This window comes from Salmo salar, chromosome 13 (genome assembly GCF_965601325.2).
Source record: "Salmo salar chromosome 13, fSalSal1, whole genome shotgun sequence".
NCBI lineage: Eukaryota > Metazoa > Chordata > Actinopteri > Salmoniformes > Salmonidae > Salmo > Salmo salar.
Genome location: NC_138303.1, coordinates 51,158,905 through 51,230,993, shown reverse-complemented (window position 1 = coordinate 51,230,993; position 72,089 = coordinate 51,158,905). Strand labels below are relative to the sequence as shown.

Genomic DNA, 72,089 nt, shown 5'->3' with positions numbered 1-72,089 from the left:
AAGGACATCCAGCCAACTTGACACAATTGTGGGAAGCATTGGAGTCAACATGGTCCAGCATCCCTGTGGAACGCATTCAACACCTTGTAGAGTCCTTCGTCCGAACAATTGAGGCTGTTCTGAGGGCAAAAGGGGGTGCAACTCAATTTTAGGAAGGTGTTCCTAATGTTTTGTACACTCAGTGTATATACTATATATTGCATACTTATTGCTGTGGTAGGTTTGATTTAAGTCTTTAACCTGATTATCTATCTATAACCTAGGGTTATTATCAAAGTAAATACCAGTGAGTATATTATGGTGTAGCAGGCTTGTCTTTCTCTTCATTTGCTCTCCTTGCCCCAGGTCCATGTGTGGCAGGCATTGTCGGCTACAAGATGCCCAGATACTGCCTGTTTGGAGATACTGTCAACACAGCCTCTAGAATGGAGTCCACCAGCCTGCGTAGGTGTACGGCATGCGTGCATACACACACACTCTCCTCTCTTTTCGTACAAACATTCCACTTTTCTGTGTGTGTGTGTGTGTGTGTGTGTGTGTGTGTGTGTGTGTGTGGGTGTCAGCTCAGAGGATCCACGCCAGCTCAGCCGTATACCTGGCTCTGATGAAGGACGGTGCCTACGAGCTCCAGCTGAGAGGAGAGATCGAGGTGAAGGTAAGGCTCTTCTATTGACACTGGGGAATAATAGCATACCCCTGAAGTTCTCTTTGAGGGAAATATAGTTATATTTTTAGTCCTGGAATAGGCTTCATCTTGCCTGGCTACCCAGATTCCTTGATCTGTCCAAACACTACGCCACGCCCACGGTTAATTCTCCGCAATGAGTCTGGATCTGAGCACTTCACAGAGTATGAATACATTTGGTCCAGAAACCAATGGCTTGGGCCAGAGCCAGAACACACATGGGTAAAGCAGCAGTTTGAAAATTCGTCATTGGCTTTGATTGTTTAGAGATGATCCAATTGCTGAAGACTTTTTGTGCAACACCCCTCGTGCCCCTGGTCACCACAAAAGACGATGATAGCAGTTTCAGACTAAGGTATGTAGCAAACGACAGAGCAGCGGAATAATTTAGTATGAGTCGTCAGTAGGGCTTTTACGGTGACCGTATTACCGCCACACCAGCGGTCACGAGTCATGAAGGCAGTCAAATTCCACGTGACCATTTAGTCACGGTAATTAGGCTTCTCCAAGCTCTGATGCTGCTGATGGTCATTAGTAGCCTACCAAACCTGTTAACTGCCTGACACTCAGCATTATATTGTCCCTCTAATCACTCTGACATCAATGCAAATGTAATCAAAAATCGAATCAAACACTTCATGTGAGCATGAGCTCATGTTGCGCAACATTTCTATATGCTATGCAATTGCGTGAGACAACTGAGTGATGGCCTCTATTAAAAAGAGGGGGGTCCCATCAGCTTTCTATAGACTAGGCCTACTATAGCCTATTTATTTCTCATCTTTCCTAATATTAAGCACATGGCTTCTCTTTACAACAGGAGTATAGCCTACCTGGCTAGCATGAAAATGAACCCACCGGAAAAGCGTTCTCCATTCGCTATTTAAGTGCATGTATTTTTTTCCGCTGCCCCTGTTTCGAGACAGGTGCATGATAATGGTCCATTCTAAATCAAAAACAAATTTCACACATATATTATTTAGTATATATTAAGACAAGATTAAATCAAGAATAGTGTAATGAGTGACAATATTAGCCTATCACTTGTGAATGATATACAGTACCAGTCAAAGGTTTGGACACACCTATTCAATGATTTTTCTTTATTTTTACTATTTTCTACATTGTAGAATAATAGTGAAGACATCAACTATGAAATAACACATATGGAATCATGTAGTAACCAAAGTAACCAAGTGTTAAACAGATTCTTCAAAGTAGCCACCCTTTTCCTTGATGACAGCTTTGCACAAGGTGTTCCTTGTTAAAAGTGAATTTGTGGAATACATTTTTATTTGTTTATCACTTTTTTGGTAACTACATGATTCTATATGTGTTATTTTATAGTTTTGATGTCTTCACTGTAGGTGTGTCCAGACTTTTGACTGGTACTGTATATATATTCTTTACACATATTTAACCTCTTTTTTGGGGGTAGGCACAAAACTACCTTCATACTTCCATTTGTTTTTTAAACCGGTACTGGTTACCTTCAGATGAGTCCCATGACATTTGTGGGAGTTTTGAAGTGTCTGTCCTATAAAGTGCATTCAGAAAGTATTCAGACCCCTTGACTTTTTCAAAAAAAATAATCATTTTTACATTACATCTTTATTCTAAATTTGATTAAATTGTTTTTTCCTCTCATCCAACTACACGCAATACCCCATAATGACGAAGCAAAAACTGTTTTTTAGGCATTTTTGCAAATGTATTCAAAAATAAAAAACTGAAATGAAATTTACATAAGTATTCAGATCCTTTATTCAGTACTTTGTTGAAGCACCTTTGGCAGCAATTATAGCCTCGAGTCTTCTTGGTTTTGACACTACAAGCTTGGCACACTTGTATTTGGGTAGTTTCTCCCATTCTCTGCAGAACCGCTCAAGCTCTGTCAGGTTATATGGGGAGTGTCGCTGCACAGCTATTTTAAGGTCTCTCAAGAGATGTTCAATCGGGTTCAAGTCCGGGCTCTGGCTAGGCCACTCAAGGACATTCAGAGACTTGTACCGAAGCCACTCTTGCGTTGTCTTGGCTGTGTACTTAGGGTCGTTGTCCTGTTGGAAGGTGAACTTTCGCCCCAGTCTGAGGTCCTGAATGCTCTGGAGCAGGTTTTCATCAAGGATCTCTATGTACTTTGCTCCTTTCATCTTTCCCTCGATCCTGACTAGTCTTGCAGTCCCTGCCGCTGAAAAACATCCCCACAGCATGATGCTGCTACCACCATGCTTCACCGTAGGGATGGTGCCAGGTTTCCTCCAGATGTGACGCTTGGCATTCAGGCCAAATGGTTCAATCTCGGTTTCATCAGACCAGAGAATCTCGTTTTTCATGGTCTGATAGTCCTTTAGGTGCCCTTTGGCAAACATCAAGCGGTGTGCCTTTTACTGAGGAGTGGATTCTGTCTGGCCACTCTACCATAAAAGGCCTGATTGGTGGAGTGCTGCAGAGGGTTGTTCTTCTATCTCCACAGAGGAACTCTGGAGCTCTGTCAGAGTGTCCATCGGGTTCTTGGTCACCTCCCTGACCAAGGCCCTTCTCCCCCGATTGCTCAGTTTGGCCGGGTGATCAATTCTAGGAAGAGTCTTGGTGGTTCCAAACTTCTTTAATTTAAGAATGCGGGAGGCCACTGTGTTCTTGGGGACCTTTGATGCTGCAGACATTTTTTAGTACCCTTCCCCAGATCTGTGCCTCGACACAATCCTGTCTCGGAGCTCTACGGACAGTTCCGTTCCAAATCATGTCCAATCAATTGAATTTACCACAGGTGGACTCCAATCAAGTCTTAGAAACATCTCAAGGATGATCAATGCAAACAGGATGCACCTGAGCTCAATTTTGAGTCTCATATCAAAGGGTCTGAATACTTATGTAAATAAGGTATCTTTTTTTATTTATAATAAATTTGCAACATTTTAAAAAACCTGCTTTTGCTTAGTTATTATGGGCTATTGTGCGTAGATTGATGAGGAAAAACATTTACGTAATCCATTTAGAATAAGGATGTAACAAAATGTTGAAAAAGTCAGGGGGTCTGAATACTTTCTGAATGCACTGTATCTTGGAGATATAAGAAAGCTCATAAAATATTTTGGACCCATATTTAACATCTTATTTTTGTTGGCACAATACTACCTCCATACTTTTATTAATTTGTATCGGTTCCATTCAGATGACTCCCATGACTTGACACCATCGAGTTCGTGACAGTGTCCCCTTTCCACAGTGTGGTCCTATTAGTTTGTAGCCCAAACGGTTCAGACGCTACAGACAAAAGTTGGCACATCAGCGTTACCGACTTCAGACGAGTCAGAAAGCAAAACAGGGAACATCATCGTCTTCGTGAGAGTCACATTTTTCCATAGAGTGTTCTTATTAGTTTGTAGGCCAAACCGTTCAGACGCTAGAGACGTTGTCGTCAGAGGAAAAAAACTGATTTCTCTAGCTTGAACTGAAGGATTTTGATGGGGATTTTTTTTATTACGTTACATAGATTGACACACGGGTGCGTCAAATAGACTCTTAAAGATTTTTTTATATGTGGCATACTGTTAAGCAGAACCAGTCATAACATTTTCATCTGACTGTCAAACAAATCACTTTGAAGGCTCCGTAGGCTACCTGCACACGTTCATCCACTAAAATAATTCCACCAGCCATTTGAGGAATGGAAAAAGACATATGCTAGAAAAACACCAGAAAGTGTAATGAGGTTTGGCGATTGAGACACTTGTAACCTGGCTTGAGTATAGGTTGTTTCCACTGCTGTCTGCGCGCAGAGACGAGCCCACACGTATACCACCTTTTTTCAAGTTCATTAGCTAACGTTTTATGCAGTCGACATGCGTAATGATAAATTCCAGTGTAGAAGCCTTCGGGTTCATTGAAATCTTTGGCCTTATTATTGCAATTGGCTAATCTTTAATCGGTACGGTGTACCGTTATTATTTATTTTGCCAGTACTCCATCCCGGACAGTACTGGCTTACTTTCACCACTGCACCTTAGCTAATCAAAAGGGACGTGGAATGACTCCAATGTAGCATTGGAGCCATGAAAGGGCTAACCTAACCTATGACCTGACCCATCACCTTATGTATTACTTCCCCCCCAGCTGCAAGAAGTGACATCCCATCAGGAAACTGCTGAGAATGCCTTATGGCAGTAGTTCTTTATCCTCTCCTGGGGACCCCAAAGGGTGCACATTTTGGCTTTTGCCCTAGCACTACACAGCTGATTCAACTAATCATCGAACGTGCACCCCTTCGGGTCCCCATGACCGAATTGGTGAAACGCTGCCCTAGCACTACCTGATTCTACTAATCAAATGTTTGATGAGTTGATTAGTGGAATCAGGTGTGTAGTGTTAGGGCAAAAACTAAAATGTGTGTCCCCAGGACAGGGATTAAGAAACATTGGCCTTATTGTATTGAGAGAAAGGTTGTGTATAGACAGTACACAAAACAATGGCAGAGGTGCATAAAGATGGCTTCCTCCATGCACTTTCCACAAATTCCTTGTTTAAAGTTTCCATATTGTACATTGCCTTACATAATACTTTTTTGTATCTGTATTCATACCCCTAGACTTATTCAACATTTTGTTGTGTTACTGCCTGAATTCAAAATTTATTAAATTGATATTTTTTCTCACCCATCTACACACAATACCCCATAATGACAAAGTGAAAACGTTTTTAGACATTTTAGCAAATTTATTGAAAATACAGAAATATCTAATATACATAAGTATTCACACCTCTGAGTCAATACATGTTAGAATCACCTTTGGCAGCGATTACAGCTGTGAGTCTTTCTGGCTAAGTCTCTAAGAGCTTAGCACACATAGATATTATTGTTCTGCTGAAAGGTGAATTTGTCTCCCAGTGTAAGTTGGAAGCAGACTGAACCAGGTTTTCCTCTAGGATTTTGCTTGTGCTTAGCTCAATTCTGTTTCTTTTTAGCCAACTTTTTTTTTTCTTCTAGTCCTTGCCGATGACAACCATACCCATAATATGATGCAGCCACCACCATTCTTGAAAATATTAAGAGTGGTGCTCAGTGATGTGTTGGAATTGCTGCAAACATAAAACTTTTTTATTCAGGACATAAAGTTAATTTCTTTGCCACATTTTTTGCAGTTTTACTTTAGTGCCTTATTGCAAACAATATGCATATTCTGTACAGGCTTCCTTATTTTCACTCTGTCATTTAGGTTAGTATTGTGGAGTAACTACAATGTTGTTGATCCATTCTCAGCTTTGTCCTGTCACAGCCAATAAACTCTAACTGTTTTAAAGTCACCATTGGCCTCATGTTGAAATCTTTGAGCGGTTTCCTTCCTCTCCGGCAACTTAGATAGGAAGGACACCTATATCTTTGTAGTGACTAGGTGAATTGATACACCATCAAAAGTGTAATTAATAACTTCACCATGCTCAAAGGGATATTTTTTTATTTTGACCCATCTACCAATAGGTGCCCTTCTTTGCGAGGCATTGGAAAACCTCCCTGGTCTTTGTGATTGAAATTCACTGCTCGACTTATGATGATGTGTGGGGTACAGAGATGAGGTAGTCATTCAAAAATCATGTTAAACACTTTTTGCAAACAGAGTGAGTCTATGTGACTTGTTCAGCACATTCTTACTCCTGAACAAATTAAAACTTCCCATAACAAAGGGGTTGAATACTTATTGACTCAAGACATTTCAGACATTATGGGGTATTGTGTGTAGGCCAGTGACACACAATTTCTATTTAATCAATTTTCAATTCAGGCCATAATACAACAAAATGTGGAAAAAGTCAAGGGGTGTGAATACTTTCTGAAGGCACTGCACATGATCCCAATTCTAGCTCTAAGACACCAGCAATTTGAAAAACCGAGAAAGTAGATTGTGCTGATTTATTGTTCCATAGTTTATTGTTCCTGTAGTTTAAAAATGATGTGGATACTGCTAAAACAATGACTTCATATCTAGACTGACATATTTATGCACGGTCACTAAGATGTCTCAATACAAATGGCTGCTCTTATCAGTGGGTGTGCTTGCCCCCCACCCGCGCCGAGTCGTCGACCGGGCGAAGCCCAAAGCGATTTTCCACCGACGGGATGGACCAGGCCCCACTGGACGCCCGGTCGGCATGGAAGCGAGTGCACCCATAATCACCAGGATCAGCATACATGCGTCTACAACATAATAAACAATTGATTCATTAGGTTATGAACTGATATATTTAGGTTATGTTCTATGGTTTACATGTGTTCTGATAGTGTCCCAGTGAACATCTAGTCCATTGTCATAGTCCTGGAGGGCCAATCAGCTTCTATAGGGCGGAAACGTTCCTTTACCAATAGCAACATCCCTCAGTTTGTTGTCTAAAGCATTTTTAGATCCCACATAAATAACCCTTGAGAAAATACACAGCATTGAGCTGTAAACAATGTAGAAATGCTATATTATTCAGGCCAAACTCTGATATCAGCTGTTGGAATGGTATAATATTTCCGTCCCTTACAAACTGCCCCACCTGACTGATATTTTGGTGTTGCCAGGTAATATTAGCCAGTGTCTTTCCACCTGTGGCAAACAAGGAGTTGTTCCATATTGAACATGAAGGGAAGGAAGCTCCATTGATAGATAACCTTTTACGATGTATCCTTGCCACTTCACAATAGCATTCCAGTAGTGGATGATCTATCTCAATCTGGTCTCAGATTATTTCGTATTGTTCTGTATGTAAATCACGGCACTCTGTTTAGTATGATATCCTGTTTAGGATAGGGGGCAGTATTTTCACGGCCGGATGAAAAAACGTACCCGATTTAATCTGGTTACTACTCTTGCCCAGAAACTAGAATATGCATATTATTAGTAGATTTGGATAGAAAACACTCTGATGTTTCTAAAACTGTTTGAATGGTGTCTGTGAGTATAACAGAACTCATATGGCAGGCAAAAACCTGAGAAAATTCCAAGCAGGAAGTGGCCTGTCTGAGAATTTGTAATTCTTCTTTTGATTCTATATCGAAACTACAGTATATGTGGGGTTACATTGCACTTTCTAAGGCTTCCATTGGCTGTCTAAAGCTTTCAGAAAGTGGATTGAGCCGTCTCCTGTCTCTGGGCAGAGTATAGTAGCTCAGTTTCTCAGTGGTCTGCTTGGGGACAAAGAGATTGGATATGCGCGTTCTCGCGTGCACGCTGTTTTTTCCTTTCCTCTTTGAATGAATACACTATTGTCCGGTTGGAATATTATCGCTATTTTACGAGAAAAATACCATACATTTATTTTAAACAGCGTTTAACATGCTTCTAAGTACGGTAATGGAACATTTTGACTTTTTTGTCTCGAAATCACACACAGAACGAGCAGTACAGCTGGTGGCATTGTCATACTGGAGGGTGATGTCAGGATGAGCCTGCAGGAAGGGTACCACATGAGTGAGGAGGATGTCTTCCCTGTATTGAGATTGCCTGCAATGACAACAAGCTCAGTTCGATGATGCTGTGACACACCGCCCCAGACCATGACGGACCCTGCACCTCCAAATCGATCCCGCTCCAGAGTACAGGCCTCGGTGTAACGCTCATTCCTTCGACGATAAACATGAATCCGACCATCACCCCCGATGAGACAAAACCGAGACTAATCAGTGAAGAGCACTTTTTGCCAGTCCTGTCTGGTCCAGCGACGGTGGGTTTGTGCCCATAGGCGACATTGTTGCCGGTGATGTCTGGTGAGGACCTGCCTTACAACAGGCCTAGAAGCCCTCAATCCAGCCTCTCTCAGCCTATTGCGGACAGTCTGAGCACTGATGGAGGGATTGTGTGTTCCTGGTGTAACTCGGGCAGTTATTGTTGCCATCCTGTTCCTGTCCCTGTGCAGGTGTTGTTACACGTGGTCTGCCACTGCGAGGACGATCAGCTGTTCGTCCTGTCTCCCTGTAGCGCTGTCTTAGGTGTCTCACAGTACGGACATTGCAATTTATTGCCCTGGCCACATCTGCAGTCCTCATGCCTCCTTGCAGCATGCCTAAGGCATGTTCACGCAGATGAGCAGGGACCCTGGGCATCTTTCTTTTGGTGTTTTTCAGAGTCAGTAGAAAGGCCTCTTTAGTGTCCTAAGTTTTCATAACTGTGACCTTAATTGCCTACCGTCTGTAAGCTGTTAGTGTCTTAACGACCGTTCCACAGGTGCATGTTCATTAATTGTTTATGGTTCATTGAACAAGCATGGGAAACAGTGTTTAAACCCTTTACAATGAAGATCTGTGAAGTTATTTGGATTTTTACGAATTATCTTTGAAAGACAGGGTCCTGAAAAAGGGACCTTTCTTTTTTTGCAGAGTTCATTATATGTTGTGTATTTGCAAAATGTACAATATGTTACAAATTCTAGCTAGATTCTAGCTAATCCATTTTAGAATAAGGCTGTAACGTAACAGAATGTGGAAAAGGGAAGGGGTCTGAATACCTTCCGAATGCACTGTACATACTATATACATTTTACGAACGCAGTATATTTTACATTAGTTATCTTTTTTTTATTTGTTTTTATTTGATTGTATTCCAACACCCTTCAGCTATCCTCAACCCCTCCCATCTATCTCTGAAAACCATCCAGTTTTGATTTCTAATTGCTGTATATTTTTCAACTGTGCTGTAATGGTTCAGAAAAGTTCAGAAAGTTTGAATTCTCATAGTTTCTACAGATTGTAAATTAAAGATAAACATGTTTATTAAGAGTATTATTGATCAATTGACAATGGCTTTTTAAGTCACCCAGCAATGCTATTTGCAGACTTAGCTCCAGGTAAATGTTGCAATTCTTCAGCCATTCCTGAACCTGTAACCAATAAAAAGCTACAGTACCAAAACAAGTGATCTAATGCTTCTAATAATGTCAGCCTTCCAAATTTATATTAATTATATAAATAGTCCCATCTAATTTAGTTTGGCTTGCTGTTCCAAATAAAGTGGAATATGTTTTGCCTATATCGTTTAAAAAAAATGTTGTAAGCAGGGCCATAAGTAAATATGATAAGTATGATAATTGTGATAAGTATTATAACTATGACAATAATATTATCATAGTTCGATGATAATCCAGAGAGTTTATAAAAATAATCTAGATCTTCTATGAGGCCAGGTAGGGATCCAAATTGCGGATTTAAAAGAAAACATGAGTAATCAGCATACAATGACAACTTTGTTTTTAATAAGCCCTGGATTTCTAGCCCCTTGGTATTGTTGTTGGATCAAATTTTAATAGCTAAACTTTGATGGCCATAAGCTCAGTTCGATGATGCTGTGACACACCGCCCCAGTGGACAACCTTGTTTCACTCCTCTTGACAGTTTAATAAGATATCATTTTGAACTTATGACCACTCAGATTGATACGTACCACTTACACTGAATGTACAAAACATTAGGAACACCTGCTCTTTCCATGACAGAGACTGACCAGGTGAATCCAGGTGAAAGCTATGATCCCTTATTGATGTCACCTGTTTAATCCACTTCAATCATTGTATGCCTTGAGAAAATTGAGACATGGATTGTGTATGTGCGCCATTCAGAGGGTGAATGGGCAAGACAAAATATTTAAGTGCCTTTGAACAGGGTATGGTAGTAGGTATGGTAGTAGGTGCCAAGTGCACCACAGGCTGTGTGTCCCAGCGTCGTCCGGGTTTGGCTGGGATAGGCTGTCATTGTAAATAAGAATTTGTTCTTAACTGACTTGCCTAGTTATATAAAGGTTAAATCTAAAAGTAAAAACGCTGCTGGGTTTCTCACGCTCAACAATTTTCAGTGTGTATCAAGAATAGTCCACCACCCAAAGGACATCCAGCCAACTTGACAACTGTGGGAAGCATTGGAGTCAACATGGGCCAGCATCCCTGTGGAATGCTTTCAACGCCTTGTAGAATCCATGCTCCGACAAATTGAGGCTGAGAGCAAAATGGGGTGCAACTCAATATTAGGAAGGTGTTCCTAATGTTTTGTACACTCGGTGTATATCCTCCTTTGCTCAAACTCATTCCACGGCAGGCTGAGGGTTTTTGCTCCTCCCTTGTCCTAGATTGATGAATTAAGGTCACTGATTAGTAAGGACCTCCCCTCACCTGGTTGTCTAGGTCTTAATTGAAAGGAAAAAACAAAAAACAAAAACCAGCAGACATTAGGCCCTCCCTGGAATAAGTTTGACACCCCTGCTCTAATGGGTCAATGAGTCACACTGAGGGCTTTGAGTCACTTTTAACTTGTTAATTAGAGTCTGGATCAACTCCACATAATTAAACACTTCACCAGCACTCAATGAAAATTATTATATTTACAGTTCATTACACACCACTTCTCTCTTCAATGTTGGTGTGATGACAGTTGACTTCTTCATTATCCTGATATCCTGTCGGATTGTAAATGAGTTGTTCAACAGTCATTATCTGAGCTACTCCACTTTTATGGAGTGATATTAAAGGCTATGAATAGCCAAAAGTTGTACTTAAAGCTGTTGTTGCATTCAGCTGATTTCAAGATTTAGTATACATTACTGCGCATCTTAAAATAAAGCGAGCATACTAAATCATCTAAAGTATTTTATCCGCCTCTCTCCCAGGGTAAGGGGAAAATGAACACATATTGGCTGATCGGACACAAGAACTACAGTGTTCAGAACGACAGTCTTGTGTGCCACTGGAACCCCAATCTAGCCAGAAAGAAGAAGACATTGGTGGGGAGCGACATTTCTATGGCGAACGTGAGTGCATTACACCCTAGGCAAACGGCGTTTGTACATTAATGTATTACACCTGTTGATTATCAGCCCAAAATTGGAACTAGCTCTCTCAACTTTTTCCTCCCCTATCTTTCTTTCTTTCTCCTACCCTCTCTCTCTCTGCCACTCTCCCTTCCTTCCTACCTTCCATCCTTCTACCCCTTCCCTCTCTTGTTCTCAGTCCTGTGTGACAGTGCAGAGCCTCAGTGAGAATGCTACCACTCCCGTGCCTCAGGGATCCAAGGCCCAGCAGGGGGCCCTGTGTGTGTCCGTGTCAGCCCAGGTGGAGCACTGTGCCAGCAGCTTCGGCACCCTGGGCTCCATGATCGGGGGCCTCCAGGGACTAGCGAGCCCCAGGGAGGGGAAAGCCTGCGGGGGGACGGGAGGAGACAAACCGGACCTTCTGCCTGGATCTGGAACCATCCCTCATATGTGATGGAGGGCTGGGATGGTAGGCTGGACTGGGACAAGAAACTTCTCTAAAACTAAATTGCTATGGTTTTTCCCTCTGGCTGTTTGAGTGGAGATTCAGGTGATTTTAATGATGATGTAAATACAGTATATTTAGGCATGTGTGAAAGAACCGCAATGAATAAAAGAAAAACAGTTACTCTGATATCTGGTGTGGGTGTGTGTGTGTGTGTGTGTTTTATATACAGAGTAAACGTTTTTGTATCAACCTTGGACAGATTGTGTTGTCATTGTCCATCTTTTTATTAAGATCAAAACGTCTGTGGATGAATAAAAGCTCCTTTAAAATTAGCAGCGAATCTTTTTAATGTTCAGTCTTCAAAGGCACAACCGCAATAGCCGAATTAGTTGAAGTGGGTGCAATTATATGCAGATTTGTGGGCGGGGTCATTCTGGTTAGGCAGGCCCTGATTGGTGCAGCGTTCCAAAGGGTAAAGTCCTCCGGATATCAAATGAAGATATAGGGACTGTTCCTTTGCTCAGGCGTTGCTGACGCCTGCCAAATCTTACAATGCCTGGATAGGTATTTTACATATCAGTTAACCACATATGTTATAGCAAGTCGATGACGTGGCATGCAACCATTGGTTAACGCATGCAACGTCTGAGCAGGGTAACGCAACCAATTATAGACTGCTCAAAGGAGAAGACAGACACGCTCTTCTTGCAGGGTACATCTCAATAGTCTAAATTGGCTTCTCTTTGATCCACACTATAGTTTGTTAACAAGAAACTTGTGGAGTGGTTGAAAAACTAGTTTTAATGACTCCAACCTAAGTGTATGTAAACTTCCGACGTCCACTGTATGTATAACCATGGTAGCAATTGAAAGGGAACAGTTTGGAGAAAATTATTGGACTAAACACAAGACCGAAACCAAACATTACACTGTTGATTTTAAGTGCATTTTACATTTAGTGTACTTTTCGCTGCATTTGTGAGAATGAAATCTGAAAATACTCTGGATACATTCAGTATATGATAACAATATTTGAGTGAGAGGACTAACTGGTGTGGCCACAGCTCTCCAAAGTGTGCATAGTTCCTAAGTCATTTAAAATCGATTTTTATGACTCAAAGAAGAGAGTCTTCATCTGTAAGGTGCTTTTTTGAGCTCTCCTACCTGCGCTGTTGAGGATAACACTTGTAGTTGTTTAGGATGGAACAAAACCCTGCATCCCCGCCATCACACAATTACTGTTGTTTAAGCCATCCAAAAACGGTCCATTATAAATCACAATCTGTGTCAGGTGGGAATCATTTGAAAGCTTGTTCTTTTGTCAACATTATAGCTACATTATAATATATATTACTATATTACAGTGTTAGGCTTTCACAATTCAATTCAAAGAAACTGAATTTTGGCACGCTAGAAAGGAGTCATGAATGGATTCAGGTGCGTGTGCTGCGGAGAATTTTCTTCACAACGGACAAACGTAGGCTCATTATTTTCAGAACAACCCAGCGTATGACTCCAAGTCATCTTGTAACAATACATTAAACACAGTGATCATAAACGTTGACACTGTATATGACATGAGTTTTATGCTATGGATATGCGAAGTGCACATTTGGACTCACGGGTGTTTGGCTTGCTTGTATTTATTATAATCCTCAACGTCTTATCTTTCAAAATACATAGAGCCCTCTTCATTTACAACATTTTCCTCACTCAGATAACAAATAATGTGCAAAAGTTGCCCGATTAGAGGGAGGGATGGGAGCAACTTCTTGTCACACAAGGTGCTCAAGTTCAGAACGCCTGTCAGTCAAAACCCATACAGTGCTGTGAAGGGCAGAGCTAGAGCTCTGACGTCATGTGTAGCATGTAATTGTACAGCCACTGCATTCCATTTTAGGCGTTTATCAGTGCCCAAATCCAGTGGTGGAAAAAGTACACAACTGTCATACTTGTCAAAGTAAAGATACCTTAAAAGAAAATGACTCAAGTGAAAGTCATCCATTAAAATACTACTTGAGTAAAAGTCTAAAAGTATTTGGTTTTAAATAAACTTAAGGCTCCGCCCCTTTTTTCCAATTTTTTTCGAAAATGACATACCCAAATCTAACTGCCTGTAGCTCAGGACCTGAAGCAAGGATAAGCATATTCTTGGTACCATTTGAAAGGAAACACTTTGAAGTTTGTGGAAATGTGAAATGAATGTAGGAGAATGTAACACATTAGATCTGGTAAAAGATAATAAATTAAAAAAAACATGCGCTTCTTTGTATTTTTTTTGTACCATCATCTTTGAAATGCAAGAGAAAGGCAATAATGTATTATTCCAGCCCATGCGCAACTTAGATTTTGGCCACTAGATGGCAGCAGTGTATGTGCAAAGTTTTAGACTGATACAATGAACCATTGCATTTCTGTTCAAACTGTTGTATCAAGACTGCCCAAATGTGCCTGATTGGTGTATTAATACATTTTCAAATTCATAACTGTGCACTCTCCTCAAACAATAGCATTGTATTCTTTCACTGTAATAGCTACTGTAAATTGGACAGTGCAGTTAGAATAACAACAATTTAAGCTTTCTGCCAATATCAGATATGTCTATGTCCTGGGACATTTTCTTGTTACTTACAACCTCATGCTAATCACATTAGCCTACGTTAGCTCAACCGTCCCGCAGGGGACCCACCGATCCTGTAGAGGTTTTTTAAGTATCAAAAGTAAAAGTATAAATAATTTCAAGCCCCTTATATTAAGCAAACCAGACAGCACAATTTTTTTATTTCATTTTTTATTGATGGATAGCCAGGGGCACACTCCATCACTTTACAAATGAAGCAGATCAGAGGCAGTAGAGATGACCAGGGATGTTCTCTTGATAAGTGAGTGAAATTGACCATTTTCCTGTCCTGCTAAGCATTCAAAATGTAATTTTGGGTGTCAGGGAAAATGTATTTAGTAAAAAGTACATTATTTTCTATAGGAATATAATGAAGTAGAAGTAAAAGTTGTCAAAAATAGAAACAGTAAAGTAAAGTACATATACCCCAAAAACTACTTAAGTAGTAATTTAAAGTATTTTTACTTAATTAAGTACTTTACAAAACTGCCCAAATCTGCCATTTTCAACCTGTATACGGGTGCGAGTGTAATGGGCTACCCCCACAACATGCTCTCCATCCAGGGGCACTGCACAGCAGCTTAACCCCATGCTTGTCTCAACTGTATGTGATGTGTGCTGTCCAGAGACCATGCTATCAGGGGTTGTTCGCTGTAACATGGAAAATAAAGTTGTATTGTATGTATTGTATTGTTAAATGGCCAAAATTACACTCTGCCTGTCAGAAATCACAGCAAAGCGAATACTCCAGCTTAAACCTAAGCTCTACAGCAGTGCCTCAGGTAGTGGCCAAGGGTGGATTTGGAGTTCAGAAATGGTGTTGGTGATACAATGGATGTATAATGGATGGTACTGTGTATGGATCATGTAGCTTTTCAAGTGTAAGGTGTTCTGTCAATATGCCACAAGGGGGCACAATTTGATCAAACGTCAGCCCCTTGCTAATGTACAAGTTTACTGTGCACTGCTTCACTAATCCAGGGCTGCAGGGGGCATAGCCGCGGGAAGTATTTTGGGGGGTTGGGGGTGCTGCGATTTGCAGAATAAAAAAAAAAGTAAAAAAACATCTATATTGGTCTGCTAATACAGGACTAGTAAAGGCCCAGTGCTTACCAGCATTTGTAACTTGAGTCTGATTGTTATCTGTACAAAACAGTTAATCTAATAATACTTGTGGAATATAAAAATACTTGCTTGATATATGTTTTCCAGTTTCTTGAAATACTTTGCAAATGCAACTTATTTCTATGTGAAAAGTGAAGTGGTCTATTCATTCCTTTTTAGTAGACACTCTGATCCAGAGCAACTTACAGTAGTGATGGCATACATTGTTTTTTGCGTGGAAATCAAACCCACGACCACATCAGCTATCTTAGAGATATATAGCTTTGCTCTGTGCTTCTCAGAGCATGCACTTGGTAGCCTACCAGAACCCCTTGTATATAGCCTCACTACTGTTATTTTATTGTTGCTCCTTAACTATTTCTTATATTTTTTTTTCTTCTTTAAACTGCATTGTTGGTTGAGGGCTTGTAAGGTCTACACCTGTTGTATTCAGCACATGTGACAAATACGATTTGATAATTTGCTTGAACCACGCTAAATAGCCTATAGGCACACTTGATATTGCGAGCACTGCGGGGAAGCAGAGATAAGGGGCGGCATCAGGCACACATCGATATAGCCTAATAAGCAACTAATTCTACAAATGTTATCAATTACAAATTAAATGACATGACCCTCCCCTGGACTATATTTAAAAAATACTAAACGCTCTCCTTGACCAGTGCCTAATTTCAAGGATGAAATTTGAGCCTGATCCTGACTGAACAATAGCCACGGGAAGTAGGGGTGCTGAGGGTTCTGTAGCAACCCCTTAAAAATCTGCAGAATAAAATTTAAAAACAACAACAACAAAAAAATATATATACACACACACACACACACACACACACACACACACACACACACACACACACACACACACACACACAGATACACACACACACAGTTTGGACACATTTATTTTCATTATTTTCTTTGCAGCAATTCGACCATGAAGGCCTGATTCACGCAGTCTCCTCTGAACAGTTGATGTTGAGATGTGTCTGTTACTTGAACTCTGTGAAGCATTTATTTGGGCTGCAATTTATGAAGTTGGTAACTCTAATGAAGTTATCCTCTGCAGCAGAGGTAACTCTGGGTCTTCCTTTCCTGTGGCGGTCCTCATGAGAGACAGTTTTATCATAGCACTTGATGGTTTTTGCGACTGTACTTGGAGAAACTTTCAAAGTTCTTGACATTTTCTGGTTTGACTGACCTTCATGTCTTGAAGTTTTGGTGGACTGTACATTTTATTTGCTTATTTGAGCTGTTATTGCCATAATATGGACTTGGTCTTTTACCAAATAGGGATATCTTCTGGATACCGACTATACCTTGTCACAACACAACTGATTGGGTCAAATGCATCAAGAAGGAAAATTGCAAAAAAGCACAGGCGTTGTTAAAATAAAATGGATCCGAATATATAACGTGATCTATGGCAGTGCCTTAGTCCGCGATGTTAGAAACAAAGTAAAATAACCGGGAAAGACGTAACTCAGATGCATATGTGGATATCATTGTTTTGTTTCTTTGACATTCAGAGGTTGAGTTACAACCTATAGCTGAGGAGACAAAACATTGACTTTGCTTGGGAAGTAATCTAATTCTGTCACTATCAATTGAATAAGCTATTCACTTTCTATACAATAGAAGATGTTTAAACCCAGACAGGTTTTAGGGAAACACTTGTGACCTTCTCCCGTTGAGTTAAGCACGGAAGAAGAGTAGCCAGCAGTTAAAGCTTAGGCCTAAATATTTCTGCGTCGGTTGGTCTCCTCTGCTTGGGGTGGAGAGCAAGGTAGGTCTAACTTTTGATTCCAAATGATGTCTCAGATTGAATTATTTGCAAGCAGGGACAGTTTTTTTGCAAACAAAACACACTGATTTGGCATTGGAGAAATATGACAACATGATAATGAACACATAGGCCTATTAGCCTGTAATTTCGGTAATTTGTGTGGTATTAAAAAATATTCTGCTAATATGTAAAATGATGTAGAATTGCATGAAATGTTTATAGAAGGCCATTTTTTCTCAGACATGTAAATATGATGATAGATCCATGCAATGCTTTTACTATAAAGATGATCTGTCCACCCCTACTCTTGTCCACAGTGGTCTGCGAACCCACGACCTTCTGGCCCGCAGCCCTGTGCGCTATCAAAATTCTGGCCTTAGCAGCCCTGAAGCGAAACCTTTCTGAGATAACAAAATAAAAGTAGGAATGGGAGAGTATTATTTTGGGTTCAACATGGAAATACACTTTTGTTTACATGTGCATATTAACACCTCCTCATGTTCAAACAATCCTGACTACAGTTCTGCATACAGAAGTCTAAAACTCGAAGCTACATCAAGTTGTCCGGAACTATAATGTACATTATAGACATCTTTATTAAAAAATGACTACAGTGAAAACGGACTGGTTATATCATTCATTGGATACTCCTTGCATGTTTGAGCTCGAAGTCCAAGATGCCATGTGTGGGTTGAGAATATGTTGTAGGGTGAGTCATTTATTGGAGCTAGCTGGCTTCAGGGAGAATTACCTGGGTGGTATTCATTTGAGCACACAGTAGCAAAACATTTAAAACTGGTGTACAACCGAAAACATAAACAAGTGTCAAGTATTGGACAAGTTCAGATAGTGCCTCACTGTTCAGGACCGTTTGCTTCCATTTCGTGCCTAGTGAATATGATCCTGCTATCTTTGTCAGGTCTACCAGAGACTTCTGGGACTGGGGCATCATATGACTGGTGCTGCAGTAAACACTTGAAAGTGTTCGCCACGTCCATGGAGTGACACCCAGAGAGAGAGAAAGAGAGATAGAGAGATGGGAGTCGTGTGACTTTGACTGTGCCCGGAATGGCAAGAGACCACCTATTGACAATTACAAACATACCACACACACTGAGGCACAGTAGCACCAATCCAGTCTAGGCCAGCCATAAGTGACACAGTTACTGTTGGGTTAACAAAGATGGGGACATAGGATACATAAGTCCCCATTTGTAATGAGAGGTAATATTTACAAGAAGCTCTTGTCCTATGGCTCAACAGTGAATTGCCAGCTATTGGGGCCATTTTGAATGCCAAGCTTGTCATTTACTTCAATTACTGCTAGCGGCTTGACCTCTGACCTCTGTAATTGAGTGGTGTGTATGAACAACACCACGCCTGACAATAGCCGACTGAACCTGCCAAATGCAATATAGGGATCCTGTCGGAGATTAGTGTTAGTATCATACAACATGTTAATCCAAAATTGTTGACTAAAAGAGATTTTGGGAATCCTTCTTTTGTGAATAATTTATAGTATAACATTTTGGGAAACTGTTTTTGTGAAACATTTTGGATTAATATGTTAAACATTTGGACACAGTCACAGATATTCAAATAAAATACATGTATCTTCTATCTGGGAAAGCTGTTTGACTGCAGTTAGTGACGAGTGAATGACACAGTTGTGAATCAGCAGTGACGTGATGTGATAGAGGAAGGGGACGATTGTTTGTGCTTCCACTGCTTAGCTGCTTCAGTGGACAAAAATGTTGATAAATAATATGTAAAACTTATCACCTGCTCTGAAGTAGTGGAGATGACTTAAATAACACATTTTTGGAACAGTTTGTTCTTTATCACAGACAGCAGCCAACATACCTGCTGCGTTCTTCATGCAAACAAATAAGTGATTAGGAGGGGTGTCAACCAGCCTGTTGATGAAGAGAAAAATGATCCAATCCATGCTCTTCTAATCGTTAACCTATTATTATTTATTATGCTACTACTTCATACCACAATAACATGTCCCAACGATCAACTTCAGTAATGAAGCCATTTGATAGAAAAGGTCAAGATAGGCCTTTACCTTCCCATCTCTAGTCACCCCCACCCCCCTCTTATACCCCCTCAATCCACCTCCACAAACACACACATTCTCTCTCTCACACATCACACACACACTCCCATGGAGAGCCTGGATGTCATGCCACACTCACTTGTCGTGAGGTGTGGAAGCAGGTGGGATCATTTGTGGAAATGACTCGTGTGCATTCCTCCCCTGATAATAACGCTGTCACAAGGGGACAATGGGATGACGGCACAGCAATGAATAGGTGTTGCCTTCTCTCTGCTCTCTCTATTACTACCTCTATACCACAGGCAGCCAGAGGCAACTTAAATGGGGAGGACGGGCTCATAGTAATGGCTGGCACTGAATAAATGGAATGGTATCGAACACATCAAACACATGGTTTCCGCCCTCGCCCCAGCATCCTCCAGTGCTCTCATTGTCGTTCTGTCTCTCTCTCTCTTTGCCTCTCGCCCTCTCTTTGCCTCTCGCCCTCTCTTTGCCTCTAGCCCTCTCTTTGCCTCTCGCCCTCTCGCCCTCTCTTTGCCTCTCGCCCTCTCTTTGCCTCTCGCTCTCTCTTTGCCTCTCGCTCTCTCTTTGCCTCTCGCTCTCTCTTTGCCTCTCGCTCTCTCTTTGCCTCTTTCTCAACCCCAGGCACTGGCTCGGAGAGAACTCGCTGCCATCTAGTCATTTGCACACCCCTGTGCAATATTAGTCTATGACTCTTATGTTACATTATATAATATTGTTTCATGTACGTTCTCGAAAACAGGTCCAATCAGAAAGGAGAGTCTTGTTTTCTTAAACCAGAATCAGATACTTTTGAAAAGGTATTACATGTTCAAGGGATGTCAGTGTAATTTCTCAGTGCTCCGTGCCCTGCATACATATCTCAGTGATTCTCTACTTTTGAAAATGTAGCTGTTCTTCTAAAAGTCAAAAACGTGTCAGAAGTGTTGTATTATTTTCACTTCCCAGACCTCTGTTTCAGTCACCAGTGCCATAGCAGGGTCTGAGTTTTAGTGAGGTCAGTTAAGAAAGTTGAAGATCATTTACTGCATTTCTATACAATTTAAAAACTCAAAAAGGCTATTTGGAGAACAGTAAAAATAAACAAAAATGACTCTTGCCATTATGACATTGGTTACTGTAGCTTCATTCACCTCAGATGATCTACAAACACAGCCTATTAGCTATATAATTAGCCGCTACACATTAACTCACATTAACTCAGCACCGGGTTTAAACACTATAATCAAATACGTACAGAGGGACCTGTTGGCAGAACAAGTATTTTATTAATAAAAGGTAAACAAATGTTTGCTTTACAGCTAATTTCCTGCAATGTGACACATTTTGCCATGGGGTGGGGAGACATGTTTGCAGTTTTAAAAGCACATTTCCTGCAATTCTACACATTTTGCCATGACTTGTGCTAACATCAAATCAAATCAAATTTTATTGGTCATATACACATGGTTAGCAGATGTTAATGTGAGCGTAGCGAAATGCTTGTGCTTCTAGTTCCGACAGTACAGTAATATCTAACAAGTAATCTAACAATTCCACAACAACTACCTTATACACACAAATGTAAAGGGATGGAATAGGAATTGGTACATATAAATATATGGATGAGCGATGGCCGAGCAGCATAGGCAAGATGCAATAGATGGTATAAAATACAGTATATACATTTGAGAAGAGTAATGTAAGATATGTAAACATTATTAAAGTGGCATTATTTAAAGTGACTAGTGATCCATTTATTAAAGTGGCCAATGATTTGAGGCTGTATGTAAGCAGCAGCCTCTCTGTGTTAGTGATGGCTGTTTAACAGTCTGATGGTCTTGAGATAGAAGCTCTTTTTCAGTCTCTCGGTCCCAGCTTTGATGCACCTGTACTGACCTCGCCTTCTGGATGGTAGCGAGGTGAACAGGCAGTGGCTCGGGTGGTTATTGTCGTTGATGGTCTTTTTGGCCTTCCTGTGATGTAGGTGTCCTGGAGGGAAGGTAGTTTGCCCCCAGTAATGCATTGTGCAGACCGCACCACCCTCTGGAGAGCCTTGCGGTTGCAGTTGCCGTACCAGGCGGTGATACAGCCTGACAGGTTGCTCTCAATTGTGAATCTGTAAAAGTTTGTGAGGGTTTTAGGTGACAAGCCAAATTTCTTCAGCCTCCTAAGGTTGAAGAGGCGCTGTTGTGCCTTCTTCACCACACTGTCTGTGTGGGTGGACCATTTCAGTTTGTCCGTGATGTGTACGCCGAGTAACTTAAAACTTTCCACCTTTTCCACTACTATCCCGTCGATGTGGATAGGGGGGTGCTCCCTCTGCTGCTTTCTGAAGTCCACGATCATCTCCTTTGTTTTGTTGACGTTGAGTGAGAGGTTATTTTCCTGAAACCATACTCCGAGTGCCCTCACCTGCTCCCTGTAGGCTGTCTCAGCGTTGTTGGTAATCAAGCACACTACTGTTGTCTCATCTGCAAACTTGATGATTGAGTGCGTGGCCATGCAGTCATGGGTGAACAGGGAGTATAGGAGGGGGCTGAGCATGCAGTGTTGAGGATCAGTGAAGTTGAGATGTTGTTTCCTATCTTCACCACCTGGGGGCGGCCCGTCAGAAAGTCCAGGACCCAATTGCACAGGGCGAGGTCGAGACCCAGGGCCTTAAGCTTAAATGATGAGCTTGGATGGTACTATGGTGTTGAATGCTGAGCTGTAGTCAATGAACAGCATTCTTACATAGGTATTCCTCTTGTCCAGATAGGATAGGGCAGTGTGCAGTGTGATGGCGATTGCATCGTTTGTGGACCTGTTGTGGCGGTATGCAAACTGAAGTGGGTCTAGGGTGGCAGGTATGGTGCAGGTGATATGATCCTTGACTAGTCTCTCAAAGCACTTCATGATGACAGAAGTGAGTACTACGGGGCGATAGTCATTTAGTTCAGTTATCTTTGCCTTATTTGGTACAGGAACAATGGTGGCCATCTTGAAGCACGTGGGGTCAGCAGACTGGGATCGGGAGCGATTGAATATGTCTGTTAACACACCAGCCAGCTGGTCTGCGCATGCTCTGAGGACGTGGCTAGGGATGCCGTCTGGGCCAGCAGCCTTGTGAGGGTTAACACGTTTAGATGTCTTACTCACGTTGGCCACGGAGAAGGAGAGGGGGGCCCGCAGTCCTTAGTAGCGGTCCGCGTTGGTGGAACTGTATTATCCTCAATGCGGGCAAAGAAGGTGTTTAGTTTGTCTGGAAGCAAGATGTCGGTGACCGTGGTGTGGCTGGTTTTCTTTTTGTATTCCATAATGGCCAATAGACCCTGCCGCATACGTCTCGTGTCTGAGCCGCTGAATTGCGGCATTTCACTTGTTTGATTGCCTTGCGGAGGAAATAACTACACTGTTTATATTCAGTCATATTCCCCGACATCTTTCCATGGTTGAATAGGGTGGTTCGCGCTTTCAGTTTTGCGCGAATGCCGCCATCTATCCACGGTTTCTGGTTAGGGTGGGTTTTAATAGTCACAGTGAGTACAACATCTCCAATGCACTCCCTTATAAACTCCCTCACCGAGTCAGCGTATAAATCAATGTTATTCTCTGAGGCTTCCTGGAACATTTCCCTGTCTGCGTGATTAAAACAATCTTGAAGCGGGGATTCCGATTGATCAGACCAGCGTTGAATGGTTCTAGTCACGGGTACATCCTGTTTGAGATTCTGCCTATAGGACGGTAGGAGCAAGATGGAGTCATGGTCGGATTTGCCGAAGGGAGGGCGGGAGAGGGCCTTGTATGCATTGCAAAAGTTAGAGTCGCAGTGGTCCAGTGTATTGCCCACACGGGTGCTACAGTCAATGTGCTGGTAGAATTTAGGTACCCTCAAATTAGCTTTGTTAAAATCCCCAGCTATAATAAATGCAGCCTTAGGATATATGGTTTCCAGTTTACATAGAGTCCAGTGAAGTTCCTTGAGGGCCGTTGAGGTATCTGCTTGGGGGGGGGATATACATGGCAGTCACTATAATCGAACATAATTCTCTTGGGAGATAATGTGGTCGGCATTTGATTGTTAAGAGTTCCTGTATGTTGTTATGGTTACACAATGAGTCATTAATCATGAAGCATACACCCCCGCCCTTCTTCTTACCAGAGAGATGTTTGTTTCATGCGCGACGCATGAAGAAACCCGGTGGCTGTACCGACTCCGACAACATATCCGGAGAGAACCATGTTTCAGTGAAACAGAGAATGTTACAATCTCTGATGTCTCTCTGGAAGGCAACACTTACCCTAATTTCGTCCACCTTGTTGATTAGAGACTGGACATTGGCGAGTAATATGCTCAGAAGCGGTGGGTGGTGTGCATGCCTTCGAAGTCTGACCAGGAGGCCACTCAGTCTACCTCTCCTGCAGCAACGTTGTTTTATGATGTTGATAATATGATAATGTGATATCTGAGTGAGGGGCCCACTGGAGATCAGGGCCCCTGGGCAAGTGCCTGGTCGGTATTTCGGCCATGATTACTACAAGTTTAGATAGCTAGCTAGACTAACTCATTTTCCAATCTAAAATGTTCTACTGACATGGGCCAATTGATTGACTGTCAGTGAGTGAAATATAGCAAGAGGAAAACTACTGATGCACAACCAAGTTTTTAAATGTCACATTGTGTATTCTCCTATTCTAACTCTCAACAGTAAGATCCCGACTGAGTTCCCAATTGTATTATTATAATATTTTTACATTTGAAAAGATTGCAGAGGTCCAGACCTCTGTGTCCTCATATGTAGCGACGGCCCTGCCCTGCCAGTCACTAGGCTCCATGTGTGACGTTCTGGCACAAAGGGGCTACAAGCATTCCACCCCAAAAATGGAAGTGGTGCGGTGCAGATAGGGCGAGCCGAAACACCACCCTGCCGCTGCCTCAGGATGCCAACACAGGAACTGGTCTCATAGACTTGATGTAACATAGTAAACGAAAATTCGGGACACTCAAATTACTATATGTTACGTTTGGTATGGTTACATAATACAAAAGTTTACTTAAGGCAAAAACAAAAGGAGGGAGGTTCGTCGGGGTAGATGGGTGGGCCTATAACGCAAACATCTAGCAACCCAAAGGTTGTGTGTTCGACCTTAACCCTAACCTCTAGCCTAGCTAACGTTAGCCACCTAGCTAATGTTAGCGTTAGCCATCTAGCCACCTAGCTAACGTTGTATTGTAAATGAGTACATATTGTTCAAATTGGAATTCATAACATATCAGATGAATTGTAATTCATGACATATCATTTAAATTGTAATTCGGAACATATTGTAATGAAACAGCAGGGAGCAGGTCTCGAACCCTCGACCTTCTAGCCCGAGGTCCGGTGCGCTATCGACTGTGCCGCAAAAGCATGCTCGAGAGGCAGGCGATTTCCGCGCTTATAAACCCAGGGTCGTCACAACATCAAACACAAATTAATACATACCATACCAAACATAACATATTATACTAATTTGAGTGTCACAAATTTTTGTTTACTATGTTAGTAATGAAACAGAAAACGATTTGAAAAACAAAAACAAAAATGAGCACTCTCAATGGACACTTTACAGGTCGTACCTTCTCCATTTCAAAGTGTATTCCAATTGAAACGCTCATTTTCCTTTTACGTTTCAACGTTTTCTGTTTTAATTCCTACAGAACACGATCCATGTTACTATACTATTTCCAGGGATCATACAGTTTGTTATTCAGCAACAATATTATGTTAATGACCATTCATAGCAATTCATGAATTCACTTGTTCATCTATTCATTGAATCCTGGATGACTAATCAACACATCACCCAAAGCCTTCCTGATATCATGCTTCAAACCTTCCGAATATTCATTTTTAAAAGATTTGGACTTTGAATGGCACAGTTGGGGTTGTCGCAGGTGGGTTTCATACAAAGCCACCAGCCAAGACATAATAGCTCATGCCAACAGCAAAAGCCAGGATTCAAAGCTAATTACTCATGGGTTTGAAACCCTGTGGACTGGGCTTTGATACCAGACCCCAATGCGTTACCACAGGAACACACAAACTGTCTGTCGCAACTGTCCCTGAATCCCTTCTCCAATGAGAAAGCCCTCCCCTGAAAAGTCTGAAAGTACCACTGGGGTGTGAGTAGACACGGCGGGGGCGCTTGTTGCCTGGGGTAACGTCATTGATATCATTCAGAGAGCTATGGGGGGGGGTCAAGTTTGGGAGGAAGGGACACTAAAGAGATTTTAATTATGTTGTAAAGCTAGCTCTTTTTGGATTTGTGTACCGGTCGTCACCGACTGTAAAAGTGAAATGTATATTTTATGTTGTTGTTTTTGTTGGGTGGTTGAGCCACACTCTGAAAGATGTGTTTACCATCAAAGAGTGGGCCTGCCAATATTTCAAGGTACATTCCAGGACAAGGTATTTTTGATATTGTTCAAATATCAACTGGTTATTATTTATTTATTTGTTGAAATTCTCAATGAATTGTTGGAAATCAGATTGGTAATGACATTTTCTCAGCAAAATAATCCTACTCAAAATCTTGTAACAGGAATTCTCGGAAGACTAGGAAATTCAAATCTACGCATCCAAATATACAGTTGCATATATTTCACATTACGAGAACTTCTTTGCAATTTTGAAATCTCCACTTGGCTTGTTTAAGCGACATACGATAAAAATAGCATGAACTAACACTGAAGGAGGTCTCTGACATGTTAAAATAGCCTTATCTCTGTAAAAGGTGGCTCTAGAGAGGTCACACTCAGCACACGGTTATGTAGGGCCTTCCGTAGCTCGAAGGGAGTGCAGCAGGCCTTAGATTCCTCATGGAACCATGGGCTGTGATGTAATCGTTTGGGACTGGGAGTGCAGGCTAGGGTGGCTATAGGGGCGGGGCTAATGAGTACATAGGCCTATTTGTTCAAACTCTAATGAACATCATCCATGTGACGTGTGACTGAAGCCAACCATGCATGGTCCATTGCAGACCTGGGTTGAAATCATACTTTAGTTGGGCTTGACTGGGCTTGCCGGTTGCAATTGAACCAATAGAAAAGTCCCAAAAGTGCAAGCAGGCAGGCTAAAGCAAGAATCTGAAAGATTTCAAACAGTATGTGAAACCAGTTTGGATATGTCCTAACTCTAACATCCATCATGCCTGTGGTGTGTGCCTGAAGCCAACCTTGGTATATTGACGCAATTATGACAAATTGAAAAGGAATGAGATGTCATGACATGAGGTAACATGATATGGAGATGAGATTTACAATGGTTGCTCATGAGAATCAGTAAGAAAATGTTACAAATTATTATATTTTTATTATGTTACGTTATGTTGCACAATGTTGATATTCTTAGGACCCAGAGTTATTCCTTGTCAAGTCACATGGCCTTAAGTCTTGAGTACTAATCACTCTATTCATATTCAAATCTAGAGGATATGTTTGCATTTTCTCATCTTTTGATATATGTCCAACAAATGCCTGTCATTTGAGTCTTGTCGTGTCTCCTTCCCTGCAAATGCCATTCCATTATGAGGTCAGTGCACACACCTCTCTCTCCCTGGTCTTTCAGAGGCTAGCCACACACATGCACGCACAGATATGCATGTGCACACATGCACACGTACATGTCACAAGGTGGATAAGTGACAGGTTCTAGGTCTGGGATTGAGCAGGCAGCGTGAATCAGAGGCAGAACACAAAAGACCGTTTTCAACATTTATTTTGTAAGACATAGTTTTCAATCAGTCTCAGCACATTCTTAGTTCGGGCGCATTGTAAATTTGGTTTCACAATTCAGTTAGAATGTTTATTTTGGCAATTCATTTTCTCAATACCTTTACTTTAAAAACCATGCTACTTAAAACCAGACACATACAAACAAAACAATACAACAAGGGGCACAGGAAGCGACACAACTAATCTAGTTGGGACATGCCCCAAAGTTGAAGTCTCCATTAACAGGAGACGAGCAACATTTTTAATGGGCACTGGTTTCCAAGTTACCTTTATGACAGAGGCATGGTGGATCCTTGTTGCTGAACGCTAATGGCTGAAAAGTTTGGTGAGAGCAACAATTCCTCAACCTTGTGAATATTGAACAAAACAGTTGAGACATATTTACTGGTCCCTGTTTCATTGTGCCTCAGGTCCATTCAGAAGAGACTGGACAGAGCAGGAGTAAAATGCGGAACAGAGCGGATTGGGCAGAGTCCGGTTTTCCCCCACCCCCTAAAACAGGAAAACTATTTCTTCTATTTCCATTTTTCATTTTTGTGGAATCGATTCCACCTTAATACCTTTAGTGGGTGGCCCACATAATTTTAGACATTTCCAATCTACATTTTTTTTTAAATAAATGTTCATCCTTGCTGAAATTTTTCCTCCTTGTGTTTCATGGTTACTGTGGTTTTTAACTGGTCACTAGCACTCAATCATTTTACAGTTGAGTCCTGGTGCTCCACACCACCACCAGGTGGCGTAGTCAGGTTTTTATGACGCACACACACACACACACACACACACACACACACTTCACCAAAACCCCTCAACAGGCAAGCTAATGATTCCCCACTGGCGAATCAATCATCACACATCTGCGCCATGAGCAATACCCACAGTTTATAGCCAAAAATAACACGGATAATGTCTTCACAATGTCCTGCTGATGACGCACTGTTAAAAAGTCATCCAGATTACCTTAAATGTCTTTGAAAAGTCAGGTTTCGCCAGGTATTTTTAGCATTGACATTAATGATTGGTTAAAGGGGATATGGAAGTGGAGGTGGCTAGGGATTCGACCAAGGCCTTTCTCAGAAAGACAGTGTTGCGTCCTAAATGGCACCTATTCCTAATCCCCATGGGCCCTGGTCAAACGTAGTGCACTATATGGGGAATAGGGTGCCATTTGGGATGCAGCCAGTGAATCAGGGATAGTGAGTGTTCTTCTTGCTACGCTTTAGCAATGTCTCTATGATAAGGTAATCAGTGTGTGTCGGAGGAGTGGGAGGACAGTGCTGACAGTCTGGGTTAGTTGAGAACATCCGCGGTTCGGTGGCTGTCCCTCGTCCCCCTCGCCCTGTCCCTAATCAGGTGACAAATTCTCGACTCTTTCTCGTTCTGTCACACAGATATGATGTAGATAGATATAATTCAAGTGTTGGAGCGGGTGGATGGTTAGTGTCATTGTAATAGTCATCATCAATGATTCCTTATCAATGTTCACTATCATCTCTCATAGCTATAGTGCCTTCAGAAAGTATTCACACCCCTTGACTTGAGATTTTTTTTTGTGTGTTACAGGCTGAATTTAAAATGGATTACATTTGTCACTGGCCTACACACAATAACCCATAATGTCCAAATGGAATGTTTTTAGAATTGTTTTACAAATTCATTAAAAATTTAAATCTGAAATGTCTTCAGTCAATAAGTACTCAACCTCATTGTTATGGCAAAACTAACTCATTTCAGGAGAGAAAAAATGCTTAACAAGTCACAATAAGTTGCATGGACTCACTCTGTGTGCGATAATAGTATTTAACATTATTTTTTAATGACTACCTCATCTCTGTACCCCACACACACAATTATTTGTAAGGTCCCTCAGTCAAGCAATGAATTCCAAACACAGATTAAACTAAAAAGACCAGGGAGGTTTTCCAATGCCTCACAAAACAGGGCACCTATTGGTAGATGGGTAAAAAAAAAAGCAGACATTAAATATCCCTTTGATCATGGTGAAGTTGTTAATTACACTTTGGATGGTGTATTAATACACCCAGCCACTAAAAAGATACAGGCGTCCTTCCTAACTCAGCTGCCGGAAAGGAAGGAAACCGCGCAGGGATTTCACAATAAGGCCAATGGTGACTTTGAAACAGTTGCAGAGTTTAATGAATGTGACAGGAGAAAACTGAGGATGGATCAACAACATTGTAGTTACTCTACAATACTAACCTAATTGACTGAGTGAAAAGAAGGAAGCCCAAAAAATGTGGCAAAGTAATTAACTTTATGTCCTGAATACAAAGCGTTATGTTTGGGGCAATCCAACACAACACATCACTGAGTACGACTCTTCATATTTTTAAGCATGGTGTAGGCTGTATCATATTATGGGTATACTTGTCATCGGCAAGGACTAGGGAGTTTTTTAGGATAAAAAGAAACAGAACAGAGCTAAGCACAAGCAAAATCCTAGAGGAAAACCTGGTTCAGTCTACTTTCCAAAAGACACTGGGAGACAAAGTCACCTTTCAGCAGGACAATAACATAAAGGCCAAATATACACTGGAGTTGCTTACCAAGATGACATTGAATGTTCCTGAGTGGCCTAGTTACAGTTTTGACTTAGAGAAGATCTATGGCAAGATTGAAAATGGCTATTTAGCAATGATCAACAACCAACTTGACAGAGCTTGAAGAATTTTTGAAATAATAATGTGCAAATATTGTACTATCCAGGTGTGCAAAGCTCTTAGGAATTTACCCAGAAAGATTCACAGCTGTAATCGCTGCCAAAGGTAACATGTATTAACTCACGGTGTTGAATACTTATCTAATCAAGATACAGTTGAAGTCGGAAGTTTACATACACTTAGGTTGGAGTTATTAAAACTCGTTTTTCAACCACTCCACAAATTTCTTGTTAACAAACTATAGTTTTGGCAAGTCGGTTAGGACATCTACTTTGTGCATGACACAAGTCATTTTTCCAACAATTGTTTTCAGACAGATTATTTCACTTACCATTCACTGTATCACAATTCCAGTGGGTCAGAAGTTTACATACACGGAGTTGACTGTGCCTTTAAACAGCTTGGAAAATTCAAGAAAATGATGTCATGGCTTTAGAAGCTTCTGATAGGCTAATTGACATCATTTGAGTCAATTGGAGGTGTACCTGTGGATGTATTTCAAGGCCTACCTTCAAACTCAGTGCCTCTTTGCTTGACATCATGGGAAAATCAAAAGAAATCAGCCAAGACCTCAGAAAAAATAGTGTATGTAAACTTCTGACTCAGTTACACCAGCTCTGTCAGGAGGAATGGGCCAAAATTCACCCAACTTATTGTGGGAAGCTTGTGGAAGGCTAGCCGAAACGTTTGACCCAAGTTAAACAATTTAAAGGCAATGCTACCAAATACTAATTGAGTGTATGTAAACTTCTGACCCACTGGGAATGTGATGAAATAAATAAAAGCTGAAATAAATAATTATCTCCACTATTATTCTGACATTTCACATCCTTAAAATAAACTGGTGATCCTAACTGACCTAAGACAGGGATTTTTTACTAGGATAAAATGTCAGGAATTGTGAAAAACTGAGTTTAAATGTATTTGGCTGAGGTGTATGTAAACTTCCTACTTAAACTGTATATTAGTGTTTCATTTTTCATAATTTTTTTTTACAGATGTTAGAATTTTTCTGCCACTTTGACATTAGAGTATTTTGTGTAGATCATTGAAAAAAAAGACAAATCAATTTTAATCTCACTTTGTAACAACTAATTGTGGAAAAAGTTAAGGGGTTTAAATACTTTCTGACAGAACTGTAATATATTAACATGACTGTGATTTACACTGTAAAATACAACCTGTAACATATTGACGCGTTTTTGTGTAAGCGCTTACGACGATAAATGAGTCTGTCTACTGTAGGTGACATTTATACATTTTTTGAAGTTGGTGGGTGGGTGGGTGTGTGTGTGCATTTGCATGCATGTGTGCGTGTGTTTGAGTGCATATTAATGCCTGCCTGCGTGTACGTGCATATAGGTGTCTAGAGGCTAGAGGCTTGTTCCAAACAACCCTACACACACCCAAGAGGACACTCACACACTACCCCAGTGAGAAAAGAGACCAAGGGCAAATTACTCCCTCCTCCCACTGCCTTGGATGTGGGGCACACAGGTTGGAGATGGAGGGGGACTAATTGACATTTCACCAGCCACAAGGAGCTATCATCCCAAATGTACTTAAGTCTCAGGGCATCTGGCTATAAAGTACGTTTCAGGGGTTTGAAATGGTTTTAAACTTTCCTTAAAACCATTTACCATATTAGACTATCGAATGTAGCACCTGGCAGGCCAAACAGTCGCCTTATCAAATATTGCAACAAATGAAAATGGCTGAAATCTCTCTCTCTCTCTGTCCCAGGGCAAGTTTGCCCTCAGAACAGAGTTGATTCGGTAAAACATTAGGTATAATCATTTGCAATAAACATTAATATGTATGTGATAATAATAATATTATGAATAAACATGAACGTTAATCTCAGTGTTTCATAAAAATTGAAAAACAAAGATGTGTCGACTTTCAAATGGTAATACCATGGGAAACATTTCAGGATATAATCCAGATTTATCTAATCATGTGTTTCATTTTCCTTTCAAAATTACTACAGCTTTTGAACATACAGTTCTGAACCTGAAGAAAACCAAAATCATGCCCAACGGGTCAATGGGGCGGCAGGTAGCCTAGTGGTTAGAGCGTTGGGCCAGTAACCAAAAGGATGCTGGATTGAATCCCCGAGCTCACAAGGTCGTTCTGCCCCTGAACAAGGCAGTTAACCCACTGTTAGGCCTGGTAGGCAATCCTTGTAATTAAGAATTTGTTCTTAACTGACTTGCCTCATTAATTAAAGGTTAAATAAAAAAATATATTGAAAAAAATGGATGCCGTGCGTAAAGCACGCACCGGACAGAGGCCAGGTAACCTCCGTTGTTCACTGGAAACAAATGGAGGATGTGAGAAAGGGAACAGCTCGAAAGCCAGGGGCCTGTCAGACATACAGTAGGCATAACCTTGGGAGCAAAAGCTGCATTAGGATGTAATAACATCACTTTGGAGTCTCCAGGCGCGAACTCCAAACAGGAAGGGTGTGCTGATAGTGCGTGGGGATCCTCAACACGCTTGGCCAAAGCCATGAGCAGGGCAGTCTTGTAGGAAAGGACCTTCAGGTCCACAAACTGCAATGGTTCAAACGGAGGTTCACACAGAGTGTCCAGGACCAAAGCCATGTCGGTGCCATAGGCTTAGAGCCGACGCACGGCTTTCAGGAACCGCACCATCAGAGGATGAGCCTCGATCCCTACATGACGCGTCGAGATGGCTGACATATAACCCTTCCATGTGGAAAAAGAAAGGGATCTGCTAAAAAAGCTCTTGTAAAATAACAACCAAATACCTCTGAAAAATGAGAAACTCCTTTAACCTGACACAAACCCTCAAACGTCCACCACTTACAGTTGAAGTCGGAAGTTCACATACACCTTAGCCAAATACATTTAAACTCTGTTTTTCACAAATCCTGACATTTAATACTAATAAAAATTCCCTGTCTTAGGTCAGTTAGGATCACCACTTTATTTTAAGACTGTGAAATGTCAGAATAATAGTAGAGAGAATTAATTATTTCAGCTTTTATTTCTTTCATCACATTCCCAGTGGGTCAGAAGTTTACATACACTCAATTAGTATTTGGTAGCATTGCCTTTAAATTGTTTAACTTGGGTCAAACGTTTCGGGTAGCCTTCCACAAGCTTCCCACAATAAGTTGGGTGAATTTTGGCCCATTCCTCCTGACAGAGCTGGTGTAACTGAGTCAGGTTTGTAGGCCTCCTTGTTCGCACATGCTTTTTCAGTTCTGCCCACAAATTTTCTATAGGATTGAGGTAAGGGCTTTGTGATGGCCACTCCAATACCTTGACTTTGTTGTCCTTAAGCCATTTTGCCACAACTTTGGAAGTATGCTTGGGGTCATTGTCCATTTGGAAGACCCATTTGCAAACAAGCTTTAACTTCCTGACTGATGTCTTGAGATGTTGCTTCAATATATCCACATAATTTTCCAACCTCATGATGCCATCTATTTTGTGAAGTGCACCAGTCCCTCCTGTAGCAAAGCACCCCCACAACATGATGCTGCCCCCCTGTGCTTCACGGTTGGGATGGTGTTCTTCGGCCTGCAAGCATCCCCCTTTTTCCTCCAAACATAACGATGGTCATTATGGCCAAACAGTTCTATTTTTGTTTCATCAGACCAGAGGACATTTCTCCAAAAAGTACGATCTTTGTCCCCATGTGCAGTTGCAAACCGTAGTCTGGCTTTTTTATGGTGGTTTTGGAGCAGTGGCTTCTTCCTTGCTGAGCGGCCTTTCAGGTTATGTCGATATAGGACTCGTGTTACTGTGGTTATAGATACTTTTGTACCTGTTTCCTCCAGCATCTTCACAAGGTCCTTTGCTGTTGTTCTGGGATTGATTTGCACTTTTCACCCCCAAAGTATGTTCATCTCTAGGAGACAGAACGGGTCTCCTTCCTGAGCGGTATGACAGCTGCGTGGTCCCATGGTGTTTATACTTGCGTACTATTGTTTGTACAGATGAACGTGGTACCTTCAGGCGTTTGGAAATTGCTCCCAAGGATGAACCAGTCTTGTGGAGGTCTACAATAGTTTTTCTGGTGTTGGCTGATTTTTTGTTGTTGATTTTCCCATGATGTCAAGCAAAGAGGCACTGAGTTTGAAGTTAGGCCTTGAAATACATGCACAAGTAAACCTCCAATTGACTCAAACGATGTCAATTAGCCTACCAGAAGCTTCTAAAGCCATGACATCATTTTCTGGAATTTTCCAAGCTGTTTTAAGACACACTCAACTTAGTGTTTGTTAAATTTCTGACCCACTGGAATTGTGGTACAGTGAATTATAAGTGAAATAATCTGTCTGTAAACAATTATTGGAAAAAAATGACTTGTGTCATGTACAAAGTAGATGTCCTAATCGACTTGCCAAAACTATAGTTTGTTAACTAGAAATTTGTGGAGTGGTTGAAAAACAAGTTTTAATGACTCCAACCTAAGTGTATGTAAACTTCCGACTTCAACTGTATGTGTACTGTGGCCAATGGGAGAGTTGACCTGGTTAACGGGAGGCCTGGGAGAGAGACTTTGAGAAAAGGATGGACGTTACATTATGACCGTTGGTGAAGAAAAATGTTAAATTAAGATGATAAAAATAGAACAAAACCCATACCTACTGAGTTTTGAAGGGAAATTCCAATTTTATTTCATAAGAGAGTTGTTATAATTTTGTTAAGACTTAGTAAAGACTGAAGCTACCGTCTCATCGTGGAGGTATTTGACAGCCTTGAGGTTAGCCTAGCATCGTGAGAGAATTGCTTGGAAAGATTAACGAGTTCATGTCGGTTACTGCTAAAGAGTACTGTCTGCATTGATAGCTGTGCTTGCTATGGATCTTGTGAGGAAACCTGCAAGGAACTGCCATACTTCGCTGGGGGAATATCTAAGAGTAGTGAGTAACCACAACGGTGGGGTGCTTCGGGAACTTTATGTGTCGTAATTTGTTTTTGGAGCTCCAACGCGCGCCAACGGGGTTAAGCAAGCTTGAAATAATTTGGACATGGGTTGTGCACGACTCATTGGGGTTTATTATTTTTTATTTATTTTGATGTTGTGCTTTGAAAATGTAATAATACACATTTTGAACCTGATGTATGTTGCTTTGGTGGAGTCATTTCCTGTTTCAATTTAATGCATGGGAAAGTATATCCTTATACAATAACAAAAATCTATAATCATTCCATCTGAAGTTAATACCCTAGATAGTTTACAATAAGGATTCTTATTGGAGATGTCCTTCTCACCTAACATCCCATGCTGTTGAGATATTCTACATAAGTTAAAATCGTGAGAGTCAAATTCGAGCCTGGTGAGAGGGTTACACAAGTAGAAGGTTGCATGAAGATATATGCAACCTTATATTGTGTGAATTTCATTAACATGCACTGGAAGCATTCAGCATCATCACAGATCCATACAGTGGCATTCAACAACAGATTTACCATTTTGAAGTGACAAACCACTGGCAATATGTGAACTCAACTATTCTCTATTGGACACTACAGCAATGGGGGCCAGAAAAGACCGTTCAAACAGTATTGACAATTATTATATTATGGAATATCATAATAGCATAATATAGATGTATGCTCCAGTTTTGGTGTCTATTTAAATAACTAGCCTTGTGTGTCTTTTCATCACACATAATGCATAAGCAGCCTTATGGCATAGTTGTTGTAGAGGCCAGATCTATTTCTGTATCCATGGATACAAGTGGAATCATCTATTTATTTTGATTTCAGCATCTCCTTGTGCATGTAACAGGACTAGTGAACAGTATACCAGCAAGTGTCTAAAACTCTTTAGTCAAGTATAATCCAAGGCTCATATAGAGCCCCACAGTGGAGGTCTCATAATACCCACAAAACCTAGCGGTCAAATAGGGAAATGGTTTCAATTGTTTTTCCACCATTCATTTCTCCCATAGGGAGTTTTAGAAACACTTAAAAAAGGGTCTTAGTTTCATGTAGGCTTAACCTGGCGTGACGTTTTGATAACCATGTAAATCTCTCTTGGAAAATGTGGCTTTTATATACAGTTGAAGTCGGAAGTTTACATACACTTAGGTTGGAGTCATTAAAACTAGTTTTTCAACCACTCCACAAAGTTCTTGTTAACAAACTATAGTTTTGGCAAGCCAATTAGGACATCTACTTTGTGCATGACACTAGTAATTCTTCCAACAATTGTTTACAGACAGATTATTTCACTTATAATTCACTGTATCACAATTCCAGTGAGCCAGCAGTTTACATACACTAAGATGACTGTGCCTTTAAACAGCTTGGAAAATTCAAGAAAATTATGTCATGGCTTTAGAAGATTCTGATAAATGATGTCAATTAGCCTGAGTCAATTGGAGGTGTACCTGTGCATGTATTTCAAGGCCTAACTTCAAACTCAGTGCCTCTTTGCTTGACATCATGGGAAAATCAAAAGAAATCAGCCAACACCTCAGAAAACAATTGTAGACCTCCACAAGTCTTGTTCATCCTTGGGAGCAATTTCCAAACGCCTGAAGGTACCACGTTCATCTGTACAAACAATAGTACGCAAGTATAAACACCATGGGACCACGAAGCCGTCATACCGCTCAGGAAGGAGACACGTTCTGTCTCCTAGAGATGAACGTACTTTGGTGCGAAAAATGCAAATCAATCCCAGAGCAACAGCAAATGACCTTGTGAAGATGCTGGAGGAAACAGGTACAAAAGCATCTATAACCACAGTAACATGAGTCCTATATCGACATAACCTGAAAGGCCGCTCAGCAAGGAAGAAGACACTGCTCCAAAACCACCATAAAAAAGCCAGGCTACGGTTTGCAACTGCACATGGGGACAAAGATCGTACATTTTGGAGAAATGTCCTCTGGTCTGATGAAACAAAAATAGAACTGTTTGGCCATAATGACCATTCTTATGTTTGGAGGAAAAAGGGGGAGGCTTGCAAGCCGGAGAACACCATCCCAACCGTGAAGCACGGGGGTGGCAGCATCATGTTGTGGGGGTGCTTTGCTGCAGGAGGGATTGGTGCACTTCACAAAATAGATGGCATCATGAGGTTGGAAAATTATGTGGATATATTGAAGCAACATCTCAAGACATCAGTCAGGAAGTTAAAGCTTGTTTGCAAATGGGTCTTCCAAATGGGCAATGACCCCAAGCATACTTTCAAAGTTGTGGCAAAATGGCTTAAGGACAACAAAGTCAAGGTATTGGAGTGGCCATCACAAAGCCCTGACCTCAATCCCATAGAAAATGTGTGGGCAGAACTGAAAAAGCGTGTGTGAGCAAGGAGGCCTACAAACCTGACTCAGTTACACAAGCTCTGTCAGGAGGAATGGGCCAAAATTCACCCAAAGCTTGTGGAAGGCTACCCGAAACGTTTGACCCAAGTTTAACCATTTAAAGGCAATGCTACCAAATACTAGTTGAGTGTATGTAAACTTCTGACCCACTGAAAATGTGATGAAAGAAATAAAAGCTGAAATAAATAATTCTCTCTACTATTATTCTGACATTTCACATTCTTAAAATAAAAGTGGTGATCCTAACTGACCTAACTGGGAATTTTTACTCTAATTAAATGTCAGGAATTGTAAAAATGTTTAGTTTAAATGTATTTGGCTAAGGTGTATGTAAACTTCCGACTTCAACTGTATATATTTGCCTCTATTTACTCTCAGATTCGAAAATGCTAATTAGCATCAAAGTAGACATCATGCAAGACTACAAATCCCTGTAAACTCATGTACCTCATCTCTAGCTGACACCTTTGCAAACAGCTATTGTGTAAACAAAAAATTTGCCCAAGACAGTTCACAGAATTGTCAATTAAAAGAAATGTAGCCAATTTATTCATTACTAAATGTAGCGAACATTAGATAGTTAATCCAGAGATTATTTCCTTTGCCTCAATTTGGCAGTCTCATCCAGATCATCATGGCATCTGTAGTTCTTTATGATTGCCACATTAACAGTTAATTAGCGTTTCATTTTTGGGGGGTAAATACAGGCGAATATATTGATACATGTCACCTTGTTCTAGATTTTATTTTATTTCATTTTATTAAGATCTCTTTTAGTCCTCATTTGGACAAATCTTCCAAGAGTCCTTAAACATTAAAATACAATTTATAATATAATCAGATTTTCAGATATAACACACTGTTACAAACAACAGACATAATAGACTGACATATTGACCAGATAAATAATCTAACAGTCTGAAAAGATAGATTGATTCCTTCATATATGGGGCAGTAGGTAGCCTAGTGGTTAGAGCGTTGGACTAGTAACCGAAAGGTTGCAAGATTGAATCCCCGAGCTGACAAGATATAAATCTGTTGTTCTGCCCCTGAACTAGGCAGTTAACCCACTGTTCCTAGGACATCATTGAAAATAAGAATTTGTTCTTAACTGACTTGCCTAGTTAAATAAAGGTAAAATAAAATACCATAGTCTGGCACAACCTTCCAATTTAAATAGTTTGAAAGTATTGTTTGAATTTAAATATCGAAAGGTTTCTGGTTTGCTCAGATAAATTATTTTAAAAAATGATTGCTCTTGTCGTGTCTTTGGCTATGCCGGATTAAGTGATATGACATGCTATTCTATAAAATAATTTCTCTGTAATTAATATTACCTGATTAAGCTAATCAGGTAAATAATTAACTAGAAAGTCGGGGCACCACGAAATAATGTTTATAGAGCTGTTATCTTCCAAATAAACTCTTAAAGACCTAGTAATCTTTTACATCAATAGCAGTCAATATTTAGTCTCATCTGAAAGTTGTAAATTCTTGGTCATCTCCACGAACCCTGGCTAACAAGTTGAATCAGCAATACAAAATTTGGTTTAATTATTTATTTACTAAATAATCACACAGAATTATATATACACAGAATGTATCATACATTGATTACAAATTAGGTCATAAAGAAAACGTCCCTGGTGGACGGAACAGATGCGACGGCTGGTTACACAAAGAAAGGGGGGTTGGGTTTGAGTGAAGGAGCGGGAAGACTGAGTAACAAAGGGAGAAGCTATGCTATCGTAAATACTGAATCTTATGCATTCTAAATAACCGCCCATTTTAAAAAGGAGAATGCAATAAATATTTACTCTGAGCTGTGCTTCGGTGGATTGGTCGTCGATGGAAGGCCAGTTTGTCCTTTGAAGAATGTCTCTGGTGGTAAACTGAATACATTGTAGTATCGTTGTGTGTGTTAGACTGGATACGTCGTCCGTCCTTTCCTAGCCCACGTTTACAGCGCCTGCTGCTAACTCAACGACTAGGAGGTATCACTTCTGGAGTGAATAAGAGTTCAAAGTTCATACCAAGTTGCCATGCTATATGCTCATGCTATATTCTGGCTGGTATAGTCGAAATTCATCCTTCCGGCGTGTAGGTCGTCACCTTTACATTGAAATTCGATGCCAACTGCGTTAGGTTCTTGCTGATGTTTGCTTAGTTCTGTAGGTGGTCTTTGTCCTTTCAACGTGGGGACCTCAAGTCCACACGTCCTTGGAACAGAAAGTTACATTTTCATCAAGGGGTTTATATAGGATTGGGAGAGAGGGCCGTGTTTCATAGTTTACAACCACTGTCTGTTCTCATGGGCGGGGCCACTGAGTCGGCAGAGTTTACTCTATGACAAAACATTCTCTCATTAAGAAGCTAAATTACATTTAATCTTTTCAAATAGTTTCATATTTAAACATTTAAATTGCACAACAATTCCATGTGAATCTGATAACTATAATGTGTAGACTTTCCAAGATACAGTTTATGTCATCCTATCATTAGTAATAATGTCTCAGATGACAACTGATCTGGCATCATATTCTTTAAGTACCAATGCATATTTTCAGCTCGTTGGATTGCCGAAATATGGTTCCTTTCCCCACCCTTTTGATGTTATAAGACTCTCTTTATGTCAACAAAGGACTTTCCAAGAGTCACTCTGTAGAGTAGGGAGAGAGAAAAGGGGAAAGGTATTTATGGGTGTCATAAACCCCCCCCCCCCCCCCCCCCCTCTCTTTTCTGCCGGGATAACACATAGATGGTGTCCTAGAGAGATTTACATGGTTATCAAAACTTCCCGATAACGAACTTGATTAATTAAAACATTCTTAGCAAATGCTTTCACTTTCGTCCGTCTTATTTGATAAACATTTTTAAGCCTAATCAAAACACAGCCCTTACTTTAAGTGTTTCTAAAATCCTCTATGGGAAAAATGTATGGTGAAAAAACGATTGGAACCATTTCCTTGTTTGACCGCTAGGTTTTATGGGTAAAAATTATTGGTCGCTAAATCCGGAGAAATTATGGACCATGTAAAAAACTGTTGGTCACTAAATCCAGCTAGAAGGACCACATTAAAACGGTTTCCTGGTATGCCCTCAGCCGCTATATACTTATAACTGATTGGTTTGGTTCTGTCCTATATAGCAGTGTTTCCCAAACTCAGTCCTGGGTACCCCAAGGGGTGCATGTTTTGGTTTTGCCCTAGGAGTACACAGCTGATTCAAATAATCAACTTATCATTGGACTTTTATTCAACTGTGTATTGCTAGGGAAAAATGAAAATGTACACCCCTTAGGGTCCCCAGGACCGAGTTTGGGAAACGCTGCTCTATAGTGATGTCTGGTTAGAACATGATGTTGAGGCCCGTCACTGTACTCTTGATAGCCACCACACACACACACACACACACACACACACACACACACACACACACACACACACACACACACACACACACACACACACACTTCCTTTGAAGATGTTTATATGATTGACTGACTTGGAATCTTATTGTGATTCTATAAGACAAAGATATGGACACATGTAAAGAGTATTAGTTAAGGTTATAACTATGCAATATCTTTATATGTACATTAATAAATGGCAAATGGAATTACACTTACAATATGTCTATAAACACAGCATCAAAATAAACAAACTTTCACCTCTTGGAGAGAGAGAGAGAAATGAATTACTTGGATTGACAAAGGGTCAAAATTTATGACAACCTCCCTCTCCAGCCTAGTGTAAGAATCTACCAGGCTGAGACCTTATCAGATCTGCCTTGGTGCCACAGAGTCATAAATTACTCTGCGCAGGAGCAAACTCCAAGAGCTGTCTGGGATGACTCTAGAAGCTCGCCCATGGCAGTGCAATAAAACACCTTAATAAAGGCCACTATAGAAAATGCTGTGGTAGCGTGTGCATGCAAAAGACTATGTTTATCAACACAACTTCTGCAAAAGTACTTGTGCAACCAATGCAATAATAACAATTATGGCAGTATGGAATAATTGTCACGGCCTGACCAGTAAAAGGGGTTATTTGTCATTATAGTTGGTCAGGGCGTGGCAGGGGGGTGTTTGTTTTGTGTGTTTGGGTATTTTGGGTTTAGGTTCTAGTTTTCCTATTTCTATGTTTTAATGTAGCTTTTCTATTTCTATGTGAGTTTTGGCAATGACCTCCAATTAGAGGCAGCTGGTTGTTGTTGTCTCTAATTGGAGGCCATATTTAGTTGTGTTTGTTTTCACAGTTCACCTTACTGGACTGTTTTTGTCGTTTGTTTATTTTGATTAAGTGTTTTCTTTAATAAAATTAAGAAGATGAGCACTTTACCCACTGCGTTTTGGTCCCCCTTCAACGACGCTTGTGACAATAATACTACAAACGATAAACAATATGCCAAGCAGTATTGGCAACTCTAACATTAAAGAATACTAACAGCCATACAGTAGAACAGGTATTCTCAAACTGGGGTATGCGTACCCCCAGGGTACCTCCACGCAATGCTGTCGGGGGTACGCCAAATAAAAATGTGATTCACATTTCTTTTTTTTTTAAATACACAAAAAAAATATTGAAACAGTACATTCTGATTTTCCAACGGGGCTACACATTTGGGTGAGGATTTTTCTCGCCTGAGTAGCCTCATTTCACTGCCAAAAATGAAAATTCAAACATCTAGTGTTCAGCAAAATAACAAAACAATGTCAAATAATCCACCGAGAGGCTCTTGCTGCCAAAGGAATGCCTGACAGCTTGAAAGACGTTTTGGACACTACAGTGAAAATGGTTAACTTTGTTAAAGCAAGGCCCATGAACTCTCATGTATTTTCTGCACTATACAATGATATGGGCAGTGACCATGTAACGCTTTTACAACATACAGAAGTGCGCTGGTTATCAAGGGGCAAACACGTTTTTTTATTGAGAGACGAGCTTAAAGTTTTCTTTACTGACCATCATTTTCACTTGTCTGACCGCTTGCATGATGAAGAGTTTCTCACATGACTGGCCTATCTGGGTGATGTTTTTTCTCACCTGAATGATCTGAATGTAGGATTAGAGGGACTCTCCGCAGCTATATTCAATGTGCGGGACAAAATTGAGGCTATGATTAAGAAGTTGGAGCTCTTCTCTGTCTGCATTAACAAGGACAACACACAGGTCTTTCCATCACTGTATGATTTTTTGTGTGCAAATGAACTCAAGCTGACGGACAATGTCAAATGTGATATTGCAAAGCACCTGAGTGAGTTGGGTGCGCAATTACGCAGGTACTTTCCCAAAGCGGATGACACAAACAACTGGATTCGTTATCCCTTTCATGCCCTGCCTCCAGTCCACTTACCAATATCTGAACAAGAGAGCCTCATCGAAATTGCAACAAGCGGTTCTGTGGAAATTTAATTTAATCAGAAGCCACTGCCAGATTTCTGGATTGGGCTGTGCTCAGAGTATCCTGCCATGGCAAATCGCGCTGTTAAGACACTGATGCCCTTTGCAACCACGCACCTATGTGAGAGTAGATTCTCAGCCCTCACTAGCATGACAACTAAATACAGGCACAGACTGTGTGGAAAATGATTTAAGACTGAGACTCTCTCTAACACAACCCAACATTGCAGAGTTATGTGCATCCTTTCAAACACACCCTTCTCATTAAGCTGTGGTGAGTTATTCACAATTTTATATGTAAGATGGCTAAATAAAGAGCTAAACGATTGATTATTATTATATTATTATTGTAACGGCTGTCTTTGGAAGAAGGGGACCAAGGCGCAACGTGGTGAGTGCTCATCATTTAATATATATTCTGAGAACACAATATACAAAGAGAAAACGACAGCCAAACAGTTCTGTCAGGTCTACAAAACACTAAACAGAAATTACTACCCACAAAACCCCAAAGGAAAACAGGCTGCCTAAGTATGGCTCCCAATCAGCGACAACGATGTACAGCTGTCCCTGATTGAGAGCCATACCAGGCCAAAACAAAGAAATACAAAAACATAGAAAAAAGGACATAGAATGCCCACCCAAATTACACCCTGACCAAACCTAAATAGAGACATAAAAAGGCTCTCTCAGGTCAGGGCGTGACAATTATTTGTGCCCTGGTCCTATAAGAGCTCTTCGTCACTTCCCACAAGCCGGGTTGTGACAAAAACTAACACTCATTCTTATGTTTAATAAATGTATCGTATAGTGTGTGTGTGCCAGGCTTACAGTGATGGCAAAAAACAACATTTGAGAGTGCGCTGACCCTGTTGCTAGAGGGGATACGCAGCTGGAGGTTGAAAAAAAAGTTTGGGAACCACTGCAATAGAACATATAGCTGAAATGTATCAAAGTAACTTTAAGTAATTAGTGATGATTACCTATTTCTACACAGCATGTAGCCCCCTTATAACCCCCCCCCGTAACTTACAATTTGATGCACGCACAACATTCAGACATTCATGTTACTGTTGACCAGAGGCGCAACTTTGGTTTTCGAAGTGGGGGAGACATAATTATTATTATACATTTTTTATCCAGTCGGTTAAACACTCCAAACAGCCTACCTGCCTGCTCAGAGGCGTCCGAATGGTCCTAAAGAAAACCGTTTCCCCATTTTGTATCACATTCCAATGATAAAACTGGGTGGACAAAAATTCAATTTCAGAATGCGGGGGTGAAAGTTGCGCCCCTACTGTCGACAATCCAAGATGGCGCAGCAGTAAGACGTGTTTGTTTTCGTCCCATATAAATATTGTCTTTTTCGGGGGTTTTTGTATACATCTCAATCCCTTTTTTTCTCTCAATTTTTCAAAATGAAATATACCTTTCTGCAACCCGCCTCACCCAATGTGGTACGGATCAGCAATTTTTTTAGACCTTATAACTGGAACCTCCATCAGCAGCTAGCCAGCTAATTAGCTACTAGCTATTTAGTCATTGTTAGCCTCTGCTAGCGGTCTTCACCCTTAGCTCGGACTACTGCCGCTTTAGCCTGAATAGCCCGGATAATACCTGCCAGTCTGTACAGCGTGATACCAGCTCTGAGCATATCGGACTGCTTTTTTCCACTACATCACCGGATTCCTGCCGCAAGCTCTGGACCATTACACCGGATCTCCGCAGCTAGCTAGTTGTTACCAAGTGGCTATTGTGGCTAACGACCTTGTCCAGAAGCATGCACCAGTTAGCCTCGAGCTAGGCCCATCTCCCGGCTAGCAAACGAAGTACACCATCTACAACACTTCTCTTGCCAATTGGCCTGGACCCTTTGTCGACGCGGAGCCCCGCCGATCCATCACAACTGGTCTGTTGGTCTGCTGTCATAACTCGGTCGGTGTGCTCTCAACCGGCCTCTGCGTCGTGGATCTTTGGTGATGATCCATCTGCTAGCTCCGGCCTGCTAGCTCCCTGAACGCCGTGTCTCCCGCTCGCTCAATGTAGTAATCGACTACCGAACGGTTACCTGTTTCATCTACTGCTGCTCATTGGACCCTATGATCACTCTGCTACACAGCCGATGCCTGCTGGACTGTCCATTAACACGGTACTTCATTTTGTTTATCTGTCTGCACCAGCCTCAAACTCAGGCCCTGTGCGTAGCTAACTGACCCTCTGCCCATTCATCGCCATATACCCGTTGTTGTTGTCCTTGCATTTTACCTGTTGTTATCTCACCAGTTGTTGTCTTAGCTCTCCCAATCAACACCTGTGATTGCTTATGCCTTCCGCTAATGTCAATATGCCTTGTATACTGTTGTTTAGGGCAGCTCTCATTGTTTTATTTTACTGCGGAGCCCCTAGTCCCGCTCAACATGCCTCAGATAGCTCCTTTGTCCCACCCCCCCACACATGCGGAGACCGCACCCAGCTTAACTGGCGCCTCCAGAGATGCAACCTCTCTCATCGTCACAATGCCTAGGTTTACCCCCACAGTACTCGCACCCTACCTTACCCTTGTCTGTACACTATGGCCTGAATCTATCCTACCATGGCCAGAAATCTGCTCATTTAATTCTCTGTTCCCAACGCACTAGACGACCAGTTCTTATAGCCTTTAGCCATACCCTCATCCTACTCTTCTGTTCCTCGGGTTACGTAGCGGTTAACCCAGGCCCTGTGTGTCCCCAGGCGCTCTCATTTGTTGACTTCTGCAACCGTAAAAGCCTTGGGTTCATGCATGTTAACATCAGAAGCCTCCTCCCTAAGTTTGCTTTATTCACTGCTTTAGCACACCGCCAACCCTGATGTGCTAGCCGTGTCTGAATCCTGGCTTAGGAAGGCCACCAAAAACTCTGAAATTTCCATCCCCAATTACAACATTTTCCATCAAGACAGAACTGCTAAAAGGGGTGGAATTGCAATCTACTGCAGAGATATACTATCCAGGTCTATGCCCAAACAGTTCGAGCTTCTACTTTTAAAGATCCATCTCTCCAGAAATAAGTCCCTCACTGTTGCCACTTGTTATAGACCCCCTTCAGCTCCTAGCTCTGCCCTGGACAACATATGTAAATTGATTGCCCCCCCATCTATCGTCAGAGTTCATACTGCTAGGTGACCTAAATTGGGATATGCTTAACATCCCGGCCGTCCTACAATCTAAGCTAGATGCCCTCAATCTCACACAAATTATCAAGGAACCTACCAGGTACAACCCCAAATCCGTAAACATGGGCACCCTCATAGATATCATCCTGACCAACTTGGCCTCTAAATACACCTCTGCTGTTTTCAACCAGGATCTCAGCGATCACTGCCTCATTGCCTGCATCCGTTATGGGTCCACCAGTCAACCGACCACCCCTCATCACTGTCAAACGCTCCCTAAAAAACTTCTGCGAACAGGCCTTTCTAATCGACCTGGCCCGGGTATCCTGGAAGGATATTGACCTCATCCCGTCAGTAGAAGATTCCTGGTTGTTCTTTAAATGTGCTTTCCTCACCATCTTAAATAAGCATGTCCCTTTCAAAAAATGTAGAACTAAGAACAGATATAGCCCTTGGTTCACTGCAGACTTGACTGCCCTTGACCAGCACAAAAACACACTGTGGCGTACTACACTAGCTTCGAATAGTCCCCGCGATATGCAACTGACTCACACAGTCAGTTAGGAAAGCAAAGGCTAGCTTCTTCAAAATGAAATTTGCATCCTGCAGCACTAATTCCAAAAAGTTTTGGGACACAGTAAAGTCCATGGAGAATAAGAGTACCTCCCCCCAGCTGCCCACTGCACTGAGACTAGGAACCACTGTCACCACTGATAAATCCACGATAATTGAGAATTTCAATAAGCATTTCTCTACGGCTGGCCATGCTTTCCACCTGGCTACCCCAACCCCGACCAACTGCTCTGCACCCACCGCAGCAACTGGCCCGAGCCCCCACCCCCCCACTCCCCCACCCCCCCCCCCCCCCCACTTCTCCTTCATCCAAATCCAGACAGCTGATGTTCTGAAAGAGCTGCAAAATCTGGATCCCTACAAATCAGCTGGGCTAGACTAGCTAGTTAGCGGGGTGTGTGCTAATAGCGTTTCAATTGGTGACGTCACTCGCTCTGAGACCTTGATGTAGTTGTTCCCCTTGCTCTGCAAGGGCCGCGGCTTTTGTGGAGCGATGGGTAACGATGCTTCGTGGGTGTCAGTTGTTGAGGTGTGCAGAGGGTCCCTGGTTCGAGCCCAGGTAGGGGCGATGAGAGGGACGGAAGCTATACTGTTACATTGATGCTGTTGACCCGGATCACTGGTTGCTGCGGAAAAGGAGGAGGTCAAAAGGGGGGTGAGTGTAACCGATGTGAAATGGCTAGCTAGTTAGCGGGTTGCCCACTAATAGCGTTTCAATCGGTGACGTCACTCGCTCTGAGACCTTGAAGTAGTTTTTCCCCTTGCTCTGCAAGGGCCGCATTTTTTTGTGGCGCGATGGGTAACGATGCTTCGAGGGTGGCTGTTGTCGATGTGTGCAGAGGGTCCCTGGTTCGAGCCCAGGTTAGGGCGAGGAGAGGGACGGAAGCTATACTGTTACACCTTATCTCAGCTCACTGGTCACCATATCAACACCCACCTGTAGCACACACTCCAGCAGGTATATTTCACTGGTTATCCCCAAAGCTAACACATCCTTTGGCTGCCTTTCCTTCCAGTTCTCTGCTGCCAGTGACTGGAACGAATTGCAAAAATCACTGAAGTTGGAGATTTATATCTCCCTCACTAACTTTAAGCGTCAGCTGTCAGAGCAGCTTACCGATCATTGCAGCTGTACACAGCCCATCTGTAAATAGCCCATCCAACCAACCACCTACCTCATCCCCATATTTGTTTTTCTGCTCTTTTGCACACCAGTATTTCTACTTGCACATCCTCATCTGCACATATATCACTCCAGTAAATTGTAATTACTTCGCCACTATTGGCCTATTTATTGCCTTACCTCCTTACTTCATTTGCACACACTTTATACAATTTTTTTTTATTGTGTATTTGACTGTATGATTGTTTATCCCATGTTTTTGTCGTACTGCTTTGCTTTATCTTAGCCAGGTCGCAGTTGTAAATGAGATCTTGCAAATATACAAATAAAAAGTCCTCAGAAACATGCGTCTTCTCCCTTCAGACGACAATTGCACTCTGACCTGAGTGGGCAGGTGCAGTGTCCAGATGCGCATTTCCAAGCACTCTGATTGGTTGGGAATGGCAGGGCTATGATGGGTGAGGGATAATTTAGGTAGGCTGAGCAGCCAAACTAACGGGACTTAAGGGAAACTGAAGGGACTGTGAGGGGAAGTTGGGTAGAGAAGAGAACAGCCTTTTTTACAGGTATTATGACTCATACTGTGGTACTCTATATGAGAGCCATCTGGCGATCTCAATACATGTTCTTAGTTTCAAGGTACAGTATTTTATGTAGACTTCACATGTTTTTCTGGCTTCTTGATTGACACTGGTTGGATAAATAGAAGAATGTTTGTGACAAAGAGAGGGAGAGAAACAAAAACTCTTACTGAGTATCTATTTATGGTTATAATGAGTACAGGTGTGAGGAGGACAGGAGAGGAAAAGAAGAGATAAGACGAGTAGAGTAGAGAATAAAAAACTAAGAGAAGAGAGGAGGATATCATCACTGCATCTTCATTGACAGGGATCCAGGGTGAGTTAGATAGATGTAACAAGCCAGCAGTAACTAGTGTCACTCGACATGCTTCATTACAAGTATGTCAAAACAACTTGTGCAAGGATGTAAACCATTCAATCCTGTGGATGAGATGACTAAACTTATCAAAAGAATTGTAATAGAGTTTTGGGAACTCTCAATGCCGAATAGGAAAATATTATATACACATATCTATTGTCTCTGAGCAGGTCTTGGATATCACTTTTCTATTAAAGGTAAAAATAGACTGAAAAAGGACACTGTGATAAGTTGTCAAACATTCATATGTAATTAATGTTTCCTCAGACATCCACTCACTTGAAATGAATTGAATAATATGGGAAGAAACTTTTTTATTCAAGGTCATCACAAACCAGCATCATCTGAAATGAATCGCAGAGACCTGTCCACCTGAAACGTTTAGCTTGAAGTATAGCCACCTTTCTGCCTCTCTTGGTATGGCGATATGGGTAATTGGGTAGAGCCCTCTTAGCGTTACAGTTTTAAGCCTATTATGTGTCAATTGACGTAAAGCTTCCAGTTAAATGAACTACACCCCCACGGCATTGTCTCACCTCTCTAGATTAGTCACGGACCACGGTTAATGTTTTCTTGGGCCTCCGTAACGAAACGCCACAGATATAAATGCGCACCTGGTGACGTCTTGTTGCCAAAGGAGAACAGGCAAGGCGAACGATTTGGTCTACCTACAGAGCAAAGGGGAGAAGACGAACTACAGATGAAAATGATTTCAAATATCACATTTGGCTGTTTATCCGCGCTTGTACTTCTGAACTTGGTAGGAGCCAAACCCGTGTCCAACCTGCAGGTAAACTGGTGCATCATGCGCAAAACTTTCGATCATTACATTTTTTGCAGTTCTTCTTATTCCACCAATTCCCATAGATGTTTATTTTAGTTGATGGAAGACTGTTTAAAGTGGCCTTAAGTGACATTGTGACTAATGATTCCATGTTTTCTCTCAATTAGAGCGTGATACGGCTTCTGGAGGAGGAAAGAAATGTACCATATTACGTGTCGGAGGAGAGGGAGGTGGATGGGAAAGAGTTGAATACAGAGAAGGCAGCCTTCACGGCGGGAGTGGTGCGTCCTTGGGACTCCGAAGACGCAAGGAATTCCGCGCTGGCGGGAAAGGAGAACGCAATTGCGCGTCTTCTCAATTACATTATGAAGACCCCCAAGCACCAGTGGAGCCGGTTCAAGAAGGGTGGACTGAGAAGCTGCTTCGGCGTCAGGCTAGAGAGAATTGGGTCATTCAGCGGGCTTGGATGCTAAAGGACAGGTACGCTTATCCACTGCGTCAATCCAACCGATGGATTCTCCATTTAAATTGTAGGCTATGTTGGTGTTGAATTGATATTAACATCTCACTTGTTTGAACCATCAAATGAATACATGCAATATTGTTTCTCAAGACCGGCTCCATGTTTTGTGTTGTTTGTACAGGTTTTACTGGCTGTTGATCAGAGCCCAAGAAACAACCATTACTTGAACTATTCGACCAGGATGAACCTCTTCAACTCAGAAAGTATTGACAGAGTTTACAATGGCGTTTGTGATGAGATTTATTTAAATATGTGGTTTGCATTTGGCATATTGAATTGTTCTTATTTTAGAACTGTACAGACGAATTTTAATTTTCAAATGAACATCAAACATGTGGCTCTTGATATAATATATTATTGTTGTAGGCTATGTATTTATCTAAGTCTATTTATTTTCTTGAGGATACTAAGAGACAGCAGATTGCACGATTAATTAAATCTTTTGCATAATAAGTTTCTCTTATTTTTACAATCTTTGTCTGGCATACCGAGACTTCCGACACTTCACTTACTTCAGTGAGGAGAGTGTATGTTTCTGATAATAAGTTCTCATAGGCTTATCTCTCGAATAACATCCCTAATGGTTGATTTTTATATGATTTTGATCCTACTGAGTGAGTTACTAAACATTAGGCTATGCGAGGTAGAAAGCCATATAACACAGCGGGATATTGGGAGGGCCCTTGACCATCCACATGCCAACATCCTCATCATAATTCCCACCATATATAATTTGTATTTAAAGGTTGTTACACAGGATTTTTATAAAAACCTCCATTGTAATTTCAGAAAATGTCCATAATATATCGGGCGCTAATAGTGGAACGATAGCGTTTCACAGTATTACTTACCCGCCAGTGTTGCGATTGGCTGTGATATTTGACCGTTGATTTCTCCCGCGAGAGCCACATCTGTTGTCAAACTGGAAAAGCGGTTCTGACTTTGTAGCTATGTTATCTAGTGGAAATCGCCAATTTCATGCTTGCAGAAATGTTCACTTCATTTCAGTTTATGTGAGAAAATAACGCAGAATCGTGTAGGTTTTCATTGTGACATTCAAATATTTTCAATAAAACAAAGTTTAAGTTGTTTGAAGCTGGTGAACCAAAACCGAAAGTAACTTTTGTTTTGGTCCATCAGCTTCAAACAACTATAAACATGATATTTTTGTCGGTGAAAACAGTGGCGAAAATCTGATATCAACTTTGGAGGGGACAATTACATGACATTTTCTCAAGAGCAATTCCTGAGGGGGACACCAAAAGCAGTGCTGCAACACATAGCCTACATTGTAATATGGTAAATGTATATTGATGAACCAAAGAAATAAGGTGTTTGCCGTACTCCTAACTACCGGTACCCAAAACTACACAACTAATCACAACAGCAATACCATTGCCTTTAACAAATCTTAGTTCAGTCACCAGTTTAAGTTGAGAGTGGGGGTATCCATGGCATTTTCCAATTATGTTCCTATTTTACAAGTAAAAAAAATGGAGAACCTTTCATAATGTTGCCAAACAAAGACTCAACGAACTTACCTGAGACTCCCTGTCTCTGCCAGTCTGTCCCTGCATATCTGTCCCCAACTCTGCTGTCTGTGTGCCATCTGTTGCCTGCTCTGCCTAATGACATCATTGTGAAACATTTCCATTAGAATTTCATTTCTTTCTTATGAACGTTTTATCAACTAGTCTTTGAGATATTAGGCTACTAGGGTTCTTACTTTGCGTTTTGGTGTACTGAAAAATACTCTGATGTCCGTCTTTTATTTTTCTGCCATTTTTCTACCTGGCTGGCTGGCTACACACACACACACAGTGTGTAGGTTATTTACAGTAGGAGATGGGCTTCTATCATCTTATCTTTTATCATTCTATTTGGGCTTCGATCTAAAAAGGTAGCTAGCAAATGTGAAACGGATTAAAATGACAAGAGTTGACAGCTGTATGAGTTCACCATTTACACAACATATGCTGCAACCTTTTGTAATTTTAATAGTTTGTTTCATATTGGCTGGCTTCCAACAATAGCTGAATTTGCAAAGCTGGCGAGCACCAATTCCGTTTCAGTGGTGTTTGCTATAATCTTTGCTACCCGGGTTAAATAAAAGTGAAATAAAATAAATAAATAAAAGTTCCCTTGCGACAATTTAGCTTTGTACCGAGACCATTAAATATATTTAAGACAATGGTAGAAGAGAGTGTAGTTCTGTTCAGTTTATTGCTAACCTTATCACAGGGACTTTGAAGCACTAATTTACATCATCTGCATGCTGATCTTGGAATAAACTGACGATAGCAAAGATTCCATCTTTGACGAGGCCACATAAATGGAATAGGTACTAGCTAGCTTAATAGTTCATATTTGCGCGCTAGCTCTGCATATTCAGCTAGTGTGTGTGCGCGATGGACTGGATTAACCTCACGTCAGTTACGTTCATTGAGTGCCTTTCAGACAGTAGACACGACCCCTCTGTTACCTTGCCAACTAAGGAACTGGCAGTGGATCAAACCATTGTGAGGCAAAGGGTGGGGGGGGGTCGCAATCTTTTGAAACTTAAAAACGCGCTATTAAGTGTCTATAAATCAGCACAATTGCTTTCATTGCGTATTATTAATATTATTTAAATTACATAGTTATGTTTCAGTGATATATTGGGGGGCAAATCATATTTTTCCCAGGATGGGGGGGTCGTGTCCCCCCCGGGATTTCCGCCCCTGGGTGAAAATATATTTTACATGAGTTTGATGGTACAATAATTCCCTACATCAGTGGTTCCCAAACTTTTTATAGTCCTGTACCCCTTCAAACATTCAACCTCCAGCTGCGTAACCCCTCTAGCACCAGGGTCAGCACACTCTAAAAAAATGTTTTCCATTGTTAGCCTACCACATACACACTATATGATACATTTCTTAAACATTTTTGTCACAACCCGGCTCATGGGAAGTGAGATAGAGCTCTTATAGGACCAGGGCACAAATAATAATATAATAATCCTTAATTTTGCTCTTATTTAGCCATCTTACATATAAAACTTTATTTGTTCATCGGAAATTGTGAATAACTCACCACAGGTTAATGAGAGGGGTGTGCTTGAAAGGATATACATAACTCTGCAATGTTGGGTTGTGTTGGAGAGAGTCTCAGTCTTAAATCATTTTCCACACACAGTTTGTGCCTGTATTTAGTTTTCATGCTAGTGAGGGCAGAAAATCCACTCTCACATAGGTACGTGGTTGCAAAGGGCATCAGTGTCTTAACAGCGTGATTTGCCAAGGCAAGATACTCTGAGAAATCTGGCAGTGTCTTCTGATTAAATTACATTTCCACAGAACTGCTTGTTACAACTTCGATTAGAATCTCTTGTTCAGATATCGGTAAGTGGACTGGAGGCAGGGAATGAAAGGGAAAACAAATCCAGTTGTTTGTGTCATCCGTATCGGGAAAGTACCTGCGTAATTGCGACTCCGGGATGCTGGCATTCTAGGCAGAGTTCCTCTGTCCAGTGTCTGTTTTTTTTTTGCAAATCTTAATCTTTTCTTTTTATTGGCCAGTCTGAGATATGGCTTTTTCTTTGCAACTCTGCCTAGAAGGCCAGCATCCCGGAGTCGCCTCTTCACTGTTGACGTTGAGACTGGTGTTTTGCGGGTACTATTTAATGAAGCTGCCAGTTGAGGACTTGTGAAGAGTCTATTTCTCAAACTAGACACTAATGTACATGTCCTATTGCTCAGTTGTGCACCGGGGCCTCCCACTCCTCTTTCTATTCTGGTTAGAGACAGTTTGCTCTGTTCTGTGAAGGGAGGAGTACAGAGCGTTGTACGAGATCTTCAGTTTCTTGGCAATTTCTCTCATAGAATAGCCTTCATTTCTCAGAACAAGAATAGACTGACAAGTTTCAGAAGAAAGTTATTTATTTCTGGCTATTTTGAGCCTGTATTCGAACCCACAAATGCTGATGATCCTGATACTCAACTAGTCTAAAGGCCAGTTGTATTGCTTCTTTAAACAGGACAACAGTTTTCAGCTGTGCTAACATAATTGCAAAAGGGTTTTCTAATGATCAATTAGCCTTTTAAAATGATCAACTTGTATTAGCTAACACAACGTGCCATTGGAACACAGGAGTGATGGTTGCTGATAATGGGCCTCTGTACGCCTTTGTAGATATTCCATAAAAAAATCTGCCGTTTCCAGCTGCAATAGTTAATTACAACATTAACAATGTCTACACTGTATTTCTGATCAATTTGATGTTATTTTAATGGACAAAAACAAAATGTGCTTTTTTTTCCAAAAACAAGGACATTTCTAAGTGACCCCAAACTTTTGAACAGTAGTGTAGGTGAACCCCAAATCAATGTAGTTTACATTTACATTTAAGTCATTTAGCAGACGCTCTTATCCAGAGCGACTTACAAATTGGTGCATTCACCTTATAATATCCAGTGGAACAACCACTTTACAATAGTGCATCTAAATCTTTTAAGGGGGGGTTAGAAGGATTACTTTATCCTATCCCAGGTATTCCTTAAAGAGGTGGGGTTTCAGGTGTCTCCGGAAGGTGGTGATTGACTCCGCTGTCCTGGCGTCGTGAGGGAGCTTGTTCCACCATTGGGGTGCCAGAGCAGCGAACAGTTTTGACTGGGCTGAGCGGGAACTGTGCTTCCTCAGAGGTAGGGAGGCGAGCAGGCCAGAGCTGGATGAACGCAGTGCCCTTGTTTGGGTGTAGGGCCTGATCAGGGCCTGAAGGTACGGAGGTGCCGTTCCCCTCACAGCTCCGTAGGCAAGCACCATGGTCTTGTAGCGGATGCGAGCTTCGACTGGAAGCCAGTGGAGAGAGCGCCTCTTCGATGGTCCAACGTCCCTGTCTGTCGTTCGGTGCTTTCCCGGGTAAGGGTGCAGTAGCTCTTCAGCTGCACCAGATTCACAACTGTCTGTGTCCATGCTAGCTGGGCTAACAACAAATGTAGAATTACGGATGCTAGCATTGGATGTGCTCGTGGAAGCAGAACAACTTGTGTAGTCGACAGGTGCAGGTGTAGTACTGCTGGTAGTAGCAGTACTACCAGTAGAGCTGGTATGTGTCTCTATGGGCTCGGGCCTTACTTAACCATTTATCCATTCTCGAGCAAAAGGAATGAGCAGCAGCTACGTTTGGCAACATACGGACCTAGTGGAAATCCCATGAGAGAGCACTTTGATTGGATGTTAATTATTTGACTAGACTACCTGTATTTGACATTGTGTTGTTATTTCGCTGAACACTAGACTGTTTAATTTTATTTTTGGCAGTGAAACGAGGCTACTCAGGTGAGAAAAAAACCTCACCCAAATGTATAGCCCCATTGGAAAATATAAATGGACTGTATTTTTTTTAAAATGTTTTTATTTTTATTTTCTATGTGAATCACATTTTTCTTTGGTGTACCCCCAACAGCATTGGTGTACCCCAGTTTGGGAATACCTGCCCTAGATTGTGTGAGAGTACAAGCACTGAATAAACTTAAATTGAACAGTGTAGAATTTTAGAAATCAGGAAATGACAGAACGATTTCCACTAGATAACACAGCCACAAAGCCAGAACCGCTTTCCTAGTTTGACAACAGATGCCGCCAATCACAACACTGTCAGGTAAATAATACTGTGAAACACTATCATTCCACTATTAGTGCCAGATATACGCACAGTGTACATTACAAAACATTAAGAATACCTTCCTATTATTGAGTTGCACCTGTCCTTTTGCCCTCAGAACAGCCTCAATTCATAGAGGTATGGACTCTACAAAGTGTTGAAAGCATTCCAGAGGGATGCTGGCCCATGTTGACTCCAATGCTTCCCACTGTTGTGTCAAGTTGGCTGGATGTCCTTTGGGTGGTGGACTGCTGAGCATGAAAAACCCAGTAGCCTTGCAGTTCTCGAAACAAACAAGTGTGCCTGGTACCTACTACCACATACCTTGTTCAAAGACATTTCAATCTTTTGTCTTGCCCATTCACCCTCTGAATGGCACACATACACAATCCATGTCTCAACAGTCTCAATGCTTAAAAATCATTGTGTACAGACGTGGCCAAAAGTTTTGAGAATGACACAAATATTAATTTCCACAAACTTTGCTGCTTCAGTGTCTTTAGATAGATATCTTTGTCAGATGTTACTATGGAATACTGAAGTATAATTACAAGCATTTCATAAGTGTCGAAGGCTTTTATTGACAATTACATGAAGTTGATGCAAAGAGTGAATATTTGCTGTGTTGACCCCTCTTTTTCAAGACCTCTGCAATCCACCCTGGCATGCTGTCAATTAACTTCTGGGCCACATCCTGACTGATGGCAGCCCATTCGTGCATAATCAATGCTTGGAGTTTGTCAGAATTTGTGGGTTGTTGTTTGTCCACCCACCTCTTGAGGATTGACCACAAGTTCTCAATGGGATTAAGGTCTGGGGAGTTTCCTGGCCATGGACCCAAAATATTGATGTTTTGTTCCCAGAGCCACTTAGTTATCACTGTTGCCTTATGGCAAGGTGCTCCATCATGCTGGAAAAGGCATTGTTCGTCACCAAACTGTTCCTGGATGGTTGGGAGAAGCTGCTCTCGGAGGATGTGTTGGCACCATTCTTTATTCATGGCTGTGTTCTTAGGCAAAACTGTGAGTGAGCCCACTCCCTTGGCTGAGAAGCAACCCCACACATGAATGGTCTCAGGATGCTTTACTGTTGGCATGACACAGGACTGATGGTAGCCCTCACCTTGTCTTCTCCGGACAAGCTTTTTTCCGGATGCCCCAAACAATTGGAAAGGGGATTCATCAGAGAAAATGACTTACCCCAGTCCTCAGCAGTCCAATCCCTGTACCTTTTGCAGAATATCAGTCTGTCCCTGATGTTTTTCCTGGAGAAGTGGCTTCTTTGCTGCCCTTCTTGACACCAGGCCATCCTCCAAAAGTCTTCGCCTCACACCTGCCTGCTGCCATTCCTGAGCAAGCTCTGTACTAGTGGTGCCCCGATCCCGCAGCTGAATCAACTTTAGGAGACGGTCCTGGCGCTTGCTGGACTTTCTTGGGCACCCTGAAGCCTTCTTCACAACAATTGAACCGCTCTCCTTGAAGTTCTTGATGATCTGATAAATGGTTGATTTAGGTGCAATCTTACTGGCAGCAATGTCCTTGCCTGTGAAGCCCTTTTTGTGCAAAGCAATGATAACGGCACGTGTTTCCTTGCAGGTAACCATGGTTGACAGAGGAAGAACAGTGATTCCAAGCACCACCCTCCTTTTGAAGCTTCCAGTCTGTTATTCAAACTCAATCAGCATGACAGAGTGATCTCCAGCCTTGTCCTTTTCAACACTCACACCTGTGTTAACGAGAGAATCACTGACATGATGTCAGCTGGTCCTTTTGTGGCAGGGCTGAAATGCAGTGGAAATGTTTTTTGGGGTTTCAGTTCATTTGCATGGCAAAGAGGGACTTTGCAATTAATTGCAATTCATCTGATCATTCTTCATAACATTCTGGAGTATATGTAAATTGCCATCATGCAAATTGCCATCATACAAACTGAGGCAGAAGTCTTTGTGAAAATTAATATTTGTGTCATTCTCAAAACTTTACTGTACATACAAAGAGCACAATACATAGAAAACAATCACAATGGTCAACAACATTTCCTCAATCAGAGCTTTAAACTCAACAAGCGATACCATATAGCGATGAGAAGCCTATTGCAACCTCCTTCTCACCATCCTCCACCTACTCTTCTTCATCATCCCTCATCCTCCTCTCACCCCCAAAAACACGACACCGAATACTTAGGCTACGATTGATTCTAGAGCACATAACCATCTTTAGTCCAAATAATGGTCTAAACTAAATCTTATCTTAAAAAGGAAGTCGGTCCGGGCACCGCACACAACCAGGCTCCCTTATCACTTACTGTCAAGGCAATGGAATGTCAAGCTGAATTCTGTCATAACATGCAGTCCTTCATAAGTAGGCCTACTGTCCAAAGCACGGCGCTCTATATAAAAAGGCGACCTGGTCATCCCGTCATTAAAACACTGAACGGGACATCTGAGACGCCTCAAAAAGACAGCGGGGGGATCGTTATTGGAATGGCGAAATTGCATATTTTCCTTGGATATATCATATTAATAACGACACTCAGTGTGAGCTGTGGAACTCCATATGCCAGAAGGAATGTTCAAGAGTTGGAAAATCTGAAGGTAAGACACCCTACTACAGTAAGAACCAGCTCAGAAACATAAAATAGAAAATCAAGTACATTTGAGTTCTTAGAATTGTTTAATTTCTGCAGATTTATAACAACTTTTAACTGGTGACATAGCGCATATATTCTATAGCATCTATAAGTTCTATTAAAATCACCTTTCAAAGTAATGTGTTATGATCATGTGACATTAATACATGCCATTTGTTCACTTATAGGACCTGATCCAGCGGCTCGAGGACAAGTTGACCGTTAACGAGGAAAATTACGTCTATCCATCTGAGTCTGAGGATGTGGACACAGCTGAGATGGAGGACATTGAGAACTCGCCCACGGCGATCCGGGGGCAGGAAGAGAGAATGATCATGAACACACCCAACAGAATTGCCCCCGAAAGCCTTGTGGTGTCACGCCTGAAAGATCTCATCGGTTTGACAAAGACGGCCAAATCGTTCAACAGCTGTTTCGGTAATCGGATTGAGAGAATCGGCTCGTGGAGCGGACTGGGGTGCAATAACGTCAAGACTGGTACATCTTTTACGGCAATAACTTGAGTGGAATGCCTTAAAAAAAATACAAATCTGCTCAAGAATGTAGTAGGCTACGATTTAGACAGTCAGCCCTAATCTTGTTTCCAGTAATTGGTATTTTGACCAATAACATCTGCCCTTTTCACATCAGATCTTTTTTAGCACTAACCTGACTCAACCCAAAAGGCCAATTAGTTTAAAAAAAAAAATATCAGAATTGGGCTGCCTGTCTAAACACAGCCTTTGGGTAGAAAAAGTACATAGGGCATAATTTGCTGCTAAAATGTATGCATAAAATGTATTGGTTTTACGCACGCAGAATAGATTATACGCATAGCTCTGCCTATTGTAAAATAGAATATAAAGGTTGTTACAAGATCACACACTCATCAATATTAAGTCCTTTATATTATTGTACTCAAGAAAGGGCTGTATTCATTTTTGATCCAATTTAAGGCTATATGACTTGAACGTATGCTTGGTGATGTTTGGCTAATTTAAAAATGAATTAAACAGTGATCATTACATTCTTTTCATTTGTATTTGCAGGTAACAAGAAGAGAATATTTGGGAACTGAAGAACAATGTAGGCTACCCATTCATGGACATCACGAAACTGTGTCATGTCTGACCTCTGTGGAAATCTCCTTCCCATTATGGAGAATTCATTTTTTTTCTGTCAAATAATATATTTATTTGATAAACTAACGTATATTAAATAATTTTGATATTAAAACATACAAAATTAAATCTCTTAATTTCAGTGTTGGCATGTTTCTAGACTTGGTCAGTGAGAATTAGACATATGCATATTTGATTTCTACTACGAAAAAGGAATATATGGTTCTAATTGCACTCCAGAAATAGCCGATATAACGCATTTGTTATGTTGGACGCCTGTACAGTATTGTTCACTTGTGTGTATAAAATCAATGTATATGTTTGTTTATGTTGGGAGATGGTATTATTTATAATAAACTATTAGATATAGAACACTTTGTTTTCTTGTCATCAACATATATTTATTATGAATTCAAGACATTATAGCCTACCAGTTGTCACATTAGGCTAGTTGTTGCACAGAGAGAAAGACAATGAGAGAAATTCAAGACATACTGACAATGAACTACTTCAATTCAAATAGTTTATGGACTAAACCAGCTCTGCAATGCCAGCACATTAGGTTCAAATATGATATATTATTATAAGAAAACGAATTATCAACAATATTTAGCATTCTTGTAGTCAAGTAATATGACACAGTTAACGAATTTATTCCCATCATAAGCTCAACTATTGTCATTGAACCAAAACATTGGAAAGACTCCCATTGTTTATTGTAAAAAAGAAAGTTATTGACACTCTACAAAAGTCAATGTAAGTTCAGGAACAAGAATGTGGCAGATGCAGTAGCCTATATTCCACATCGATATAACACAATAAAAAAAAATGTAAACTGGCAACATTAAAATCAGGCAGGTCTGTAGAGAGAGCATTACCCCAGGGCCCAGCACACACCCCACCTTAGAGACACACACACACACACACACACACACACACACACACAAACACACACACACACACACACAGGTTGAGATGGTTATGTGAATCCAACATATACATTTTTAATTTGTAGACAAACTGGAATTAAGGCCAGACTAAGTCCGTGGCACAGATGGAACTATCCAAACAGAAGATACATCTCCTTCAAATGTTGATATTTGGTTGCATCGACAACCAAACACAATTCAATATCACTAAATATCATTACATTTTAAATCAACGAGTGCTTGAAATCCTATGCCTATTGTACTGTCTATTTTAGTTCAATTCTGTGTTGAATTCAAAACAATTGATGTTGATGACTTTACAAATGCTATATTAAGCCTAAATAGTATCATTGATGATTGATACATTTTGGTTGTGTTTCATTTGCTCTGTTAATAAGCCTACACTTTGGAATGACTTTGATAGCAACAGTGACTATTTCATTTTTAAGTGGATGTCTCTTAACAATCATTCTCAAGATAGCACATTGGTAATAGTCAGTGATAAATGTCCTAGCTAAGCGGGCTGGGCTTGGTTAAAACTGTAGATGGGAGACCAAAGAGTAGGTGAAGATAGATCAGTTCTCCAGTAGGTGTTGCCCAGCCTATTGTTTTTGTTTCTAATAGTGGATTACGTTTAAAATCTGACGTTGTCACGATACATTGACAAATTAAATTGACTCAACCAGTTTGTGCCCAGTGGGATGTGGTTTAGTGAGAACTTGATAATTGCTTAATAATTAATATATCAGCACTTTTAGAAGTCTAATATTAAACAAGGCGCAAGGTCTGTCCTCAATGCTAGACAGCGGCCCACTGTTGGCAAGGCTTAGCCTATGACTTTCAGTAGGCTACTCAATGTGAAAAATCTCTTACAATATGCAAGCCAATTTATGAACGTATGTTTCCAAACAAAGGATTGAACTGACTAGGTCATGGGTATGCCCTATTATCTAGGAAGACAATGCTTTAAAAGGAGTCATTTCCGACAGCTAGTGTTATCACAAATCAGGTGTCGGCATGTAACAACAATTCTTTGCATAACTGTGCGTGTCAGACTAGATATAAAATACCCTGGCGTAGGTGTGTAGAAACAACGACAATTGAATTGCAAGGAAAACAAGCTTTACACACAACTTCAACTTCGCTGAAGAAAGAGAATAATGCAGCTCTCCAACAGTCCTCTTTTTGGACTTGTTCTCCTGTTCTTAAATCTGCCGCTGAGCAGCACATATCCTGTCTACAACGGGTTACTGACCAATGATGACATGGAGGTCTTAAATGTGAGTCCCTTTTAGGCTATACAGCCTCATATTTTCCTTTGAGGGAGGTCTTGTTCCAGACATATGAAGTACTTTATAATCCCTAGACGTTGAAGCCCAAGGATATCGTTAAAACTGTTTGTTCAAACTTGTTTTTGACATTGCAGGTACTTCTCCATCGACTTCAAAAGTCCTTTCCTGAGCGGAGTGAGGTTGAGCGAGTCTCCACAGAAAAGTTGGACGATGTCACTCCTGAAGACATGGCAATGGTTGCAGAGGATGAGAGAGAGCAACCACAAACAAGACTGGACAAAGCCGCCATAAGAGAGTTCCTATCAGCTCGGGACCTGAAAACTGTCCGAAACGACTCAAGATCAAAGAGATACTCGGGCTGCTTCGGGCAAAGGATGGACCGAATCGGCTCAATGAGCTCTCTTGGATGCACCACGGTTGGCAAACACAGTGAGTTTAGTTCAGTTTGAGATGGTATAGGCTACTGTGCATCAGATACAATCTCTTAACCAAATAGTGTCCAAGTAGTTCACTCTAAAACAGTGTGTATAAGTTGTCTGATATCCATTGTGAGAGTTCTAATGTTGAGAAACAAACTTATGTTGGTTAATATCTTGTTTTCTCTATTTTCAGATGCAAAGACAAGATGAAGTCTTACACAACCTGGAACAGCAACGTCATTACTTACCAAATGGTATTCTTATTTATAGGCTATATGCTACCTATTTATTTTATTAGATTTATTGAACTTTGTTTATTGCCAATATATTTATTTGAACTGATGTAAGATGGTGTCATGGTGTACAATAAATGTTTACAACTGCGCATAAAACATTGTTTTGACTGGTTACTTTCATACCATCCACTAAGAATAATAATAAATTATTGCAAATTACAGAATGCCTTAGTCATTATAAGCTCAGGCTGAATATTCAATGAGGACAATAATGAGATGTTTGCCTAAACCTTGGGGTCGCATTCATAGATCTATCATACTCCAAATTGAGTCAGGTGCATGCATCAATTGGGATGACATAACCATAGCATACTAACTCACAACAGACCCTTAGGCTACAGAGTGACCCTAACAAGACAATTAACCCTCACAGAACAATAAATTACGAGAGAAGCAAAGAAAAACTACTTGGCGCAAAGTAAAATCACAAGGAATAAACCTCAAAGCTAAGGTTTGCTTCAAGGCCGTCTTCGGCACAGAGCAGACTACTGTTATTTCAGCACTACGGAGAGAGAATGTTCAGAATAGGCTACCATTCTGCGAAACAGTCCAGACGTACACTACATGACTAAAAGTTTGTGGACACCTGCTCATTGAACATCTTATTCCAAAATCATGTGCTGACGTTGCTTCCAGAGGCAGTTTGGAACTCGGTATTGAGTGATGCTAACGAGGACAGACGATTTATAAACGATACGCGCTTCAGCAGTCCCATTCTGTAAGCTTGTGGAGCCTACCACTTTGTGGCTGAGCCGTTGTTGCTCCTAGACGTTTCCACTTCACAATAACAGCACTTACAGTTGACCAGGGCAGTTCTGGTAGGGCAGAAATGTTACGAACTGACTTGTTGGGAAGGATGAATCCTATGACGGTGCCACGTTGAAAGTCACTGAGCTCTTCAGTAATGCCATTCTACTGCCAATGTTTGTCTATGGAGATTGCATGGCGGTGTGCTCAATTGTATACATCTGTCAGCAACGGGTGTGGCTGAAATAGCCGAATCCACTAATACAGTACCAGTCAAAAGTTTGGACACCTACTCATTTAAAGGTTTCTTTATCTTTACTATTTTCTACATTGTAGAATAATAGTGAAGACATCAAAACTCTGAAATAACACATATGGAATCACGTTGTAACCAAATTTTTTTTAATTTTATATTTGAAATTCTTCAAAGTAGCCACCCTTTGCCTTGATGACAGCTTTGCACATTCTTGGCATTCGCTCAACCAGCTTCATGAGGTAGTCACCTGGAATGCATTTCAATTAACAGGTGTGCCTTGTTAAAAGTTAATTTGTTGAATTTCTTTCCTTCTTAATACATTTAAGCAAAATCAGTTGAGTTGTGACAAGGTAGGGGTGGTATACAGAAAATAGCCCTATTTGATAAAAGACAAAGTCCATATTATGGCAAGAACAGCTCAAATAAGCAAAGAGAAACGACAGTCCATCATTACTTTAAGACTTGAAGGTCAGTCAATGCAGAAAATTTCAAGAACTTTGAAAGTTTCTTCCAATTGCCTCATTCATCCCCCCTCCTCTCCCCTGTAACTATTCCCCAGGTTGTTGCTGTAAATGAGAATGTGTTCTCAGTCAACTTACCTGGTAAAATAAGGGTAAAATAAAACATTTAAAAGTGCAGTCACAAAAACCATCAAGCTCTATGATGAAATTGGCTCTCATGAGGGCCGCCACAGGAAAGGAAGACCCAGAGTTAGTTATGATGTCCAATTCATCCCAAAGGTGTTCAATGGGGTATTTTAGAAAAATAAAATAAAAAACCCTGAATGAGTAGGTGTCCAAACTTTTGACTGGTACTGTACTTTTGTATATATAGTGCATTTTAGATACATAGCTTTATATGGTTAAATTATTATATGATTCACACTGTCGACCATCCCTGGACTCTGCCCAGTTCAGACCTTCCGGAAATGCACACTTCATCTCAACATTGTACCAAGTGGTGTGGGTCATCATTACTGATAACCTGACCTGTGCTTAGTTACTGTATGCTGTCCAGTGATAAGGCAGCGTTACGTTTTAGGAACGAATGACGTATTTTCACAGTAATGCCAAAAATTCTAATCACTTTATGAGTCATGAGGGTTAACGATTTGGATAGGACATGAGATAAAGGTCTCGCCTTCTTATATGGAGTCTTATATGGAGCAGCAGGCAGCCTAGTGGTTAGAGTGTTTGGTCAGTAACCGAAAGGATGCTAGATCGAAACCCCGAGTTGACAAGGTAAAAATCTGTTGTTCTGCCCCTGAACAAGGCAGTTAACCCACTGTTCCTAGGCCGTCATTGTAAATAAGAATTTGTTATTAACTGACTTGCCTAGTTTAAAAAGGTTAAATAAATTTAAAAAACAGAGCACCCAAGATTGTCATCCATATATCAGCCAATGTCCAACAACAGTCACCTTAACAGATAATTCACATGCTTTACGTTAATACTGACAGGTGGGGCTGGAAACCGTTGTCATAACATGACTTATTCACAAGTAGCGTATTGATGAGTGACTCAAATGCCACCACTCAAGGTGAATCAAGTCATTATGGCCTCTCTCTTTTGGACCATGCAAGATGATTGGAAAACTCCATGAAGGGGGTCCACACACTCAAACGAAGAGATGTAACTTTTTTAAGGATGCTTGAACCATTCTAAACTAAGCCATTATCAGTGATTCCTCAGTTTAATTTGAAGTTGTGGATTTTACACCATATAGCTAAAGGTTATTGAACGTTCAATGAGATGGTACTTAGACTTTCTAAGACTATACCAAACATGTACCTATTTATAGTGCATGTTTGCATTGTCATTATGTCTTATGTCTCAATGTACATTATGTTTGCCAAGTCGGCCAGTATGATGCAATACAAATGTACTAAAGCCTAAAACAGTATACTATTCTAACCTGGTAAGAGGTTCCATTCATAAACCGTTTTTTTGCCTACTATATATAGAGTAGCAAAACATGCTTTTAACCCACTGTGTTATAGTCAGAGTTTGGAGCGAGAGCAATTCCAAGTATTTGTGTAGTGGATGCATTCCCGACAAAGCATGCCATGTCTGAACTCAGGCCCCAAAGACCTACCATGAGTATCCACACACACACACACACACACACACACACACACACACACACACACACACACACACACACCACACACACACACACACACATCAGCCATCACCCAGCTGCCACTTAAAATTACATTTTACTAGCCACCTTATCAGACAGAGGTGTCGGAATGCACTTCAGACAATCCACAAAATGATGAGCCACTGACACCAGACCGTCTCCTCTGTATGTGTGTGTGTGTGTATGGCGTGTGTGTTGTGTCTATTTAAGAGAATGCCTGGCTAACAACTTGCCTTAGCACTAACAAACCGCAGCCTAAATGGAATCAAGAATGGTGAGGACTGCCGTCTCATGGGGACTTCTGCTCCTGCTTTGTCAACAGACGCTGGTGGCGGCCCATGTGTTGGGCAGACCATACCCTGATAGCGACTTGGCCCAATTGAAGGTAGGTAGTTACTAGTCCTCTCAGTTGATGTAGGTAGGGTACACTGATTTATTGTCCCTGGGATAATTTATAAGGAAGTTGTGTTGGATGGTGGCCCCCGAGGTGTTTGGCAACTTTTGTGATGTAATAACAGTTAGTCAGAAAGAAAATGTCTGACCTAATTTGAGCTTTTCAAAACTGTCTTTTGTGTACAATATCTAGAGTTATATTGGAATGTTTTTTTAGTATTTGAAGTTAAATAATATAGTTTTTTTTTTTAAACCTTTATGTCAATGGATTAAGGAACTTGTTTGTCTGTGATAGATGGCTCTAACAGTGCCCAGGATACTGTAACTAAATCAAGTAATGAAACATCATGATATGTCCACATAAATTCCCTGTTCTACAGAATCTACTGGAGCGATTCGAGGAGAACTTGGCTGCAGTGGCCACAGCAGATGACCCTGCAGTGGACTACGAGGGCCCCAACCCAGAGCCTGAACACAGTAAGGCTAGCCCAGAGTGGGACAGGGCCCCAGAGGCCCCACAGAGGCCTCTGCTCTCAGACGTCCGGGAGCTAGCTGCAGACGAGAGCTACAGCAGGGCCCAGAGTCAAAGGAGCCGGCTGCAGGACCTGCTCATGGCCACCAGAAGTAAAGCTATGTCCGGGTGCTTCGGAGCCAGGATGGACCGCATCGGGACCTCGAGCGGTTTAGGCTGCAGTCCTAAAAGACGTAGCTAGTCAGTTGATGTATATACAGTACACAGAAAAACACATGTAGGTGTTTTAACTTGAAAAGATGAGATCCCCCCCCCCCTTAAGTTGTCAACTTATAATCAACTAAAACAACTTACAGACCCAGTGCAGTCAAACATTTTATTTTCCAGGGTTTTAAAAATATATATTTTCACACTGAGGTTGGAATAATACTCAGACATTTTTTGAATTATGATAATGCCCCTTTAGTGTAAGAGCTGTTTGAAAAGACTGCCTGAAATTTCTGCCTGTTTTGGTGGGATGGAGTTTTAGCCTTCCCTGGTAACACCACATGCGGTAAATTGGTTGATATACCAATGAGAGCGTTCCGAACATCTCTGCCAATAACAGCACATTTTCAGATTTCCCCTCCTCACTCAGACCACTCCCAGACAGTCCCAACAAAATTCTTGCTTGAGAAATGTATCTTTGCTAAGAAGCTATTTTTGTTTATTTTCTACCATTATAATTTAAAACAATCACTGTAAGGTACTGAATTGTTACCCAGAAATGATTTGACCTTTAATAATTGAAATCATAGAGGCACATTGACTGGACCAGGCAAAGAGTACCCACCCCTCTAATGCATGCAGACAGTATTGTCAGTGGAGGAGGAGAGAGTGTGTAGAGTGACACAAAGCGTTGGTGATGTGCAAGACTAGAAGGAGGTATGTTTTGTAAATTAATTTGATCAAACTATGTATGTAGCCAATTGATTCTTTCTTGATGAATAAAAACATAATAATAATTGTTGTTGTTTCTCTATAAACTAGCCACCTATCAATGTTATGAAGTTGGCTTTAGCTAGCCAGCTAGATACGTTCCCATTCTCATAACTAGCTACCAAGCTATTTCAGGCTATCAATCAAGTTAGCGTAGCTTGTCTTACTATCTTAGCTGGCATGCCTGCTAAGGTTCGTAGACTTTAGAAAATACAAAAGTTGCTTTAATTATTAGGATATGATACTATATACCAGTGTGGATGTTGTACTAAACTCCTAAGGCATAAAAGTTCTAAAGAATAAATGCCCATCATTATTCCTTAAAATAAATTGAACAGGTAATGAGATGCTTAATAGATAACCTTATGCAGATTTATTTATTTATTTATTTTTACATAGAATTAGGCATAATGATTATAGCTCTAGATTGCAGGAAAAAGCCATTTCAGGTGTTTCAAAAATGCAAAATTCTCCGATTTAAGGAGGCCCCCCTCCGGAACAACTCCCTAAATTATGGCTGGCCGATATATCAAATTAATTTTAAGTTATGGTTTTGCGAGATATTCCAATTGTCTGTACGCAAGAAAACATAAGAAGGTAACCTCTCACAATACCCTTTTTATGTATCGACTACTCAAATTGCGCGCAGTGCAGACGCTACTGAAACAAGAGTATCAATGAACATTGACTCTGGAAAATTAAGGCTGTTTGTCGCTCGCAGCATTGTGGTACGAAGTAAAGTTAGCAGAATTTCTGCCCAAGACAAGAGGCCCCTCACTAGGCAGGATTTACAAGGGCAGCATTTTCTGAGCTAAACTGACCAAGACGCACCTCCAACAACCTCATAATTCTGACAATTTTTCTCAACCTGTGGCATATGTTTTTTTTTAGGTGCGGTGCTTGGGTAAAAATGACCTGTGTGTGTGTGTACGTTCGTGTAAGTAGAAGTATGTTTGACCTACCCTACTTGTAGAGAAACGCCAATGCCATCCTTTCTTTCATGTTGACGAAACGGTCTATCACTCTGTCATACAGTACACGCTTTTCTTTTTTGTTGTCCTAGGCTACCTGGCAAATATGCTTGCTCACTAGCCTAACTTCCATTCACGGGCAACGTTAGCTAGTTAACATTAGCCTTCTACATCTAGCTACATATTGAACTTCCATCCTCTCAGGCCAGGGGCACAACACCGAGGTAAAGACAGCTTCAAGTTGGATATTCGCGCTTTCAAACCACTTGAGACACAGACTCCAAATAAGTGTCATGATGTTGGAAAAATTGTGCACAACATTGCACAGGTCTTATTTTCACGATTTGGACATTAATTCGCTTTCCAAAGCTAATAAACGTGGAAAGTGAGCAGCATTTTGTATTCCAAGTTGAATTAGTTAGGGAGTGTAAACAAAGTACAAAGTTTTTTTATTTATTCAAATTTCAATAGCTCCGTGGTCATGTGACCTACTGACTTCAAACAAGGTTCAGAATGTCCACTGACTACCCTTCTATATTGCACACCCTTTAGTTTGTCCATTTATCTCGCATGGTTTTACATGAATTTTTCAAAATGTAGAATTTCAATAGCTCCTTGGTCATGTGACCTGGTGACTTCAAACAAGGTACAGAATGTCCACTGAATACCCTTCTATATTGCACACCCTTTAGTTTGTCCATTTTCATCTCACAAGATTTTAGGATAATTTTTCAAAATATAGACTTTCAATAGCTCCTTGGTCATGTGACCTGGTGACTTCAAACAAGGTTCAGAATGTCCACTCGGTAGGCCTACACATTGCACACCCTTTAGTTTGACCATTTTCATCTCATATGGTTTTACATAAATTTTTCAAAATGTAGAATTTCAATAGCTCCTTGGCCATGTGACCTGGTGACTTCAAACAAGGTTCAGAATGTCCACTGAGTGGGCCTACACATTGCGCACCCTTTAGTTTGTCCATTTTTATCTCACATGATTTTACATGAATTGTTCTAAATGTAAAGTTTCAATAGCTCCTTGGTCATGTTACCTAATGTCCGCTGACTTCCCTTCTATATCGCACACTCTTGTTTGTGTACTGTAAAATAACGAGGTGTAACGTACATTTTTCATAGTTTCAAATTTGCAATAGCTCCTTGGTCATGTCAATTACACACCTAAGAAGCATGCAGTGGATATACACCCATATTGCATAACCTCTAGTTATGTCTCTTCTATATTGTTGTACACTAATATTAGTTTGACAATTAGGGGGTTCAGTCCAGTGTTGTGTTTACCCTTTTCTTTAATATTTATCTACACTAATTGGTAGTTCTAAGTACCTATTTTCCCAGTTTTTTATTTTTCCACAGTATTTAACACTGGTACAAATTGGGGGGAGACAGATAATATCTCCTTTCGTCGTTAATATCAACCATAAAGGAAAAGGGCGAAGTACGAGAGTCATGCTATTAATTGTCCAAAGCAGGGATGGAGAGTGAGCTAGTGAGGTAGGCTGCAGTGGGTTTGCTGGTCAATACATATACTGAACATGTAACCACAGTAATGGTGGCCAGTAAATCAATGAATAAAAATGTAATATTGACAAATTAAGCAGAAATTGTAGACCTTTAATCTTTTCCAACAAGTCAACAGACACTTCAAATAAGTATGAAACATTTCACAGTGTTAACTTTCTCTTTATCCCTGGTTGATGTAAATTTCAGAGTGTCTTCAGTGTGGATGGGGTACGGCATACATTTTCAACAACAAAGACTGCACTTCCAGTTTGTGTTCTTTACTCTGTTGAACTATTTTGTCTTCATTCCTAGTTACAGCACATGGAACCACCGTTGGCATGAAAAACATTCAATCAAAACAAAACAAAGCGTAACACGTTATATATAATATCAAATATCAATGCAGTATGATGAATGACGAATTAGTCATCCATTGTGTTATATCATAAATTGTCTTGCATACCTTCACTGTTGTCAAAAGATTATAAACATGTAAACATGATAGCAAATTTAAATTTACCCCCCCCCCCAAAAAAAACCGTTTTCGTCTTTTGAGCTTCTAGTCATGAAATCTATGCAGCCTACTCAATCACTTTTTATAGCTACTGTTTACAGGCCTCCTGGGCCATATGCAGCGTTCCTCACTGAGTTCCCTGAATTCCTATCGGACCTTGTAGTCATCCACAGACCCACTCCAAAAGGCTTTCGGAGCCATCATCGACTCAGTGGGTTTTGTCCAACATGTCTCTGGACCTACTCACTGCCACAGTCATACTCTGGACCTAGTTTTGTCCCATGGAATAAATGTTGTGGATCTTAATGTTTTTCCTCATAACCCTGGACTATTGGACCACCATTTTATTACGTTCGCAATCGCAACAAATAATCTGCTCAGACCCCAACCAAGTAGCATTAAAAGTCGTGCTATAAATTCTCAGACAACCCAAAGATTCCTTGATGCCCTTCCAGACTCCCTCTGCCTACCCAAGGACGTCAGAGGACAAAAATCAGTTAACCACCTAACCGAGGAACTCAATTTAACCTTGCGCAATACCCTAGATGCAGTTGCACCCCTAAAAACTAAAAACATTTGTCATAAGAAACTAGCTCCCTGGTATACAGAAAATACACGAGCTCTGAAGCAAGCTTCCAGAAAATTGGAACGGAAATGGCGCCACACCAAACTGGAAGTCTTCCGACTAGCTTGGAAAGACAGTACCGTGCAGTATCGAAGAGCCCTCACTGCTGCTCGATCATCCTATTTTTCCAACTTAATTGAGGAAAATAAGAACAATCCAAAATTTATTTTTGATACTGTCGCAAAGTTAACTAAAAAGCAGCATTCCCCAAGAGAGGATGGCTCTCACTTCAGCAGTGATGAATTCATGAACTTCTTTGAGGAAAAGATCATGATCATTAGAAAGCAAATTACGGACTCCTCTTTAAATCTGCGTATTCCTCCAAAGCTCCGTTGTCCTGAGTCTGCACAACCCTGCCAGGACCTAGGATCAAGGGAGACACTAAAGTGCTTTAGTACTATATCTCTTGACACAATGATGAAAATAATCATGGCCTCTAAACCTTCAAGCTGCATACTGGACCCTATTCCAACTAAACTACTGAAAGAGCTGCTTTCTGTGCTTGGCCCTCCTATGTTGAACATAATAAACGGCTCTCTATCCACCGGATGTGTACCAAACTCACTAAAAGTGGCAGTAATAAAGCCTCTCTTGAAAAAGCCAAATCTTGACCCAGAAATTATAAAAAAACTATCGGCCTATATCGAATCTTCCGTTCCTCTCAACATTTTTTGAAAAAGCTGTTGCGCAGCAACTCACTGCCTTCCTGAAGACAAACAATGTACACGAAACGCTTCAGTCTGGTTTTAGACCCCATCATAGCACTGAGACTGCACTTGTGAAGGTGGTAAATGACCTTTTAATGACGTCAGACCAAGGTTCTGCGTCTGTCCTCGTGCTCCTAGATCTTAGTGCTGCTTTTGATACCATCGATCACCACATTCTTTTGGAGAGATTGGAAACCCAAATTGGTCTACATGGACAAGTTCTGGCCTGGTTTAGGTCTAATCTGTCGGAAAGATATCAGTTTGTCTCTGTGAATGGTTTGTCCTCTGACAAATCAACTGTAAATTTTGGTGTTCCTCAAGGTTCCGTTTTAGGACCACTATTGTTTTCACTATATATTTTACCTCTTGGGGATGTCATTCGAAAGCATAATGTTAAATTTCACTGCTATGCGGATGACACACAGCTGTACATTTCAATGAAACATGGTGAAGCCCCAAAATTGCCCTCGCTAGAAGCCTGTGTCTCAGACATAAGGAAGTGGATGGCTGCAAACTTTCTACTTTTAAACTCAGACAAAACAGAGATGCTTGTTCTAGGTCCCAATAAACAAAGAGATCTTCTGTTGAATCTGACAATTTATCTGGATGGTTGTACAGTCGTCTCAAATAAAACTGTGAAGGACCTCGGCGTTACTCTGGACCCTGATCTCTCTTTTGAAGAACATATCAA

At 41.0% G+C, this 72,089-nt stretch overlaps 5 protein-coding genes across 5 annotated transcripts in view; all 5 read left to right on the top strand.

Moving 5' to 3' along the window:
* The window catches only part of LOC145860003 (uncharacterized), an 18,055-nt gene extending 6,150 nt beyond the window's left edge, over positions 1-11,905 (top strand). The window contains exons 4-7 of the mRNA XM_082959727.1: positions 346-444; positions 564-655; positions 11,311-11,451; positions 11,651-11,905. Coding sequence (XP_082815853.1) covers positions 346-444; positions 564-655; positions 11,311-11,451; positions 11,651-11,905 — 587 coding nt within the window. The remainder of the gene's footprint in view (positions 1-345; positions 445-563; positions 656-11,310; positions 11,452-11,650) is intronic.
* Positions 11,906-49,055: 37,150 nt separating this feature from the next.
* LOC106567368 (C-type natriuretic peptide 3-like) lies at positions 49,056-50,194 on the top strand. Its single transcript, XM_014136529.3, has 3 exons — positions 49,056-49,224; positions 49,386-49,698; positions 49,863-50,194. Exons 1-2 carry the CDS (start codon positions 49,135-49,137, stop codon positions 49,689-49,691), a joined length of 396 nt encoding a protein of 131 aa, XP_013992004.2. The 5' UTR covers positions 49,056-49,134; the 3' UTR covers positions 49,692-49,698; positions 49,863-50,194.
* A 7,592-nt stretch (positions 50,195-57,786) lies between these two features.
* LOC106567366 (ventricular natriuretic peptide) lies at positions 57,787-59,504 on the top strand. The gene is made up of 3 exons (XM_014136527.3): positions 57,787-57,978; positions 58,202-58,511; positions 59,063-59,504. Exons 1-3 carry the CDS (start codon positions 57,868-57,870, stop codon positions 59,089-59,091), a joined length of 450 nt encoding a protein of 149 aa, XP_013992002.1. The 5' UTR covers positions 57,787-57,867; the 3' UTR covers positions 59,092-59,504.
* Positions 59,505-61,168: 1,664 nt separating this feature from the next.
* On the top strand, positions 61,169-62,100 carry LOC106567367 (brain natriuretic peptide). Its single transcript, XM_014136528.3, has 3 exons — positions 61,169-61,343; positions 61,490-61,784; positions 61,968-62,100. Exons 1-3 carry the CDS (start codon positions 61,224-61,226, stop codon positions 61,982-61,984), a joined length of 432 nt encoding a protein of 143 aa, XP_013992003.1. The 5' UTR covers positions 61,169-61,223; the 3' UTR covers positions 61,985-62,100.
* Positions 62,101-65,474: 3,374 nt separating this feature from the next.
* LOC100136387 (cardiac hormone) lies at positions 65,475-67,074 on the top strand. The gene is made up of 2 exons (NM_001123545.2): positions 65,475-65,600; positions 65,989-67,074. Exons 1-2 carry the CDS (start codon positions 65,475-65,477, stop codon positions 66,319-66,321), a joined length of 459 nt encoding a protein of 152 aa, NP_001117017.1. The 3' UTR covers positions 66,322-67,074.
* Positions 67,075-72,089: the final 5,015 nt, after the last annotated feature.

Coding starts and splice junctions, on each gene's coding strand:
- LOC100136387 (NM_001123545.2), top strand. CDS start 65,475: ATGGAATCAAGAATGGTGAGGACTGCCGTCTCATGGGGACTTCTGCTC. Junction 65,601..65,988: donor GCGACTTGGCCCAATTGAAG/GTAGGTAGTTAC, acceptor CCTGTTCTACAG/AATCTACTGGAGCGATTCGA.
- LOC106567368 (XM_014136529.3), top strand. CDS start 49,135: ATGAAAATGATTTCAAATATCACATTTGGCTGTTTATCCGCGCTTGTA. Junction 49,225..49,385: donor AACCCGTGTCCAACCTGCAG/GTAAACTGGTGC, acceptor TCTCTCAATTAG/AGCGTGATACGGCTTCTGGA.
- LOC106567367 (XM_014136528.3), top strand. CDS start 61,224: ATGCAGCTCTCCAACAGTCCTCTTTTTGGACTTGTTCTCCTGTTCTTA. Junction 61,344..61,489: donor ATGACATGGAGGTCTTAAAT/GTGAGTCCCTTT, acceptor TTGACATTGCAG/GTACTTCTCCATCGACTTCA.
- LOC106567366 (XM_014136527.3), top strand. CDS start 57,868: ATGGCGAAATTGCATATTTTCCTTGGATATATCATATTAATAACGACA. Junction 57,979..58,201: donor AAGAGTTGGAAAATCTGAAG/GTAAGACACCCT, acceptor GTTCACTTATAG/GACCTGATCCAGCGGCTCGA. Junction 58,512..59,062: donor GTGCAATAACGTCAAGACTG/GTACATCTTTTA, acceptor TTGTATTTGCAG/GTAACAAGAAGAGAATATTT.